This window comes from Mytilus edulis, chromosome 8, assembly GCF_963676685.1.
Source record: "Mytilus edulis chromosome 8, xbMytEdul2.2, whole genome shotgun sequence".
In the NCBI taxonomy this organism is placed as follows: domain Eukaryota; kingdom Metazoa; phylum Mollusca; class Bivalvia; order Mytilida; family Mytilidae; genus Mytilus; species Mytilus edulis.
The window spans coordinates 65,348,925-65,419,108 of record NC_092351.1 but is presented as its reverse complement, the minus strand read 5'-3'; the positions used below and the strand labels follow the sequence as shown (position 1 = coordinate 65,419,108).

Here is a 70,184-nt window from a genome sequence, read left to right as displayed (position 1 = left end):
GTTCAGTAAAAAAAAATTTTCGTGATATATCGGTATTGTCTTAAAATGCGTTCAAATGCACAGGGGTATAGCAAACATCGAATGCCCTCCCAAAAGTTCTCACACCCTATAACAAAACAAGAAAATGTAATTAAATTAATTACTAATTGATATCACAATGGTTGTTTTTTTTACATTTTAAGTGGTTTTTAATAGAAAACGATGCATTGTTCTACATTTCAGTTCATACTTAGTTGCTATGACCTTTCAAGCGGGATTTTACTCTCAAATTGGATAGGAAATTGTCCTCTTATATTTTAAAATCTGGTTTCACACATTCCCGAATAACATTCTTGAACTCCTTGCTGCATTAATTTTGGTCCATTTTAGTTATCATGACATCAGACTTAGACGTTTTCTCCAATTTGTGATCATACAATGTCTTTTATCCAACGACATTTATCAAGGAAAATCAGTTCAATGGATAATGTGTTCACATGCTTGTTTTATACCTATATATACATATATGTCTACACTTATGTCTATCTAAGCATTGATCTGCACACGTGTCTTTGGGGTTCAGACAAGAAATAAAGGCACATTTATAACACCATTTTAAAATAGAATTTGTAAGACATTATTTAAAAAAAAAAATGATTAAATCAAAATCTATGAAGTTTTTCTATGCGATTTATACGTGTATTCCATATATTTGTAATTCATTTTCAAACTCTTTTTTTTTTTATATGTCAAAAAAAATAAAAGTTCTATATACCATTTTTGAATGGAGATACATGTACCATGTTAGTCATAGTGTTCCAACCTAGAATCAGTGAATAACCTATTCTGTATTTGACTGATTGCTATAGCCTCCGTATACAGTATATATAAGAAAGGAGGAGATATCAATTTTGAATTATTAAGTTTGACAAGGTAATAACGTTCCAATTAACGTAAAGCCACAATAACAATTGCGATTTAAATTCTTATATCTTACTGTATGGATGTCACTATATATAATATTATATGTCACGGTAAAGCAAACGATAATAACACATAAATAAACGAAAAATATCAAAAGCGACAAGTTTAATATACCTGATCATTACTCCAAAATTGTTCAAGGACATACTTTTAAACGTTCAACTACAATCCGAACTACAACACATGGTTATATAGAAATATATATTTTTGCATTCAATGTTACACGGAATATTGTAATAATTCTACGTAAAATATCTTTGAAATTGATCCAAATTTAGCTTCAAACTGTGAAGTAAAAGGAAATAGTATGTATCAATTAGGAATTACCTTAGGAAAATATATGGTGAAATTAGAGTCAAAGTATCTTCAAAATGAAGCAAATCAAATTTGGTGAAAATAATTTGATCATAACTTTATCTACATGCACGGAACAAATATTTGGAAAGGGCAAATCCAATAATGGTAACTTTTTCAAAAAAGAAAACGAAACCCTCATACATCTTTTTCACACTTGTAACATTATAATGGTAGTTTAGGAACATAATTTTGATGCATTTGAAACGTTTAATGTGCTGAATAATACAGCAAATATCCCAATGAGTGTAAAACTATTCATACGAGGAATGTACGATTACAATGAAAACAAAATGTCCCAACCAATACGATTACAAATACAGTTGAATGAATAATTTGGAAATATATGAATATAATCAAATATCAGTCTAAAATATTAACTTTCATTTGATATCATATGCAAAACGGGAAATAGGCATCTAAAGTTGAATCTATGAATATATTATTATCTTAAAAAGGGAAAGTCTGAAACTGAAATTAAACTTATTGCAAATCATATACAGTTATAAGTTACTTATCAATTTTGTATTTATCTTTACATTTTCAATTAATTTGATTCTTTTTCACTTATTGGTAATCGTTTAAAGGGTATCAGCTGTCAAATTCGTATTCAACGATTTGCTTCAAAATCTAATATTTGAGCTATAACAGTGTAAACGTACATCAAAACTATAAAAATCTCAAATAACCAAATTACATTGGCTTGATAAGGTCTATCCATATTACGTGTGTATCGTAATATAGAATCCATCTTATTTACTATCGACGTGCCCTCCGAAGACTGTCGACGGTCATATAACCCGATATAAACATAAATATAGATATAAATATATACGCCCGTGCAATTGGATTGTTCTAGGTATGATTGAGTTCCTGTTATATATTAAAATATATGGTTATCATCTCATTTAGATAAGAAAAATATTTTATGAATTAAATCAGTCAATCAAATGTTTTTCTATATCCTGCGTGATCTTGCGTTTATTTGTACTTGGATTTTAGCGAGAGGTTTGGCTAGCAATAAAACTAGGTTCAGCCAACCATTTTATTAAAATGCCCTGTACCAAGTTGTTATCAAATAGTTAGTTTCTATGAATGTTGGCGTTTTTTTTTGTCGCAGTTTAGTGTTTCTGTTATTCTGTTGTTTCCCTTTTACAGTTGATGTGTTCCCTCGGTCTTGGTTTGGATTCCTGATTTTCAGTTACTAGTAAATAGATTGATGACTGTTAGACAACGGTATATCACTGGCCGTTATTTACCCTTCTTTAACTTTCATTGTTGACAGTCTCGTGCTCTTAACAATGAACACCTCTTATGCATGCGTAATCCATCTCTAGCTAAGGGGTTAAAATAATATCACATGAATACGGATTCAATGAGGTTGATATATTCATTTTCAAGTGAATAATTCATCACCAAAGTTTCTTAGTTTATTTAACAAAAATTAACCAAACTGGCTGCCGTAGGAAATTTTATTTCCCTATTTCACTTTTATTAATGGTTGAACGAAACACAATTATATTTTCATGTATTGTAGCTTATGCCCCTTTCATATATTTATTTGTCTAAAATGTGCATTTAGACGCTTTACGTAGCTAGTTATGTGATATGATAGGTTATTACAATCAGTATATAAAATATATCAAATACAAAAGACACGCCTTTAGAAGACGTGCCTTTTTCGGGTTAACGCGGAAGTAACCATAGAAGTAAACGCACGTACCCAGTCAGAAATATGGCAGTTGTTATCCAATCGTTTGATGTGTTTGAGCTTTTGATTTTGACTGGGGACTTTTCGTTTTGCATTTTCCTTGGAGTCACCATTCTTGTGATTTTACTTTTTACATTGTTATACTTTAAATGTCTCCTGACGCAGTTTTAACGCGGCTTGTATATAGAGCCCACGCAAGAAAACTCCGTGTTAACCTTTCCCGCCCGTCTACATCACATATTTGGTCTGCACCCACGAGTTTGAGTCTTTTGAACGCAATGTTCAAAATTGGGTGATGCCATATGTTGATCGAATACACAAAAGCATGTTTAGCCAATTCAGTTTTACCAACTATCTGTAGAGCTACACCAAGACAATTGAAGAACAAAGCTATCAAGGCTTTTCTATCATGCTTGTAATAGTTCTTTGAGCTCATAACAGAAATTAAATCTGAAATGCATTCCGAACATTGCCTAGTATTTTGTATGCGATAATGGCACAAAAAGCGTAGGAAATGAGCATAACAAGCTGATGGTAATACATATATTCCTCCACCTTCACCTATTTGCACCTCTAACGGAAGCATACTTTCTTCAAAATTGCATGGTGCCAAATGTAGAATTTTAAGTTTGCTAGCAATTCCCTTTTTTCTGAAGGTCATCAGTCTCAGCATATCAATATGAATATCTGAAAAATCTTCAATTCTGAATACTTTTTCCAATGTGAACTTTGACAATGCATATACAATTAGTTTCAGGGCTATGTTATATTGTTGTGTTTTGTAGAAAAATGAAGCCAATGCCAGCCAACCAGACATAGCGTCGTGATGAATATTCCTTAGTTGGTAACTTAGACATGCGTTGTAAATAGCATACATACGCTTGTTGTAAGGTCTACTGGTAAGCTCTTCAAATTGGAACACATTTCTACATTGGAATGACATAAAGAATAGATGCAAGCGTCGGATTCTAGATGTTTGAAAACGAAGTAATTGATAGACTGACCGCCCATAGTTTCTTCTCAATTCGGTATAACTATGTTGCTGTAAATATTGATCTGAGGAAGAAGTAAAAATTGTTGATTGTATGATACGTTGGAAACTAAGAGCGTTTGCATGAAAAGACACATTTTGTTCTTTGTAAATTTCAAATTGAGGTATCTGAGGTGAAAAGAAGATGCAACGCCAGTCATAGCTCTGTAATGTATGGAGATGGTATAACAAGAGTTGTCGTTCTAGTCCTTCTATCTTATTTTCAAACAAATTATTTTCGGGAATAAAGTAATGCGGACAACAGGAGTAGTTTACACAGTAAATCAGCCTCCTAAAACATTTCATAAAACATGGTATCAAATGTTCTGGTGTCCAAACTGATTGATGGAATTCTTCAGAAATCCAAAATATAATAGTTTTAAGGAAATATGAACAGAGTAAATCTTTACAATAAATATCTATAACATCTTTCAGTAGAATTTTCAGCAAGGAATAGCACAGCAATTGTGTATGACTAAACGTATACACTAGCAGTTTTTCACCAACTGAAAAAGACAAACGCCATTCTATTTCTTAGTTAATTGATCCTTTAACACCAATCGGCACAAAGAGCACTCCGTGGTCTATGATATTTCGCCTAACATCGGCAGCAGGCCATGCATTGTTTGGCCTTGTAACCCACCGGTTGGCAGGATTTATCCATGATTTACTATGTAAGCAGTATGCATTATCAATTGTTCCATGTGTATCTGATAAACATGGACCATGAATAATCGAATACAACTCTCCAATAAACCTCTGTTTAAACAATACATTCGAAATAAACAGTTTTCCTCCAATGTCCAAACACGTTTCGATAATGTTTAGATAATTAGTATAAACAAGAGATAAATAGGTATATCCGGGTTTTGTGTCCTCCATAAACATGGAAAAGTATATCTTTTGTTCATCATAAATTACTGGTGAAATGTCCTCGTGTACTTCCATATCGTTTAATACATGCATATTATCTATATCACTACCCTTCATTTTTAAGCCTTCTCCATAACTACCACTTGTGATAAATACACTGTTTTTAACGTTTGTTAAATTATCTCTCACGTTATTCGTCATTCGTATTGTTTTAACATGATCCTCATATCCAACAATGTTTTGACATAGATAATGATACAGTGATATTGACAGGCTCCGTGTTGTGTCATCTAAAAGGAAAATAAGGTACCAAGATTTAAAATAAATTATTAAGAATCAATAAAGTTTTGTTTCACATGCATTTAATATCGATTGGTTAAACGTTATAAGTAATTACAAATTTATTTAATCCAAAATATTGGACTTTGAAAAACAAATTATTTTGTGAGATTTCAAACAAAAGATGACTACGTCGTTACAAATTCAGGCATTTAACAGTCGTTTTCCATCCGTTTTTTATGTGTTTGAGCCTTTTATTTTGCCATTAGATAAATAACTTTCCGTTTTGAATTTTCTTTGTAGTTCTGGCAAAATGATTACACAAAATAAATGTCTGTTTACACCAGCTAATACTGTTTATATATTCAACTAAAATTCAAATATGTGTTCGTTTCAATTTTAACTGTATGACGTCAATACAATAAATTGATTGGGTTGATTTTGTTTTATTTTGTTTACAAATTTGTAGCAAAAAAGAAAAAAACCAAACGTCATAATAAATAAAATTTTACACGAAGTTGTGGTCGTATTTACTTTTATCAAATGTTATATCCAATGCAAAACGTTCACCTTTTATTTCAAAAGGATATTTGAGAGTTGAGCACTTCCAAATGTCCTCATAATTATGTAGATTCTAATATAAGCTTCTTCAAACAAATTAAGTTCACGCCGTGATAGAATACGAATACATTGTATGTCAGCTGTTCGGCAACGTCATGTTTCGTTTTTGGTTGATCCAATCATAATCTCTTTGTGTGTGCTTTTTACAAATTTACCCGAAGTCAAACGGGGTAAATGGGTCATTGAATCATGACATAAGAAAATAAACATTTTACGGGAAAATGCACGAATGCAAAACTGAAAGTTGTTAAAACATGGAACATGTGGAACATAAACAAAGGATTGCCAGAATTTGTTGAAAGTCAATTTTCTGATTATTTTGATTTTATATAAATGACATTTACATACAAAAGCATATTTCTAAAATTATAAGTATCCTGTTTTACCTTTTTTGCATTAAAACATTGCGTTTTACAGACATTATATGACCCAGGTTCATAAATAAAAATTACAAAATATAAACTTTTGACTTACCAGTTGCCATACTGTTAAGTAACTTTAATCACTCGAAATAATTGCCTCTGTTGATGGAATCTGCATCAATATAATGAAAACGTTATTGTCTTTTGATACTTGAGAAAAAATATTGAGCAAAATTATATGTTTGACATATATTATTGGATCATACAGATAGGAATAGGAACTAAGAAGCAACATTAGGTACCCGGTGTTCAAACATGGAAATCAACAAATGTTGAATCGCACTGAGCAATACATGATGCGTCAACTGGGTCAATCATGTCTGATTGGCTTGTATTGCCAGACTCAGCTGATTACTTCGATGTCATGTGGTCTCTTTAAGACAGTTGTCTCTTAGGCAAGCATACCACATCTTCCATTATTATTATCTGTGAAATATCGTTAAATACGACACAATCAGTAAAATTTTAGATTAAACACTTATCCTGCTATTCTAAAAGTAATTTATTTCAAAAACAACAATCGAAATATTTGTTCGAAATAACTTTTATATTTAGAGCAAAACATACTTACCAGTAAAGTATGTACAGCATGTACATTTAGAACATGAACACCAAATATGATACAAAAGCATTTACTTATTTCTCAATGCAAAATTAAATCTACATGGTTAGCTGACCTCTTTCAGAAATTTCAATTATAAAAAAAACTTTAACATTATGAACAACAGATAAAATCTTACATGTATTGTGATTCTCTGTGCAAATGACCAAACCTTCTTCTGTAGATCAAATGATCAGATGAGTAGCCTGTAAGGTGTGGCCATTTATAGGTCACCACTTGTCACTTTAGTTGGGTATTTTCAAAAAACATACTTTCGTGTCTATAACTGACCAATGGAAAACTCAGCGTTCTGCAATTGATACAAGGATTAAGAGTTACGGATAACACAGTTAGGAAGATTAGTTTTATTTCAAAACCGGGATCAAATATACCGAAGAATGAAGCATAGCATTTATGAAAGCATACTTTATGAAATCATTATATTTAAATAGAATTTGTAATCCAGATTGTGCAAGGAAACACATGTTCTTAATTTCTGAATCTCCGTTACATATTAAGTTGTATTTTCGGTTCTATTTACAATCAATCGTGTATTATAATTATTTCCCAGAATCCGTTCCTTTAACAATAAAATGATACACTTCAAAACGTAATGGTATGTTTCCGGTTCACTTCATAATAATGTAGCATGATACAATAATGTGATGAAATCTGAATTATCTTACAGTGTTGATAATCAAATGAATTTTGTTATCTGGAACAGTTAATTACTGTACTATATCAATTCTATATTAGCCTATATTTTAATTTATCAGCGTAGGACAAACATTGCAACATCAACTGAATTATTAAAGCCTTACACGTGAATTCTCATCAACCTTTTGATTGCGCTAGCAGTTAAAGCAAAACGGAACATTTTTACGACGAATCTTTTCAGTCACTCAAATACATGCATCGTATGAAAAATGCTGCCCTGTCCTTTTCAAGCACAAGCTTCTATGATACAACAGAGAACTATAGCTTGCACAAACGAATGCATTTCAAATATAAAATGGAATACATAGATATAAGTAAAATTAACATATCGGAGCTTCAATTGATAACTATCTTTTTTAAAATTTATAAATGCTTTACAGATATCAAAATTTACCGTCCTCTATTCTTTATTTTTGACTTAATGCAAGATTCTGTTTATCTCTTACGGTTTATAACTTAATGCAAGATTCTGTTTATCTCTTACGGTTTATAACTTAATGCACGATTCTGTTTATCTCTTACGGTTTATAACTTAATGCACGATTCTGTTTATCTCTTACGGTTTATAACTTAATGCACGATTCTGGTTATCTCTTAGGGTTTATGACTTAATGCAAGATTCTGTTTATCTCTTACGGTTTATAACTTAATGCAAGATTCTGTTTATCCCTTACGGTTTATGACTTAATGCAAGATTCTGTTTATCTCTTACGGTTTATGACTTAATACAAGATTATGTTTATCTCTTACGGTTTATGACTTAATGCAAGATTCTGTTTATCTCTTACGGTTTATAACTTATTGCAAGATTATGTTTATCTCTTACGGTTTATGACTTCATCAATTAGATGTGTATTGATTGATATTTTAGTTTTGGCTCTTTGTGTCGGTCTAAAGAGTCGAAACCTTTTTACCTGATTGTAATACTTTGTTCTTACTGTTATCTAATGTAAAAGATTGTGAATGTCCGCAAGTACCTTGAACCCCGGCACAATATGTATGTGCATATCAGAATACACGAACCAGTAGTGCAGTACCATATCGCTTAATAAATATATCATATCGTTAGTTTTGGTATTTTAATTTATATATTTATGTACCTGCTATGTTGTTATTCTTTTTAAAATGTTCATTGTTGAAGGTCCTTAAGGTGATAATTTCTTTGTCGATGGTCTTTGTTCAATGTTGTCTCTTTCCACATCTTTTTCTTTATAGTGTTACTATCTGTGTTCAATAACTTCAAACAAATTTGCTTTTTAAATTCAATTACACGCAAAATATAAATACAATTGGCGATTTTTTGTATAAACAGAAAAAGAAACACTATTACATATAACACGTTCTCATCTAAAATTAGAAATTCTCATTAACGGTAATTTGTCATAATTCGTACTCAAATAGGTCGAATTATTGCTCATTAGACAAACTTATGCAAAAAAGAGAAAAATAAAGGAAAAAACACATTTTTATTTTATCAAGCACTTGGAAATCGTGAATCTGGCATTTTAACACCTTTTGTATGCTGAACTGAATTGTAATAAATTAACTTGCATTTCTCAGGCCTGTATGCTAGCATACGTACCTGGTGTATGCTAATGTCTACATTTAATTAATACATTGTATTTCTCAGGTATGTATGCTAGCATACGCACCTGGGCCCGTATGCATAAAGCTACTTAAGTTAAGATTTTCCTTAGTAAACACTTAAGTTAAGGAAACTCCGCCCTTTTTATCTAAATGGTATGCATAAAAAATCTTAAACTAAGTATTTCCTAAGTAAAATCTTAGTTGTTTTAAGTCACGCCCACAAAACTTAAGTGGTATGCATAAAACTCCTTACACTAAGGAAACGCCTAAGATAACACTTAAGTCTAAGGTACCTATAGAGCTTCCTTAAATTTTCAAAAATAGTTAAAGATCAATCGAAAGTATGCGTTTTTTTGCAGAACATTAATAGGTTACCTACAATTAAATTGATTAATAACTATATCAGTAATAAAATACTAATTATTCTTTCATGTATTGCTAAATATTAACGATCATCGTAATTTTCTTCAAATCACGTATAATCAACAGATCAAGAGATAACAGTGGGTAGTTATATACAATTTCCCATATCTCGTGTGTATACCGCAGAGTACTCAGTTTTTATACTCATGTAATTCATGGTTCTATTTTTCTTTTGTTTACTCTGTACGTGCACGTTTTAATTTTTTTTTAATACACCGCTGGGGGATCATTTGTAACCGTAAGTTAAAACAGAATTAAGGAATGAAGAGAGGGCATGCAAAGCCACATTTTTTATATCATGTGTTTGTGGGTTGTTTTTTTTTTTGGGGGGGGGGGATGGGGGATCATTTGAATTTTCAATTTAGTTTTATTTTAAAGATGTAGGGCATACCCTAGTTTTTTTCACTTTACAGGGACAAAATCAAAAAGTTTTAAGACTTACCCAGGGGTGGATTTTCTTTCATAAAAAAGGGAGGGGTGTGTGGACATGGACCTTCATTTTGTTTAAACAATAAGTTAATTGTTTATGGAACCACTGTTACGGCAGTCAGAAGTCCACACTCCTACACCCCCATGGAATTCGAATTTATATAAGATCATATAAGTTATTTATGATACCCGGCTTACTCGTATCAAATTATCTTTTTATATTTCCTTATATATTCAATGAGATATATTGCGGTATCGAAAATATTGCTAAGTACGTTAATATGTTGAGAATATACTTACTGTAATAATTTGGTTTAGTAAAGATTGTAGGACTTTTGAAAAATGCCCTAGTTTGTATATGGATTCCTGGAAAAAATTCTACCCTCCCCCTTTTTTATTGTAAAAGGGAAGTGATAAAAATGTTAATTTCACATCAAAATTGATTTTTTCAAACCATAAGCAAATGTAAGCAAGGGGTCTGGAAAGAGAGATGTCAGCGCATAATAAGTTGAACTATTAGTAAACATTTTATTGAAAAAAGTGTATAATGATTTGTTTTGTAAAATGATTTGCTTACAATGCTACTCTTAGTCTTGTGCTACGCCACTGAAACCTTGATCATGTATTGTTAGAGTTTAAAACATATCGTTGTATCCAGAAAATATTACACCTTTTAAAAGATGATTAAAGATTAAGAAGAGGAAAGCCTTGGATTACCGAAATATTTTCCTCCAATGCTCATCCGTCAAAACATCAACCTTAAAAAGCGTTGTCTTATATGCGCCAATTGTTCATCATTATACTATGTTATGGTTCTATTGAATTGTTTTACATGTATACCAATATCAATTTAACCCCAGCTCTTTAAAATAAAAGCATGCATTGATCAACAAATTTAAATAATCATAACAAACTTTTTCACGGATGAGTAAATGTGATGAGCTAGTATATATCATACGGTAATTAGAGAAAGGTTCCGATTTAAGTATTCCTTAGTTAAGTGAAGACTTAAGTAAGTTTATGCATACCACTTAAGAATTTTACTTAACTAAGGAAATTCTTAGTGAAATCTAAGTTTAAGGAATACTTAAGTTAAGAGGTTTTATGCATACGGCCCCAGGTGTATGCAGAACAGCAAATATTGAATCAGATGTTGTATTTCACAGGTCTGTATGATAGCATACGAACCTGGGTTTTTAAAAAAATCCTTTACGTCAGTATAGTTGTGGTTTTACTTTATTGCCGATTTCGAGGTTTTTTTTAAAACTAAAAGCCTACCACTGACCTCTTTATTTTCTCCGGTTGGTGAACAGAAAAGCGTTAATTTACAAGGCAAACCGGTAAAGCGTTCACTGTTGTAAATCTATAAATGAAAACCAATTCTCAAGTTCCATGACTATGATCGCTTTATTGACCTAACAGGTATCTGTTTTGTTTGCAAATTAAAATAACGGAAAAATGAGGCGATCATAATTTGTGCAAGGTTCCAAGTTCGAAGTTGTTGACAAAAATTTATATGACGTCAGGGACCTTCTGACGTAAGGCGGAGGGATATAGACGGATAGCCTTGACTTACGAAAGTTACTTTACCTGTACATTTAATTAGAATAATAGCAATTGATTACAAAACAACCTGTTGTTTTGTTTATACTTGGTATTGGTAATTATTAAAAAGTCAAAGAAAAAAGGACTATTTATCTGCGGAGTCACGCACTCCATCTAGATGACGTCATTTATAAATGTAAACAATTTGAATGATCAATGAAGGAGTTCCCCTCACGGAGAAGAAAATGGACAAAAATACGCTCTATTATCTAGATTTGAATAAACCAGAAGCAAAGCAGAATGTCGGATATATTTATGGTAAGTGAACCTAGCTGTTTTTGTACATTTTTCACGATTTCATTTAACCCTCTTGATGCCAGATTTTAAAAAATCAACGTTTCGACGTTGCAAATAAGCAATAACAATTTGACGTCGCCAGTGCCGAATTCTTTTGACGTCGTCTTTTTGCCGTTATTTTTTTCATATTGATTTATACAGTGGTTTTTTCTACGCAAACGGCATTCACAAGGGCGGTGACCTGGTGAACATTTTGATAATGCTATATTTGCTGATTAAAATCTTTTTATACAAATTTGCGTCTTAACGTACATGTACCAATGAGATTCATATAAAATGTAAAGTCAACTGATATTTTTTTTAGATGCTGTCGTTCATGCAATTATAAAAAGTTCTTTTTTGAATTGCAAGATAATATTATAAAGTATTATGCAATACGTATTTACCGCCTACAATTTTTGGCTATATATTTTTATATCATAACAGTTTTTAAAAAGATATTTTAGAGTATTTGTGGGCGGATTTTACCAAACCATGTTTTGAAAGGCACGGAATTGTCGGAAGTACATTTGTTTATTTGGTCACAATTTTATCTTCGATTGTTTTTGTTTTCTACTGATGTAAACATTTATAATAATATCTTGCAAACCAATTTTGGTAAAAAATATTCCAAATTTCAGGATAAAAAATGTGTGTTTAAATATCCAGTAACAGATAGTTGTTCAATGATAAATATAACCTAATAAACACAGAGATAAATGTACGTGTTAAAAAAATCTATTGGTGGATTGAAATCCAATTAGAAATAACTTCATAAAATATTTTAAAAATGTAATCTATAGCCCAAAGTTCGTAAAAAATACTGCCTGCCACTGGATTCGTAAATAATTTCTCTAAAAGGGTAATGAAAGGTCAGTTATAATCATGTGTTTAATTTTCCCATGTTCAAGAACTTTTATTTTTCTATAAGTAACATTTGATATTACAATTACTGAATATACAAAAGGAGGCGAGTAATGTCGCGATATTTTAACCTTGCATCATTGTCCTATGCTGTCTGAATACATGAACCATGTGAGCAGTATTTTTTTGTGTATTAAATGTACATGTAAGAACATTTGTTTCTTGCATTTAATGTTTAGGGATAAATTCAGAAGACTGGCTTAGATTTGTCCTAACTCGTCTCGATATGACCGGTACTATTTGTACTATTTACCTTATGAAGTTATATACATTTCGTAGATGTGATTGCGTATTGAATGTTTGTCGACCTCTACGTGTATTTTGTTTTTTTTTAATTTATTGCGTCTTTTGATGTAGGCCAATAGCAATTTGTTTTAAATTGAAGGTCACGAGATTCCTTTTGTGAAAATTTCTGTAGAACCACATCAGTTTCAAAAACATAGCAAATACAAAACAGTATGAAAGGAAGTATTGCCCGTAACTATTATCGAAAATAATTTTAGTATCTAAACTCCTTGTATTTTTCACGTGCAAAACAACTTAATATATTATTACTAAATGGTATATGTTACATCATTAACCGAATCAAAAGATTAAAAATAGGTCCAGATTTTATAGGCCGTAATAATCGCTGCTGGTTTTGTGTAATAAAAAGTATGCCAGTAGAAGGTGTCTCCTCTTATGTCTCTTTTCGATTCTCTTCTTACGAATGCCAAAAAATCGGGTGTTCATTTTGGATTTTTTAATGTGAATCATCGCACAGAGAAATAGAGAATACTTTTATCGACATGATCCTTTCCAGTTAAATTACAAAAATGAATGTCGAACACTCGGAGAACATATTGTTTCATCAGTTCATTCTCTATATTTTGGTAATGAATATTTTATGATCTGATCTGTGGTACATGTATCCGTTTAGTGAAATTCAAACCCCTAGCTTCTGTTTAATCCGAGACGGTCAGACTTCAAAAAAAAAAAAAGACTGGTCTCTTTAAAATTTCAAGGGAGATACAGATGGTGCATACATGGCCAAAAATACCCAAATTATTTCATGAACCGGTATGTAAAAAAATGGATCTGTAAAGGGTCTATATGGACGTTAATTGAGCTAATGCTGAATATAGTTGAATAAACCCTGCTCATAACCTAGCAATACCATCTCCTTGAAATCATATTGGAAATAGAAATACAGAACCCGTTGCATCTCCGTAAAGGTTAAAATTCAGTAATTTTTCATTTTGTTTCTCAATTAAATGATTAAACTTATTTGGTATACTTGTACACGAGTATGAATAAGCCAAATATATTATTATGAATTAGGCCATTCACTTTCTCAATTGAATTGTTTCACATTTTACATTTCAGGGTCTTCTGTAGGCGACTATTGTTTTTTTTTCTCATTGTTGAAGGCTGTACTATTGCCTGCAATATTGCTAACATCCACTTCATTTCTATCTAGTTGATTGCTGTCTCATCATACTCATTTGCAGTTAAACCACATCCCCTTATTTGTATATTATAAGTAAAAAATATTTGTCGCTGAACTAAATGACATGCAATTAATAAATCGTTTATTCAGTTTTAAAATAGCTTTAAAATTTAAATTAAACTAGAACACACCCGTGATATCACGGGTCCGTGACTGAATTAAAGTATATCTATATAACTATGCGCAAGCCTTATTTTAGTATTAGTATTGTCATCTGATAAAGTCATGCCGATTATAAGATACACGGTTTTTCTCTGCTTTCAAGTCTTTCTGTTTGAACCCGTCGCACTGAAACAATAATATTAATTATTTGGAAAACAAAAGGTCCTGGAATGGAGTATTTTTTAATCAACAGCATTGTCCTATATAAGTTATAAATAAAGTTGAATTCTTTGCTTCGCTGTTTTACGTCATGCCCACTAACAAATTGAAAACTGTACCTATACGCCTTATTTTTAGTCCACATTTTTAGTATTCGTATTGTTATCTTAGAAAGTCTTACTGATTAAAATACTACAATAGGTAACAATTTGACAATTTAGTAGTGTCAACCCTGTGGTTATGACCCGTGTATATAGCATATTAATCCTGAATACAACGTTTGGTGGTGCGCCTGTCAGATGCGGAACGTACAGATAAGGTAATAGGTAACAGGTGAATATACTATTGGTATCGGTAGCGGACTCGACCCGGAACTTCTTAATTATTGGCAATATTAATTACGTGGAAAACAAAAGGGCCTGGAGTGGTGTAATTTTTAATCTACACCTTTGTACTATATTAGTTATATATAAAGTTGAATCTGTGATTCGTCGTTTTTACGTGATGACGGCTGACAAATTGGACCTCGTAATTTTAGTATTATAGATATTTCGTCTATCAACTATGTGAAGCCGACTGAAAGCTAGTGTCCGTCAAAAATGCACCATATATAATGTTTAATGACACGATTTCATTCCTAAAATGTTTATAAAATATTTCCCCTATGTTTGTAAAAAATGTAATTAACACTTTCCTCCTTCATGGCAGGAACTCAGCTAGCAATAATAAAGAACACTTTAAAACACCAAAAGGATTATATAGCATGTAGGTTAAATGCGAAAACTAATAAATCTAAATTTTTGTTTATAAAATTAAAGTCAAGTATTTGTCGCTTATCAATCAAACACAATTTGGATAAAAGGAACTCAATTTAGAAAGGAAAATGTGGGCATTGGCAGTGTGTATTTTATCGACAATTTTAGGGGATTTCTGTTGATTTCCATGCTTAAAATCGTTATAAATAAATTTTCATAACTCCAAATCTCAACATTTTTTTATTAATTACCGAGTCCTCTTGGGCGATTATTTCGTCATGGGTGGACCGGTTTCCCATTTTGGACTGAGAGGGTAAACACATAAAACATTTATATTCGAACATTCGTAATATGCGAAACTTTCTAAAGCATTTTCAGCACACACGGTCAATAAAGTGTTTTTTTAATTATATTATTCTTATAAATTACGATGCCAAAAAAAGGGGTTGGCCGTTCTTGTTCAATTATCTTTTCTTTCCAGCTCTTATGTCAAGATTTTCATCTTCAACACCAATGTCATGTGTTTGCAAAGATCTGCAAATATAAAAACCAACGTCGTTGTATGCCGCTGGAAGACGTTTTTTTTTTCAGAGAAAGAAAATTCAATTTTAATACTTTTGCCATAATTATAACGTCATAATGACGTCATGGATATGACGTCATAGCTTCAAAATACACTTAGATGACCTATGGTCAACAATGTTATAAGGCTTTAATCATTTAGTGTGGAATAGGTTGCAAAATTTTGATTTATAATATATAGTATTGTTGAAACGACATATATTCTTACAACTTTTAGGGAAACAACTGTCCCAGGTAAAAAAAAAAAGGGGGTAAGCTGAGCGCTCACATGTTAAAACCGGCCACACTATACAGTCTGTATATGCCTGTCCCAAGTCGGGAGCCCAACTGTTGAAGTTGTCAATTGGTTCATACTTTTCCGGTTTTTCTTTTTCGTAAATTGTTTTGCTATACTTATTATTTCTTATTTTTCATGTTGGGTCCCATAGGCGGATACAAAAGGTACCTGTCCCCCTTTTGTGGGAAACATTTGGTTGATTATATAGGAATCACTGAACCTTGGCTGGAACCCCCTCCCTCTTTATGAAAACATCTTAATCCGCCACTAGACTGTTTAAATAAATATTGTAACAGGGTAATTTATGAACATGATACTTCAGATACTTTAATTCACTAATAATTGTGATAAAGCCCCTTAATGTTATAACAATAGCACTAAGGTTCATCCCTGTATTGTTAATGACCAATAAAACAAGGAGATTTTATTGGCAAACATTTTATAAATCTACATATTATTATGTGTTAGTTACAATTTTAATAGCTGACTACTAGCATGTATACAATGAAAATGAAAACGTAGCTGCTGTCAACGTATATTTGTTCCACCTTAGCCCCACAGGACGCAATTACGACTGGACACAATTACGAACGATTTCCAATGTTTGCCCTCTGAGATCATATTTATTTATGATTATCAATAAATGTTTTTATAAATAAAAACCCTATTAAAATTCCCTTGTTTTCATGATAATACAATTTATGTGCACTTGGTGAATGTTGATGACGATGACAAAATCATTCTGAAAATAGTATAAGAACGGCAATCTGGCCTGCAAGTTATATAAAAAAAAAAAATAAAGGTAAGTGCATATTGCCTTCTATTGTTAATATATAGAAAGAAAAATATCTCCTGATTTTGTTCATATGCGTGATGCCTTTCAATCTAATTAAAAACCAATCTCTCATCGCTCCTGTTTCTGATATGTCGCGTGGGAGATCTAACGAAACCCGCTTTGAGGTCACATATGAGTGACCTCGTAGGTGTGTCTTTTTCGACCAATGAAATTGAGTCTTCCACGATCTTGGAAGTTTAACGTAAGGCAAAGGGATGTAACTCATTTTATTTACGACGAAATCGTCAGTCATAATAATTCATAAACTTTTTTGATTGGCTTATTAATAGGTCGTCAACTCATTTGCATATCTTTATAAATTCATGACTTTTAGTTCACTCACATGTGACCTCAAAGCCGGTTTCGTTAGATCTCCCACGCGACATATCAGAAACAGGAGCGATGAGAGATCGGTTTTTAATTAGATTGGATGCCTTTTATCTTGCCCTAATAACCCCACAATTGACGTTTTTGAGACTCTTGTGACCATATTTATGGTCAAAAGAAAATATGTTAATTTGATTGAAAAGTGCAGAGAACTCCGAAAGAAATGTTGACCTATAAAAAAAATCATAGATGAATGATAAGTACACCACCGAAATGGATAAACTTGAATTTAGTGCTCCTTTAAAGGAGGAACTTGCATAAAAACAAAAAAAATCCTTTACATATGACCGACATTTCGTCTGCAACCACTGCTGAAGTAATTGAATTAAAAAACAAACTTGTGCATCTTATTTTCCTATGAAAATATGTTTGAGATAAAGATTAATGTATACTCTATCAATCTAGACTGTTGTCATTGATTTCTTCTGCAAGATATATCAATATAGTGCTGTTCGGAATTGCGTCCATATGTGGCTCTCTTGACCCGTAAAACGAGGTCACACAAATCTTACTAAAGTATCCTAACGTGAATAAAAATTTATGTGGGATATGATGCAAAATGGAAAGCCTTCATACATCTCAAATTCTATGGTACAAACAATGAAAAAAAGTAGTCTACATAAAAAAATATTAATCACAGTTCAAAAATCGTTCGTAATTGTGTACCTACAGAAGTTCCAGTGGAAACTTTATTATAAACAATGTCATAATACATGTACCTGTTGGAACAAATATTCTATAATATTTATTCCGTTAGGAACATCTACTGTAATATTTATTCCTGTGGAAATTATATTCCAGAATAGTTTTTCCATTTGGAACTGATATTATGAAGGAACTTCTATTCCGTGACTCTTTGACCGTCTTTTGTTTAGCTTTTTAGTTTTTTTTAGAAAAGAAGTAATTCAAACAAATTATACATAAATTTATTGCAAAAGGATTAGAACAGCAGATTTCAAGAGTGTTCAAATTGGAAAAATGAATGTTACTAAGGAAATGACATATATCATTGATCTTCAATCAATCACATGCATGGCGACAATTTGTTTTTCAAGGGAACGAGTTCAATTCAACCACTATAAAGAACCATTAGTTCGTTTAAACTTTAAAATCAGCAATTGTGATATAAATGTAACGCTAAATAGGTCTTTGTTCTGTGTATTTTGGACAGTCATTATTTTGGATATATGTATCTGGGATCTAATCCTTCTTGCCCGTTTACATAAGGAAATAGCTATTAAATATTTCACCATATATATATAGGCTCACTACCGTCTATATACCAGTAACGAAGTCTGTTTAATGTTCACATGTTTAATCATATATTAAAAAGTACATGTATATATGATATATTTAAAAGGTTCACAGCCCAGGTTCACAGTTATAAATTCCAATACAAAACGTTACTTAGTTCCAACTCTATAAAACAACATGTTACTTCATTATAATCTAAATCGCAACTTAATTGTTACTTCAAGCTACTATACCAATATAAGTGATCAATGCAAAAAGTTTCTTACAAAATTGTGCTATGAACCGCTGTCTTTAAATTTTAAACCTTGCTTTAAATTTGTGAAGTGTAAAATATTTACTCGCATATATATATATTGTTATGCGTTTACTTTTCTACATTGGTTAGAGGTATAGGGGGAGGGTTGAGATCTCACAAACATGTTTAACCCCGCCGCATTTTTGCGCCTGTCCCAAGTCAGGAGCCTCTGGCCTTTGTTAGTCTTGTATTATTTTAATTTTAGTTTCTTGTGTACAAATTGGAAATTAGTATGGCGTTCATTATCACTGGACTAGTATATATTTGTTTAGGGGCCAGCTGAAGGACGCCTCCGGGTGCGGGAATTTCTCGCTACATTGAAGACCTGTTGGTGACCCTCTGCTGTTGTTTTTTATTTGGTCGGGTTGTTGTCTCTTTGACACATTCCCCATTTCCATTCTCAATTTTATGTATATAATATGTAGTTTCCATTTCTCGTTTCAGCATTTTTCAAACATTGGCTATACCTTTCATGTAACTATTTATGTGTTGCTTATGAATTTAATTGTAACACTTCTTAGTGACTGGATAGGTTAAACCAATGCCTTCCTAGAAAACTATGACACCGAACAACACCAGTCTTTTTGCTGTTCCTGCTAATAATGTATGCATGGCTTCACTAGAAAAGGCATCAATTCTTTGGCTTTCCTGGTTGAAGGATTTGTTTTTACACAATTGTTACCATAGTATATAGTTGGTTGACCGTTATGGAACAACCGTTTCAGAGATGATATCGGATATGTTTCTCACGTCATAACTACAATCCCCTTCCCTTTTCATGAACTTGACTTACTGTATAAAGCTAGTTATCGGGTTTGTAAAAACATGAGCAACTCGACGGTGCCACTGTTGGACATGTGGAGCAGTATCTGCTTACCCTTCTGGAGCACCTGAGATCATCCCCATTTTTTGGTTAGGGTTCGTGTTGCTCAGACTTTGTTTGTTTTCTATGCTGTTTCTTGTGTACTTTAATTTGTATATTTCATGTCATGGTGTTGTCAGTTTATTTTTGATTTATGAGTTTGACTGTTCCTCTGGTATCTTTCGCCCCTCTTGAAGTCTATAACTTAGAGAATGATGAAAAATGATAGTTTTGCGATTCAAAATATGAATACAATATAAGGCTGGTTAGAATGCAAACCATTCAGCTTGCTTAATATCTAATAAGTGCCACCAAATATGCAGACATTTAAGACTGGGGTCAAACCATACACAATAACACAAGCTTACTGAACACCAGCTTGGTTTGACAATACTAGAATGTATGTAAAACTGCATTTCAATAAAACATAGATTGGAAGCAATTAAAGCTTGTATATATTCATGCAAGAAAAATAAGTTTTTACCGTACACCAGTGTTGTATGCAAGAATACCATGAACTGAAAATGTCAAACAAATATGCAAACTTTTATGTTCCAATGGGTATTATAAGGATTATATGTTGGTATGCCGACAATCAAACCCATGCATTCCATTGTTTTACAAGGGTTTATTGAAAAGCGGGTTGGTATACGGGAATAAACCCCTGAGTGTTGCAGTTCAGAATTAAGTCAAGAGCTTTCTTTCAAATTCAAATGAAGTTGAAGGCTATACATAAGTAATTCCTTACATCCATGTAATTCGACCTTTTCATTTCACAATCATACACATCTCCTTATTTTCTAAGGGAGGTATGCAAACATGATTAAATAAGAAATGTTACTACTCAGTAAATACTTAGCATTCAGGCATACAGACTTGCCAATACAAACATGAATCCAGAATAAAATTTTAGAATCCATGCAGGCATACAAGTACCTAGCAGAAAAAAAGCCAAAATAAATAAAAAAAAAAAATCGGTTTACATATCCCAGGTTCGTATACAGGCATACAGACCTTAACTATGCCAAAATAAATATATTAAAGGATCTAAATACACCAGATTTGTATGCAGGAATACAGACCTGACAAATACTTATATACGCAGAAAGTGAGTTTAACATACACCAGGTCGGTATGCTAGCATACAGACCTGACAAATACTAGTACAGTATATATGCATAGAGTGAGAGTTTAACATACACCAGGTCGGTATGCTAGCATACAGACCTGACAAATACTAGTATATGCATAGAGTGAGAGTTTAGCATTAACCAGGTCGGTATGCTAGCATACAGACCTGAAATATACTTGTATATGCATAGAGTGAGAGTTTAGCATTAACCAGGTTGGTATGCTGGCATACAGACCTGACAAATTCTAGTATACACATACAGTGAGGTATATAGACTAAAATCCCTCTTTACAGTATAGTTAATCGTTCTCGATCCAATGTCTATGGTTCTTTCAATATTAGAATGCTTAGATTTTAACATTGTTGCCCTTGTACTATAAGAATAAGCCCTAATTCTACTGTACATGTTGTAAGTCATTAGATTTCATGTATCGGTACAATTATTGGTCATCGTGGTTTTTAAAACAAACAAAAAAGAAAAATAAGAAAAATACCGAACGCAGAAGAAAATTCAAAACGGAAAGTCTTTTATCAAATTGCAAATTCAGATGCTCAAACACATCAAACGAACGGAAAATAACTGTCACATTCCTTATTTGGTACAGCTATTCTTTGATGTTAAAATGGTTGATCAAACCTGATTTTAAAGCTAGGTCGTAGTGTATAGGTCATTTTAATTAATCAGATATATTAGTTTTATTAGTAGTATTGTGTATGCTTAACATAACTACCATTTTGTTGATATTAGTAAAAATATGAATCATCTACCGTAACGCATATGACTGACTTATCTATTTTATAAGCTGAACATTTTTGTTAATTCCATAATTAAATAGATTTTTTATTAATTTTCGGTTGTCCTACTATAATCGGTTGAATATTTTGTATAAAATTTTTGGAAAACCATGCAAACTCTTGGTATTCATCTCATTATATATATAGCGAGAGAGACAGATAGGAAAGCCCTTGGTTTTCAAGAATAAAGCTGCAATACGGAAACATTTGAGGCAAATACAAAGTTTTCAAAACATTTTTGAATTGGATTTAAGCTATTTTTGAGTGTTACCGTGTTTGGGAAAGTTTTCAACTTTAATTTTACGTTTTCTGGTAAATGCCCGCCGACTTGAAATATGAACTTAAGAGGCCAGGCTTAATTCAGTAATATGCCTTGATACATTTTCAGTGACTTTAAACATAACTTTTCTCATGATATCATCAATCCTTCATAAAACATACATGTTTCCCTACCATTTCCATTCTCAATTTTATATGTTATCCCAATTTGACATGTACAGTTGTCAATACTAGTGATACAGATCTGAACTATTAAAATTATTTTCTACAGGTTCGTATCTAAATGAATATTTTTCAATGATGTTTTATTCATCGTTGATCAATGTCAATAAGTGTTATAGCAAGCTTTAAACAGGACATGAATTATAAATCATTATAATTGTTTCAATTTATAAAGTTCCCTAAAGGATTGTTGCGCTAATTATATGAACATGCTTTGTCATAATTTTTTGTACAAATTCTTCCTTAAATTTTATTAGAGAAATATTATAATTAATGTAAAACATTGTAAACAAAAAGTTAAAAAGGAAATCAATTATTAATTACAATAGCTGTTGAAAAGGGAAAACGTTCGCTAAAAGATTATTAGATTAAAACATTAATATGTTACATGAATTATAAACAGACTGATTTTTTGTCAGAATATTCAGTAATGCGATGGATTGAATTGGTCTCTCCGTTGGTTGTAAGAGGACCAAGAAAACTACCATGCAAGAAGACAATCATAGAAAACAAACAAAGTTAAATCATCTTGGTGCATATGCATGATACTCCATAAAAAGAAAGAACTGTCACATGATGACATTATTTTTTCAACAATGAAAACAACAACAAAATTGCAAAGCAAAAATTAAATGTAAGTGCAAGTTCCACCACGTCGTATAGTATTGTTGTACATTTTTTCAGAAGACAACTGATAAAGGTACAGGCCAAGCATGACTTAATATCAGCTCATCGTGTACTGTCAGTTTCCTTTGGTTTTACTGCAAAACGATACTGTTCGTTATTGTATTGAAAATTTATCAGTGTATGTCAGCGTATTAAACAACGCTTAATATGGTGTCATAATGTTAAGTACTGTAAATTCAGAAATTATTGCGAGGTTTTTATTATTGCGAATAATGCGACTGAGTTGTAAACGCAATAATTTAAACTCGCATTTTGTAATATTTTAACTGAACTAAGCATGACTTTTCTCAAAATCGTAAAAATAAAAATCGCATTCAAGTGTAAAATGACAAAATCGCAATAATAAATGCACGCAATAATTTCTGAATTTACAGTATCGATAGACATGTTGCTGTATTATTGACCGTTCTTTTCTAGAACTTGCTAACATAGTAAACGTTGAAAAGACAACAACACAACAATATAAGGAATATGAGAGGGTGTTAACCTTCTCTGGTAAACTAGATTGTTTCAGCAGATGATTTTGTTGAATTAATATAGTTTTTTCCTACCATTAACACTAGCATGAGCAGTATAATTCGTTATCTAAATTAGTGAATATCTAACATGACCTCCATGTTTTCATTATTAACCATGAATCGGAGTGAATAAAACTGCTAAGAACAATTTGAACGCTATTGTGGTCATAAGGAGTAGGTTCAGTAAGACCCCTTTTTGGCCCCAAAATATAGCAGTTTTACAAAATTGTTAAAATGTAAACTTTTGGTTATTTATTGGACAGTAGAATGCTTCTGCTACATAAGTATGGGCTGTTTTTGACAATACAATGCACATATATCGGGTACTAGCACCATTAAGTCATGCTAAATTACTGAAATCTTCACAATTCTAGCATTTTAGTTAAATTTTAGACAGTTTTCGTGTGAAACGAAAGTGGCCGCATTCGTGTTCATCCTTAATATTGAAATGTAAATTGTATTTTATGATAATACATAACATATATAAAGGTTGAGGATGAACACAGATGCGGCCACTTTCATTTTTGACAAAAATCATCTGAAAAGTGACATTTTTCGGCATATTTGGTAGATTTTTCATATTTGAGCTTGAATCGGGTTGTTTTTAATGACTATATCAGTTAAAATCTTTCACATAAATTAATTGATTCAAATGAAATAGACACTTAAGTGTTTAAAAAGTGGTCAAAATCTTTCGTAAGATAAACTTGAAATTTGAGGCCAAAATCGGTCCTTACCGGACCTACTCCTTTGGTCCTCCTCTATATGTGTTGGATTGTAAAATATATTTGTACGCTAGGTCTAATAGACAATAATTTTCCAATCGCCAAATTCGATTCGTAGATTTCAAAAAGACAATCATATGAAGACATTTTCTTTCCATCTGTTTATTTGAGGTCTAGATTATGCATGACGGTACCTGTTGGTAGTCCTATGTCTATTTGTGATCGTTGTCATTTTAACATCGTACTAGGAAGTCTTTAAACTTATTTTTTCTGTGCGTATTGTTTTGTTTGTAGAAGACCAATCGGTAGCCTTGGACGTTTGGCTCATTTGTCTGGTTTGATTGGGACTGGTGGAGAGAAGGCCAAATAATCTCCATTGAATTGTGATGTGGCAATTCTTATACAACTGCAGACCAAAATATCATTCCCTACTACTTACGGTTTCACATAATCTGACCTAATCAAACTTAAACATGTTTACTCAGCAAAAGTTTCAAAGTAATTAGATCATGTCTGAGGGGTTGCACACAAATAATCTCCATTGAAATGAAAAGTACCAATACTAATATAATGTCATAGCAAAGATTGTGGAGAGACCACTACTGGTTCCCCATTAGTTGACATACTCACAAACTAATTCATTTTTGACAAAAACACTGCTGCTTCAAACAGCATGCTTATGTCTTGCTTTTTTCAACTCCCTCAAGGCGAAATAAAAATACGTTTTGTTATTTATTTATGTAGCCTTCCTTGTAAACTCTTCAAGGGGAAGCTAGCCAGTGATTAATAGATTTTATGTAACTATAGGTTTCAGTAATAACAGGCTATTATTTGAACTTGAAATTATTATTAATTATGGAATTTGCATAATTTCTTGTGCTTGAAATTTTTAATAAATTCCATGTCTATTCTGTACTTTAATGTTCTGTGCTGCGCACAACACATTCTATTATAAAGAAGATAGTACATTTTCAATAGAATGTACTGTGCCGCGCACAACACTATCTATACAAAATGCATTGTATGAAAAGTGTTATGAACCTCTCAAAAAATTATAATACCAAATAAACATGAAATTTCAAGGCGAGCACAAGAAATTTTGCAAATTCCATAATTAAAAATAATTCCAAGTTCAAATAATAGCCTGTTTAATGCAAATAATTGGGCTTGGCGAGTATCACATCAATTAGAACTTGTATGGTGAACGATTTTGATATTATATACATCATTATATTGTACGAATATTTTTTCTTAAATTGAAATAGTTAAAAATACCAGTATCTCTTTTTTTCCCCCCATCTACAAAAATCGAAACAATTAATACACGCAATAATTCCAAAATTTTACAATATTTCATTATAAAGTATAAGAATAAGTTAACATTGAATATATAGTTCAGCATTTTTATTATTATCTTTTAACAGATAACACATTTTCCTCATGATTGTTCATATAACAAGGATACATAATGACAAACACTGGAGATCAATGTGTGTACAAGACCAACACCACAACATATTTAATATAACTGTCATTCCATCAAGCTATGTAGAAAGTAAAACCCTTTCTGTTTGGTTTGCTCACAAGATATTCTAATACTTTATAATACAACTGTAAAATATTGGGAATCAAGAAGTATTCTAGGCAGTATTGTGATCTGTATGGTCATGCAGTCAACAAGAAAACAAAATGAAGTAATATTTGGAAAAAAATTGCACGAACAAATATTTTAGTGCAATTAAGTGTAAAAGAATTTTCTAGTTTGAGCCATATAACTCTTTTGAAACAAGAATGTGTCCCCAGTACACGGATGCCCCATCCGCACTATCATTTTCTATGTTCAGTGGACCATGAAAATGGGGTTAAATCTCTAATTTGGAATTAAAATTAGAAAGATCATATCATACAGAACATATATACTAAGTTCCAAGTTGATTAGACTTCAACTTCATCAAAAACTACCTCGACCAAAAACTTAAACCTGAAGCGGGACAGACGGACGAACGAACGAACGAACAGACGGACGCAGACCAGAAAACATAATGCCCCTAAATGGGGCATAAAAAGAATCTATGTTCAATATGATATTGAAAAATATAATTTTTAAATACATGCTTTTTTTTTCTTCTTTTAATTTAACATCCATAATTAACATTAGAGAATGATATAATTATGGGAAACTCTATAGGACTTAATCCCAATATATATCCACAGTTTTGGGAAACAAATTCAGAATCTGTAATGAAGGCATATGTCGCAAAAAAGAAAGGATAAAAGTAAAGGTATCCCATAACCTCTATGCGCAAATCTACTGTTTGTTACTCAAAATATTGATGTTAGATTTTTCAGTTCTCCCTCTTGTCATTTTGGTAATATTATTACCCACAATGCTAGGTTTTGCTTTTCAGTAGCCATGTTTGTAAAATGGAGGACACATTGATGTGAGTGAATACTTAATTATTGAATCTTTAAAGACCAATAGATAAGGATCAGAACAATCCGCTTTAATTCAATGAATAATGAAAACTTACATCTTTGATGAGGTTGTGTGTTGAATAGTAATTAATTAATCATTGATAAAACAAAATAAATGGCAGTTCTAGCATGGGACAATGTCATATCAATTTCTTAATCAGCAAAAATAGAAGAGCTCAGTTAAAATATTTTTGCACTTTTTTTTAGCAGAAACCTTATGTATCTTGTTTCGAAATAAAGTTCATATGCAATGAAACGATAAGCAAAAGTAAACAAGACATGAATGAATTTTTTTTTTTAAAAAGATTATACTTCAGTAAAAATTGGGCATGGAAAGCTATCTTAAATGACGGTAAATAGGATCCTGTATCTATCTGCATCTTTCTGGCTGTTTTGAGGAAGTCATTTAACTAGCTCACAAGTGAGCCCTAATGTTCCTAATTGCCACTTATGTATAAAGAGCCTTACTTTACCAATAAAGTTAATATAATTTTTTTCGACTTATGCAAGTTCTTTTAAATTAACATTAGAGTCAATTTATCTTTTATTTTTAATCTTCTACTCCAAATGACAAGGGGTCAAGTTTTACGAGTCCATAGAATGTTTTATAGCATTGTGAAATTAACCTATTCTGATAACAGATCCTTGATGATGTTTTGACCGTTTGATATGTTTGATGAAATAAACAGTAAAGGGCTCAATCTGAATGTAATTATGAAATGTGTCCTGACAATTTAAGATTTGTCAGACGAAATGACAGTCTATGGATGGATAAACAGCCAGATATATAAAGGCAACAGTAGTATACCGCTGTTCAAAACTCATAAATCCATGGACAAAAAAACAAAATCGGGGTAACAAACTAAAACCCAGGGAAACGCATTAAATATAAGAGGAGAACGACGACATAACACTAAAATGTAACACACATAGACAAAATCCCACGAGAACAGCCAGATATACGAGGCCGTTTTAGAGTGAGGGTATAATTATTATTTTATCTTAACAACTTAATAAACTCTTTTATATATTAGCAAAATAATATCCAAATTTCTAATTGTAATGGTAGTTTATTTGTTGTTGGGTTGCTGTCACATTAAATATATCTATGCATCGCTTTTATTCCTAGGACTTGCCTACATTACAGAATCTTATATAAAAGATGTATTCTTGTACATACAAATTTACACACATATATATATAATACTCATTACACACACTTACATTTTCTCTGGTGAAAATCATAGCTCATATTATTTCTTTCATATCTTTCAATCAAGATAAATTAAACATAGATATACATTTCTTCATATTATTTGAAACAAGATCCTCCATTTAAAAATAAGCAAGAATGAAAAGGTCCACATTCATGAAAGAAGAATCTGCTGATTAAAATAAAATTCTGAATTCTATGTTAGCACTAACTGTTAAGAACATAACATGCCTGAAAATGTTTGTTGTATCCATTATCAATTATTAATTATTGTGAGGTTCATTCTGTTGCTATATATAACAAAAAGAAGTGATCTTGTGAAGCTTCATATATTATTTTTTCCAAGTTATATTTCAAATAGTTGATACAGGTATTTAAAACATTTTTACAACAATGACATAAACATGTAACATAAAACACAAATATGCATAGAATTGATGTTGTATGGATGTCATTTTATAAAGCTTAACAAAATAATAGATTGAACAGCATTCCACAACAAATAAAAGTGTATAAACAATGCATTATAAAAACTACTTTTTCTTTCATTTTATATTCCTAGGCCACCAACCCTTCATTAAATGTACTGCAAAAAAGCTATTGACCAAAACATTTACATTAGTAATTCTAGCATCTGATAGTATAACAGCAGTTCTCAACCAAATATTGCACTGAGAAGAAAAAGCTACATCATAAACGTATTACTAGTTAAATTTTGAAATTAATTGAGTTGTTATGATTTACATGATTAATATTTATTAACAAGTATTTAATGAATGTTAAGAAAACAATTCAATTCTTATGAAGAATGTACCGTAAAGTTTGTGGCCGAGGTTGAAACTTGGGAACTGTCCCATGGGAAAGAGGGAATGTTTGATAATGCAGAAATAATTTGGAATTAACTGCAACAAGAACATATAACTGACATAAATTGCCAATTGACAGACATAAGGATACCATGAACTGGTAACGAAAGCTATATTTAGTTCAGCTTCATATATGGTTGAGAACTAAACGCTACTAGTATGCAACATATTAAAAGAAGCATAAAGATAATATTCCAACTTATCACAATTTGGTGTTTATGTATAAATGTAATTCCACCAATCCAATTATAACAAAATATACAAAAATAACTTTTCTACTTCAACAACTACTTACATTAACTTAAACTTAACTTTTAACAAAATTATACTCGAATAACTACAAATGAAATAAAAACTACAAAAATAGTAATTTGAGGTCAGGGTTCCTTTTCCAGTTATACAAATTACAAGCATAAATAAACCTTTCATACTGAATATACACGTCGTTTGGTATGGAAAGCAAATAGTGCCACCATTACCAATAATCTTTGAAGAATATAGATAGTATTTGAAAACCTCTTGCCTATATATATTTATAGTTTATCTTTAAAATAAGGTCAATCATTTGAATAATCAGTGGCAGATTCATGGGGTGTTCCATGGCTTAGAACACCCTCTCCCCAAATTTTTTATATGACAACTCATGCTTTTGTATAGGGACATATGGTTGGAACTCCCTATTAAAAATAGCTTGATCAGAGTCTGAAAATTATCTCAACATACATAAATCTAGATTTCATTTGCCTATGAATAGAATAAAAACATCAGCTGTTTATTTGTGTTGTATCTTAATCTTAGTTGAAGTTTTATTAGCGTGGAGAATTTTGCATTGATTCCCAACTTTAAGCATTGGTAAGATTGACACTAAAGTTTTATCACCCAATAATTTACTAACATGTGGCACTTATATACTTCCATACTTTGGCAAGTTCAAATAATTTACATATATCTCTCTACAGTCTTCATAGGACACAAATTTAAAACATGAATAAAGGAAAAAAACATGTGGACTATAAAAATCTATATAATTGGTTATGATTGATAAAAATATGTATAACATATACATTAGGTCATGCTTTACAAAATCCTAACAATGAAGTACAAACCCTTTACGTTTCAGTAAAATATTTTTTTTGAACATTTTTAGAACACTTTCTGTTTGGTAAATCTTCTACATTCATACTAACTTCTTATTATAATATTCCTTTAATTCAACTGACAGATTCAGTATGTAATTTATCCTGAATAATCTTAATAATCTACGTTTTTTTTACTGTTCTTATATACACGAGTCTAAATTGATATATAAAATTCTGGAGAAATACACAAAAAACAATGTCCAAATTCCCTTTTAAACCTTCACTCATCCATATTTTAACACGGACATATGAATGATATATAAAATGGTTTAGTACATAGTATATATTATAATACTTTTGGCTATTCCATTTAAATGAATGGGGGAGGGCAAACAAATATTTTTAGACATGGATTGAGGATCTTTAAGGTTCTACCTGTTTGTCTATGTGATGTGTGTACCACTACTAAAAAACAGCATGTTGGATTTTTATCTCCTAACCTTTCCTCCTGCACCCATTTTTATGAAATAGCCTTAGTAATAAATAATAAATAGCACTTTATGATATATTTAAGCATTGAACAATCCTACTGATTAGTAGAGTACGATGAATTGGATTTGTTTTATGTTTAATATCAATAATTGTGTTCTTTTGCTGTTCAGAGAAAATAATTTTACGAGTACAGGGAATGAAGAATTTAAGGATTGTGTTGATAAATGATGATGTGAGAAGCATTGGAAAGTTGTAGGGGTGATTGAAAAGCATTTTTTTTATTTAGGCCTAAGTAAATACATAATGAGAGGTTTTAATTAAATATAATCAAACTGAGGAACAAACATTTCACAAGATAAGACATGTTCAACAAAAACTAAGAAAACATGTAAAATTTAATAAGAAAATAATATAGCACCTTAAGTTCAAGGTCAAAGTTGAAAACTTGGACAACATAAAGTTTTTATCACAGTATGACTCAGATCAACCAAATAAATGACCAAAATGTTTTTCATTGAGAAATAAATCATTGTAAATCAGTCACATGACCAAAACAGTCAATTTACCATATATATATAATACAGACAGTGAAGAACTGACAATCTGTGAATTTGTTAGTATGGTGTAAAAATATTTACCACTACACAAATCATATTACTCAATCAATGTGCTCTATATATGGGTTAATATCAATTCAAATTTTATGAAGGTAATCCTTAAGGTTATTTCATCAAATTAATCATTTCTAAATTACAATGTGTATACGTTAATTTTTCTTCTGAATAGATTTAATGAACATTTACCTTCAATGCAAAGAAATGTCAAGTTTAAAGTGACTATTTGGATACCTTTTTCTAACTTATTCAAGAGAAATTATTCTGAAGTTCTGTAAATAAGAATCCGACAATGCATTGACAAATCTTTCATAAAAAAATACAAATGGAGACAGTTTCATTCCATCCTCCTGGAAAACTTATAGTTTTAACCTTGGTGTTATTAGACCAATGTTTTAAAGGGCACCTGTTTATAGTTTTCCCTTCTAATGAGTGCCTATTAATTATAGGGTCGATTGCTATTAATTTCTCTCTGAAAACTAGACTGTAACTTTATCACTGTATACTTGTATGTAATTGAATCTGACGTAAGATAAATGAACACTTCTGCTCAAAGTCTTCTGCAAAACAATTGATGATTTATAATAGCTAAGCCTGATATAATATCCTCCTACAAGGTTTTATAATACAGCCTTGAGCATTATTAAACAATAAATAAATGCCATTTGTGAAATATCTACATCAAAAACATCCTTCCTTCCAACTGTCATCATGACGTTGAGAAGACGTCGATCTAGGGGCAGGTAATCCACTTCTGGAAAAAAATAATAATATAAAATAAAATCAGAAGCATCAAAATCTTGAACTTTTTCATTGATTTTTCTAACATATACAACAGTCACTGATAAATTATAGAGCTAAACTTCATACCAAAGTGTGTTGCCATTTTATTATGTTTACTGTTGATATATATTTTTTTGAAATTTAAAATTATTACTGTTTTCAAGTAAAAACTTAAACTTAAAAATTTACACTTGAGGGGCAATAACTCTAAAAATTCCAAAACATTTAATTTGCTATAGAAACTGCTTAGTTTTTGAGATAAAGGTCAAGAACTGCATTTTACTCCTTTGTTTAATTTGAAGTTAATTTAAATCTGACCATGTTGCTCAATGGATCAAGTTCCACAATACCACTTTTAAACATGATTCTCTCAGAAATATTAGAGAATAGTTTCGAAACATTGGGCTCAGTAGTTACATCATAAGTGAAGATTTTTGTTATACAAAAAATGATGACAAAAGCTTATATGGCCCTTTAAGTAAATTGAGCTTAAATTCATGCTTAACCACAAGTCCTACGGCCCAGGCTTGTAAAATTGCTTTCAGGCTTGTAAAATTCTTCTCTACAAGCAAACAACATCCAACTTTAATTTTCGTAAAATTGTGATTCGGTCTTGTGGATTCAAAAGTTTATCGCTAAGACTGAAAAGGATAATCCTGTACCTTCTAACAGGAGTTGCAAGCTTGCTATTTCCAGGCCTTGGTATAGTCCGTCTAGATGGTGTTGGAAGACCAGTTCTTTGAGGTGAAGGCCCTCTAGGACTAGGTTGTCTTAAACCACTAACATTAGGTGATCCTGGCCGACCAGGCGCTTGAAGGCGTGAATACTGACGCACTTTTGGAGATACAGTTTGTTCACAGTCATCACTACCGCCAGAGGAATAATTGTCTAGATAAGGGTCACTACCATATTGTCCAGATGTTTGTGGTAATCTTGATACATTTTGGTAACTCCTTCTTAAACCTGGATTTTCTGCAATAGAACATATAATCATTTATATAATTTGATACAATTTTTGCTTCTTTCTTTTGTGTTAATCCAAATTTAAAGAAATATGCTAGATTGACCTTTATCTATGTGGATGACTAGAACAACTTGACAAGTTGCCTTACAACCTCTTCTCATTTATAAATAATTACATTAGACATGTTAGATGGATGTTTCATCATAATACTTTATTCTGATTGGCTAACTGCACATCACGTGTTATTCCTTAAGCAATTGCATCACTCAATAAAACTTTTCATTCATGATAACACGTGGTCCCACAATTAAGTGCACAGGTGAATTAAATAAAACAATTATAAAATTCATGTTTTCATGATCAGAGCTAAAAAATGTAATTATAAGTATTGAATGCTTCTTTTTGTAACTTCATAGGGTTGTAAAAGCGTTGACCGTGCCCACATTTTTAGTAAGAAGCGCTTCTGCGCTTCATACAAAATGAACTTCGGTCAACGCTTTTACACCCTAATGAAGTTACAAAAAGAAGCATTCAATTCTTAAAAAATGCAGCACCAAGCAATATTTGGTATCAAAATGTACATATCTAACTTTGATACTGTTGATTTATAATTCGTTGGATACCAATTTTGGTGGGTTTCATGGATACATGTGAACTAATAACAAATTTGCAATATGCTTTGTATACAGAAATTGGGAAAACCACGAAATCAACGATAAATAAACGAATCCACAGTACATTGGTCTCTCACTGATATACTTGTGTACAGATTTGTAATATTGACTGATCAAAATCTGCCAATTTTATTCAAGATGACAGATAATTCTGAAGAGACTGAAATGATGGAAACAAATATTCACCTTATGATCCTTTGTAGTGGTTATCAACATGATCAATGCTAGATAAAAGTTAGACAGAATAATCTGACTTTTCTGTGGTTATATTTTTCATTTCATATTTACTTTTTATCATTTGGCTATTCTGCTGTTCATTATTTTTTTGATGTGTCTGTTAAAGAAATGTTGTGTATTCTTTGTGTAAACGGCAGTGCTTAGTATTTTGTTCAACAACCTCCCCCCTATGAGGTAAAGTGCTCTAATCTAATGCTATCCAAATTGCTGTTTGTCTTATCAACTTCAAACAAAATCACCTTAACATTGAATTACATCTGTATACGCATACCATGGTAAACAATAACAGACAACTTAAGCTTGCAATTACTAACAGAATGATCAGCTTTAAAAAAAAAATCATGTTAACTTGTTACAAAATGTTTCTGTGGCACAAAGGGAAGTTATTCTTACATAAAAGATACAGAGAGTTACTTACCTTGATTATTATTATAATTATTTAAATACTGATTACTAGCATGTGGACTATCAGGAGGACTACTGGCATCAGAACCTAAACTATTACTCTGACTTAGATGTCTCTCACCTAAAGTAAAATAAAATAGGAATTTAACAATATATGTTCTACGAGGGACAACAACCCTTTATTGTATAGCAATATAATATTTGAGAGTAAAAATTGGTTTAAACTAAGATTTTGGCATTGATGACGTCATGAATTTTAAAGATTTATTGCACTAGTGCAATATTGGAATTTATTGCACGCTTACTTTTGGTTACTTTCTATGGGGAATAATATATTGCTATGCAATAAAAGAAGATCTTGTTTGTCTGTTTGTCTTTTTCTTTTTTAGCCATGGATATGTCAGTTTATTTTTGATACTTAAGTTTGAATATCCCTCATGTTTCCTTCTTTTAATTTGACAAAGAAGACTGACTGAGAAAATGAGGAATAAAACAGCTGTCTTTTGAATTATTACTCTGGCTATGGTGTCTGAAGCAAAAATGAAATGTTAATTTATTTTAATCCACAGACAGTGTGTGTTTAGAACAAAATATTTCTATATACATTATATGAAATATGTAATAATAATAAAAAAAAAAAAAAAAAACATTACTGTAAAAAGTATTTAAAAAAATATAAATAAAACTACTTTGCTTTGGCCTTAAAAATATATAAGATGCATTTTATACACAAAGCCTTTCCAATGAAAAAGAAGGCTGTTTTTAAGGTTGTAAGAGCATGTAAAAAGCTTTGACCATGTTGACATGAAATTGATCCAATTTTTTCATGCCGATCGCAGAAGAATTTTTTTGGGGGGTAATTATATTTATATGTATCTTTAGCAATTATTATTATGAATGTTTCAATGAGAAATCTATCTAACAATGTCAAGATGTCTTAGAGTTTTGTAAAACTATGTTTAAATTCTGAAAAATTCTTATTTTACTTTTTTCATACATATATGGTATATGCATGACACATCAATGATTTATTAAAAAAAAAGGAAAAAAAGCCAGCACATGCCTCAACTTATGACAAAACAAAACTGTATTTATACGGTTTAAAAGTATTTGTACATGTTAGTTACAGATATATATGTAATATGTAGACAATACATGAAACACATCCATACTGCACAAAAAAAAATAATCAAATTTCTGTCAACTTTGCCAAATGGGCAATAACTCTTACACAAATTAAATTTATATGCCAATGGAAAAATTATAAAATTATCTACACCATGTTTAAATATACCACATAAAAGATCATTCGATGTGTGAGGTTTCATTTTTCTAATACTTTCTTCGTAAATAAGACTGATAATTCTATGGGATATTATTCATATAATTTTCATTAATATTACCAGAAAGGTCTAAAAGATTGTTAAGAAATTAATGTCACATCATCGCATGAATATTCATTGTTTAAGACATCCAAACTGAAATACTACCAAGAATGCTCTATAGTGAGACCTTGCAAACTCAGTTATAAGAACAAAGGAACAAATTAAAAATATTTGCAAAGAATAAGCTTCAAGGAGGTTTTCTACTCAGTTTATAAAAAAAAACAAGCTTTTCATAACACTAGTATATATTGATAGGGTATTATTAAAGGAACCAAACGAGTTAAAAAATAAAGTTCAATGTCATTGTTTTTGAGATATTAGCCATTTATTTTTTGTCAGGCACAATGTTCTCTCTTGAATTTTTATAGCTTTATCATGGACAAGTTTAAGTGCTCGAAAACTATTAAAAAATAACAAGAATTTAATAAGACTTTTTTGGGGGTCAATGGACACAATTTTTTTAGGCATTCAAATGGATAAAACCAGAGGTTTTCTGTAAATCTGACAAAAATTTAAAAACATGCCAAGCGAACATCCTTAAATGGTATATTTAAATGTGGTGTATTTGTAACAACAAATAAAGCATAACCTGTAATACATCAATAAGAATCATTTCAGTTTTGTCATTTAGTGCACATGGACATTACAATATATAGTTTTGTCATTTAGCCCACATAGACATTACGATACATAGTTTTTATCATTTAGAGTACATAGACATTACAATACAGAAATTTTGAAATTCAAAGTAACCATGCATGACAGCCATGCTAACAACATGTAAATTGGTCAGGATATCCCTCTACAGAACTGTTTAATGCAACTTTCATAACTTGTAAATAACTATGACTTAATGTTCACTTACAAAGGTCACAAATGCATTCAAAGTATTTAAAATTAATTTAAACTTTGAATTTCAAGCTTTTTTAGTTGGACAACACTTTTTCCCTAAGACCCCAATCCATACAATTCAAATTCCAACATTTACAAATGTAATTTCTCATTGTGCTAAAACTTGTTTCATATATGTAATTAATATTATCGCAATTTTACGAAACTTTTCTTTGATCTTACTGACAGATTTCCTTTCTCAGCACAGGAGAGTAATATGAAAAATTATCCCTAGAAACTAAGGACACAATAAAATGATAAACCATGTTAACTTAAAGTAGCGATTAACAGATTATCATTGGCAATCTCAACTCAATTGCTTTTTATCACTTTCTCCATACCTGCCCTATCGAGAAAATCAATCTTGTTGAAATGAGCATCGATAATCTATAATTATCGCTATTTTGTGCATTTTTCCTTTGATCTTTTTTTGTGATAATTTTTCATATCATGCTACTCGCTTGAGATGGAAAATTATCGCTAGAAACTTAGCAGGCATGTGGCGTTGGTAACGAAATTGACATGAAATAGTCAACGTCGTCATAGGTAAAATAGCGATAAACAGATTATCATCGGTCATTTCAACTCAATTGCCTTTCGCACTTTCGCCGTACTGGCTCAAATTAGAAAATCAATTTTGTTGAGATGATCAACGATAATCTATAAGATCTACATACAAATAAGTCTTTAACATCAGAGATAACATGATTTCTTCAGTTCTATTTGTTTTACAAAACATGTGACTTAGTTCTATTTGTTTTACAAAAAAAAAAGAAAAATCATAGAAGATGCAGTGAGCTTATACTATCTAGGAACCAGTTCTGTAGAAAGATGTTTCAACCACAATCATGCTCCTTACCGTCAAATTTGTTTGGGCTACATCTATTACCCACATGGTTATCATTTTCTGTGTTAACAGATTGAGGAATCTGTCGTGGTTTTGGGGCTGAACAAAAATAGTACATTTATAAACAATAAAATTTTCTAACTGTATACTTTTTGATTTCAAATAAAAGTAATATAATTTCTATGAATTTAATAATTACACAAAAAAAAAAAATATGATTTCTTTAACTAAACCTCAACGTTCTCATAAATCTATTGTTTAAATATGAATATCAGGGTTGTCAGATACATTACTGTAATGAGTAACACTAAATCATTCCATCTCAAAAAGCTTAGAAACTATCGAAAGTTTTATTTTTGACAGACTAATCAAGTACTGCAGTTTTTAGACCTGCTTCTATCTTTATAGGTGATGCATGTATAATATATATAATTTTTCTCTAAACTTTTTTCTAAAGTAATCTAGACTTTATTATTACCTCTTCTTGGTGAAGACTGTGACATACTTTGCCGTAAACCTGAAAATACAGTGGTTGTAATAAATTAATAAGTATATAGACAGGGCTTTACTTTTTATCTTATTTCAATGTAAAAGGCCCTTTTGTTGTTACATATATTTTATTCCTATATTTCGGTCTCAGCATGTTTACTTTTTGTTCGTTGAATAAAGAGTTGAATTTAACTATTCATGAGTAAAGCTTTGTATCTTTTAAATCTGACTTTGGAACAAAAAATACAACATTGTATAGGTTGTCATTGGTTCATGTCTGTTATATTTGTTTCACAAATTGTTTGGTTGTAAATCAAGCAGTCAGTTTTCTGAATTGAATGGTTTCATATTTTTCATGTTTGGGCCTTTTAAAGCCACCCATACATTATGGGTTTTTCATTGTTGAAACTAGTTGCCTTTTATTGCTTACATTTACATCTCCTTATTTTTATATAACAGCTTTGTTTGAACACTATAAGCTTTAAACATGGTATACTTGTGTTCAACAAAATTTCAACTCATCACAGCAAGACTGAAAACAATTAAATTAATGCAAAATACTGTGCTTTAATTTCAGGAACAAGGTTTTAAATTTGTGACTTTTGCAGTATTTCAGGCCGAGTGAGTTTGATACAACAAGTGTCAACAACTGTTTTTGGATTTTATCATTCATAAATTGCTTTTGTTTTTTGTTTTATTTAAGTATGAATCGTTGTACATATATTGTCAGCAACATGTATCTAATGAAACTATGATACATGCATGTGTGCAGCATGCAGTTGTAATAATATGATACATGTATACAACAGCTTATTTTCAGGGCTCACACTACTTCAGAATTATAGGGAGAAGTGACTTCTCTTTTTGAAACTGATAGGGAGAAGTGGTGAGATTTGAAAGAGAAGTGCTCATTCGCGCGGTGCGCTACAATGTTTGGATTTTACAATAGTATAAAGGGCCATATGTAAATAATGTTCTATTTATATTGTTCAATTCATATCTGAGTAAAAATAAATACAATTAAAGTAACATTTGAAATAAAAAGTTGTTTAAGTTTTACTAAGGTTCTTGTGAGAAACTACCAACTAAATATCTAGCACTAAAAAAAACCCAATTATTTTAAAAAATGTAAAGAAATTATAATATCTATCAATTACAATTTAATTAAAAATTATCTTGTGTATGAAATTCAGTGTTTCTCATAAAAAAATATAAAAGTTATTAAGCTGGGCCATAATATATTGATATTAGTATGATAGTCTCAGAGTTAAGCAACTTTAATCATTAGTTTGAAACAATCCATAAAAAATATAGGGAATTATATACACCAATTAATTAGATGTAACCAAAAGTATCTTAATGTGTGTGGAATGCGCAATTTTTCCCTTTGGGATCAATATTCTTCTGTCAGCTGTTCCATCCGTGCGTCCATGGTAATTATTGTAAAAGTACGGATTTCTGTCATAGCTGGTCCGGTTCAGATCCGTAGTTTAGAAATCGGTCAATGGCGGACGAATGCAAGAAAATTTACAAAAATAAACGATGTTTGACAACTTATTTGGAAAGGAACATGACGTTTTTAATGCAATAAATGGATTAAACATTTACTGGAGGCAACTTTTATCACGTTTAAATGAAGTAACAAACTTATTTTGGCGCCGAAATTTAGGTTGATGTACGTTTTTGAGTAACAAGCACCGGAACTTGCGAAAATGCATGAAGTGATAAAAAGTTGTATTTTTATCAAATAACCTGCTACACACTGCGAAGACAATGCTTCAACCTCTTTTCTAAATATATTGAATTGTTTATGTCTGAATTTCTTTAATTATCAATAAAAAAATGATGTTTCATCAACTTGGTAAAAATTAAAAATGTCCGATGACAGAAGCGACTGAAAGCGAGTATCGTCAAGAACAGGGCGACTTGATTTCGCTTTTGGGGGTCGGGGAAAGCGAAGTGAAGGTCAGGAAGGCGACTTCTTCGCCAAAGTCGCCTGGTAGCGTGAACCCTGATTTTTAAACATAATTTCCATTCAAAATTCTTTGTTCATATCCACCAAATTATTAGTTTAGACTCAAATAATATTTGCAGAGTCAATGCAGACTTACTCTCTTCTTGTAATTTTGCTAAATTTTCTATATCTGAAACATTTGGATGATTTTTACTATCTGTACTGTCTGATTCTTCAGGAAGCTTTGCATGATCTGGTGGCATATCATTTACTTGAGGTCTGGTTCGTTTAGGTCTGGTAAATGTTCCAGTATCAACATTTTTACCCATTCCAATATTACTTCCTAAAATTGATAATGAAAACAAAATTCAAAACACAATTCAAATGCACTTTAATAAAATAGTTTTTGATTACTGGTGTATCAAGCTTACAGATAATCAAGATAAGAGTGCACAAGCTAAAATGTCTCACCTTCTTTACTGACCATTAATTCAACGTTGAAAGTCCTAAAAATAAAGATTTTACTGAAAGCATCATGGACACTAAACTGAAAGATCTATGACAATGAGTTCAAGCTTAGATTAATTTTGTCAGACAATTTGTTGACTGTTATTTGTTCCATTTTTCTTTTGACTATGGTGCTGTCTATATTTTTTTTGGCAAATGGTATGTCATTGCAACATTGTATTTACTCCCCCTTTTTAGAGTACTGTATATATCTAATTTGATTTTTTGGTGTTTTAACGCCATTTTTAAGCACTGTTTTATGGAGGCCGGTTTTTATTGGTGGAGAAAGTCTGAGTGCTCAGAAAAGCCACTGACTTTCGATATGAAAACTGACAATCCTATTAAATTATTATTGGAGTCGAGTGCACCCGTTTGTGCAGGGTTCGAACTAACAACCTCAGTGTTGAATGGCTAGTGATTACAGTAGTAACTACTTACACCACTTGACCACTGAGGCCCCTTTGGAGTACTGTATAATAATAATATGACACAATTCTTACCGTAAGACGTTGCCAATGATTTCCTGATGACAGGTTTGTTATTATATACAGGCATGACAGGTGTACTATCAGCAGAATGACTCATCTTAGTATAAGTTCTTGGTGTACTGTAACTTCCAAATACTGGTGTACTACAACTCCTACTCACTGAAAAAGTAATCAGTTTTGAAATTTGAAAGCAAGGATTAACAAATATAATCAACAAAGAAGAACAATTAATCCCATTCGATTTCTTACAAGCAGACAAAATAAATGTACATGAATGGAAAGTTGACCTTTTTTAATGGTTTACATAACTCTGATACATGTATAAAATACTATTACAAAAAAATAAAAGTTTGACTTTGAATTTATCTACCACCTATCTATGACCACTATCATCTAGACTATAATGACTATTCTCTAATTCTGCTGCAATTTAACCGTCTTAACCCTTTGTACATGTATAAAAAAAAATTGCAAACATGGGAAGATGAAAATGACAATTTTGTGGATTTGTGGAATTCAATCAAAAGGGATTTAAGTTTATCGAAAAAGATATTTTTTAAATCATTATCATCATTACAGAAATATGAGAAACAAACTGAGATTTTTACATACATTTAGTTACTAGTGGATGATTATCAGATTTATCTCATCTCAATAGTTTATAATAACTAATAAATATATATTTTAACTATCTAGAATAGATGAATCTGATAATGCATTGGTACATGTTACAATGTACATCATTGTACATGTAAGAATCTATATTTATAAATACTATCTTACTTCTAGCAGCTTCATCAAGTTTGAAAATTAAGGACCTCTTCACAGATTCCACCTCTGGACTTGGGTGCTCAAATTCTTGCCGAACCCATTTGTATGGACTAACTCTGTTCTGTGAAGGCGTGGCAGGTTTGGGGGATGAATATAACCTGTAAATAAAAATACAATTATAACAACAATGTTAATAACATTTTGTAACAAAGTTGAGTACTATTACATGTGTATACATAGTGTTCTCCCCAGTTGCAGAATTCAAGGGCATGTAACTCTTTTTTAGATTGAATTTTTGTGATCTGAAGCAATTAGTCATAATCATGATATGCAATATGAATATACATACATGTATTGCATTATGACATCATGTGTTTAATCAAAGAGCAGATTGCTCTGAGGGATACAATTGCCATTGTTTCATTGACACATGTATGCATGTAGCTGGATAATATTATTTTCAAAACTAATTCAAATGACAAACAGACATGTAAAATAGTTACAAAATAGCCTAACCCGGATAAAAGTGTATGAACAATGTAATTAGGTCTATTGTGTTTTATTTTTGTACTATCAATACCAAGTTTACTTTCCACAGCAGTCACTGACTGACTCAGAGTGAGAGATGTCAGAGAAGGTATTTTATTTCACTCATTGGTTATATTATATTTTATTAAGTGTCTGTTAGCGATGCGCCGACGTATAGTCATCAATGTGTTGATGGATCGTCGTATGATGTAGATGTAGATTTCAATTCGTATCTTATCACCTTTTTTCCTACGTTAATTCTAAACTGGTCAGCGTTCTATCTATAGCTTTGCACAAAAGGCCAGTGTAGCGATAAGTGAACACAACAGGGGTCCAGTTTACGTTAATTCTAGGAGGAACCCCATTCCTAACTCTTTAAATATTTAATTTCCTTTGGGTCAGTCATCATGGCTCCTTTCTGTACACATTTATCGGTTTAAATTGCATTCGTTTTTAATATAATACGACATTTATTGACAGAACCAGCCAATACTCGACGTCTTGTTTATATTCAGAATTCACGGAAGTTACTGCAGGAACAGTCAGAGCTCAGACATAAACAAGTCGATTTTTGTTTTTGACTTTAATAAGTCGAAACATGTATTTATTATAAAAATGTAGTTTCAATTTTAGACTTATCTAAGTCAGAAAATGTCAGACTTGTTTAGGTCTATTTATGTTGGTGAAAAAACTTAATGTTACTTTGTGGCCAAACTACACCACCTATGACAGCAAAAACCTGTATGAGAGTTCACAAGGACTTGAGCTATCTATATTTAATTATCTAATTGAACATCCTTACTAAACACAGATGTTTTTCCTCATTAAGTGTGATTCCAGGTGGTTGCATTGTAAGGTTCATTAACATTATCTCCGATTTTTTAGACTCTCATTCATATTTTTCTTTAGAAGACAAAGCATTGGCTTTCAATGTTATCATTATTTGATTTAGATGCATGACCTCCTTATAAGTATGCGTGGGTCTTGAAATTAACCAATTTTGATCACTCATCGACTTGTAGGAGTCGATATTTGCAACTTTTTGATTCTGGTCAATTATTTCTTGTTTAACAATATTGGACTTATATTCAAGTCGTAATTTGTCTGACATTAAAGGGAGACAAATCCTAAAACTTACAAGTTTAGACCTCTATGAGTTAAAAGCAGATTCAGACTTGTTTATGTCTGAGCTCTGACTGAGGAAGGGAGACAAACTCGAAACGATAATATGGAAGACTCCATTTCGCCTGAAGGGGTGTTCTACGATGTGGAATATATTTATTTTAATCTAAATGATGCATATGATTTAAAATTATGCAACAACAATAACCCTCAATAGCAGACATACATAGAAAAGATCCCATGAGTTATAAATTAATTAATTGAGTGGGGAATCCAGAGCAACCATTCAATCTAAAACCCCTTAAAGTCAAGAAAACTATACGCATGCGCATAATTTCCAAATCAAACCCTGGGGCAAGATATATTAAATGCTTATTAAACGACCTAGATGGTTCTCAATTTCTTTATGGAAGTACAATCTCAAATATCAGTTTCATAACGGTAACATAAGAAAAACTCCACTTCAGTTCTTATATGACAGAAATAGATTTATCGGTATTCAGAGAACTCTCGCATTTTATCAAAACTGGGAATTCCCTCTGACGTGTTTCTAAATTTATAACTACACTAAATATAAATACTGCTTAATTCTGATTTTCCGTGTTGTTAAAAACACGCATCGAAACCAAGGGAATTATCAAACATGAAGATTATGAAAAGAACATTATAGGAAAGTTGATTAAGTTCAATCCCTTTGTTTGTTTTTACCTTTTAAAGCAAGACAATCATAAGAATCTGAGATGTTCCCTTAATGTTTAGAATAAAACGATTGACGTGAGGGAAATTGCTCTGAGCCACCGGTATAAGTCTACAGATTGCTTGAAAGCAATCGTATCCCAATAACAATGAATAAAAATGGTTGAAAAGGTAATTTTAATACACCTTATTGCTACATGTATTCCTGCTTGACCCAAGAATCTGTTTGACTTCAACTTTTGACATCATCAATCAATGCATACAGCAATCACTTTTCAATTGTGGTGTAAGATATTTTCTATTATGACATGTACAAATGTATATGATGTCAAAATTTTACGGGAACTTTTGTGATGTCCAGTAATAACGGACAAATAGCAATAAGGTCTTAGGTCTGAGACCACAATTATTTGGTAGTGCATTTCTTTTAGAACATAAATGAAAATAAAAAAAATCCCACCTGCCCTTTCTCAAAGAAACTTTTACCATGTTTACAGTGTGTTGTACTACTTTTGGGACAAATTATATCAAAATTACAGAAAACTTCATTGTCTCTAACTCAAAATATGGACAATTTTATGTTTAGGGCGTCTTGAAATCTTTTGACAGCTTCCGAAGTGCTAATTTTAAACCTTTTTCAGCTGGAACAAATCACTACTTTCCTTTAAAATTCTGGACCCAAATTTTTTTACAGTGTAATTTCACCCCCCTACTTGCAATTTGAGGCATTAAACATGGAGAAATAAATTTGGAAGGGGTATAAAAATTAATGGCAAGTAACCCACTGTCAACACTACGGACTATATTTGTGAACAACGAAAATCAAGTGACGACAATGGTGGTCTCGACCTCATGATGGTTCTGGAAATCTCTGAACCATTAACAAATTTCGGTAACTTCAGATTTTATTTGGTTTTTGGCATTTATAAATACTAGATAAACTGTTATCACAGATATATATGTCTTGCTTTTTTGTCATTTTGATAATGCAAATGTTGAAATTAAATAGCAACATTTCCTGAAAGCTAAAAAATCTCCATGGAAATGAGATGTGCCAATGCTAATACAACTGCATACTAAATACCATTGACTTATCATAAGTAGTTCAATTTCAACAACTCCAACCACAAACTAAAACATGTAAACCATTGTAAACTAAGCAAAAATTTCAAAGTCAATAAACCATAACTGAGAGATGGGGCTAAATAATCTCAATGGACATGATGGAAACGAGATATGCCAATGCTTATGCTACTGCATACCAATTATCATTGACAAGTACCAGGTACCACTAGGGGTTCCTTATAAAGTGAACTAATCACAAACTAATACACAAAAATAATTTAAATTTCAAAGTCAAGACCATAACTGAGGGGGGCAGATCCAAATAATCACCATGGAAATGAGATGTGCCAATGCTAATACAACTGCATACCAAATTTAACAGTGTTCTCCCCAGGATTTTTGGATAGCGCTGTGGTAAGCGCGTGATTTTAGACAATTCTCAGTAACTTTGTTGCGGTACGCGGTTGGTTTGTACTTGATTTGTTATGTGTTTTTCTTATATTATGCTATTGATGTTTTCTCTTGTAATGATGTCCTCATCATGCTCATGGAAGTTACCCCTTTGTTTGCTAATATTATTTTCTGGATATCATGGATATAGACATGATAGAAGAAAACGTCTTATTTTCTACATTGTAAATTCGTACAATCCTCATATTATCTGTGTATAAAACCCAAGGAGAAGTCTTTTCCATGATGGGTCTATCTATTCCACACTGCCTATGTGAGCATGGTGAGGATTTATTATCAATGCAGTGGTCTCGCTAGCCCAAAATAGAAGGGCGCCGCGCCCTGGGTGCCCTCAGCCGCGCCCTGGGTGCCTTCATCCGCGCCCTTCTGTCCTGATGTCTTTTTCCAAAATTATCTTGTGCCGTTTTGGTAAAATTTTGTTTCATCGATTTCTGATCTCCTGTGTGGTTGCCCCCAGGTTAATCATGTCATTACACTCAATTACAATGATAAAGACTTCAAAGGTGTAAATAACTAGGTAATTTAATTAGGACAATGCATCTTTTTGTCATACTTTTGATGAATGTGTCAGCGAGTGTGTTTAGCTTGGGTCTCGATCTCCAAGTCACAATGGAACTAAGAGCGTATATAAGTGAAGACTTTCATGACTTTAGAATTGAATTTAAGTCATCAAAATAAAAGTATGCCTTCACAGAAATGCCTTCCATCTCAACTTGTTAGCGACAAGCACAGTTTTTAATTAACCCAAACTGGTGGAAATTGATTTTGGAGTTACTTCCCCTGTTTTAGATTATTACAAATTTGTGCTCTTAAAATATTATCTAGTAACAAAAAAAGGAATAAATTACCAATTGAATATATAATAACATAATAATGTTACCTTAAAGATATTAATTGTCTTTGAACATATTAAAAAAAAAATATTGCAATTTCTACTTGATAATTATACTTTTAGCAATCCATGTTCTAAACATTGTTAAATTAGTTAACTCGTGATATTCACAGAAACGTAAACAAAAAAATGAGCAGTGCCTTTTCTTATCATAATAATTGCCCTGCCCTCCACTGGCACCCTGCCCCTTTTGATTTCTAGCTAGAGCACTGTCAATGTATATATAGCTAACAGGTGATGTTGCAGAACTGAACATTTAAGGATGTACTTAGGTGAGGTTAGGTGAAAATTAATAAATTAAGAAGTTAAAATTGATACTATAAGCAGGTAGAGCACTCTTTAAGGATAAAAATAAGCTAAAAATATTGATAGGTCATGGACCTCCTTTTCGAGATATTTGAGATTTAAAATATGGCGGGAAAAGGCTGACTCGGACTTTTACCTTTTATTTGCATTGATATTATTTCGGTCTCAAAACCAAAGAAAGAAAATCAAGAATCTTCTAAAATTTTGGTAAATGACCTTTCATGAGCTAATAAACCTTATATGAAAAAATAAATGGGTGTTATGGGGCAAAATATTTTATATTGTATTGTATAGAAAAACACCAAGGAATTCGAACATTTGACACAAATTCCAAAACCTCGCCTAAGTACATCCTTAAGTCCAACAATAAAGTCATTGTCAGCTTCTGTGTTTGGTTTTGTAACCCACTGTACCAGTGTACTGTTAACCTTACGACTTTTGACAGGAAATTGAGGAATTGACATTTTTTAGCATAACGATTTGTCATTTTTCTGAGCTTAACGTTATATCAGTGTTCCAGCTAGGCCGTTTTCAGAGGGCGCGGCGCCCGCCCTTTTCAGAGTGGCGCCCTGTGCCCTTTTTACAGTTTCCAGGGCGCCCTGCCTTTTTTGAAGATCGATTGCATATTAATTTGCGTATTGATATGATACGCTAATTACTAAAATTTACCTGGGGAAAAGATTATGACTTTGTTTAGGCCAAAATAAATAAATAGTGTGTTTCCGGTTTCCCGACCCTACCTCCGTTTCTGACGCCGACCCTAAACATTTTATTGACAAAAATAAAAAAATATCAAAAACCCGAGTTTTTCTTTCTTTCCGGATCCGACTCTTCGTTTAGAAAACTACAGATCTTCAAAACGTTTGATAGCAATGACCAATACAGATAAGTCAAGTGTTTCAAGAACCTAGATTTTAAATAAACAAGCATGGCTCTGAACAACCGTGCAGCATATTGGCTGTCAAATATGCAAAATGTAATCACATGGTTGCAAAATATTTAAGAGTAAAATCCACAGTGACTCGGTAAAAATCCTAGGATTTTTAAAAATAAACTGCACATATACGTACACTGCTAGAAAACAAAGAAATAGTAGTGTCAACGTCAAAGACGTTAGTAAAGTAATACAAATAGACAGGAAATACTAAAATTTACGACAAGGGGGCAGACAATGTGTAAAAAGAAATAGAAAGCTTTCTCCAGTAGGGAGACATGGTGTATGATTCATGTTCATTTATAAATGAATCTGCCCCTGCACCATGTCTACTTTTTATTCTTTTAAATCTTCTCAGGCTGGTCCCACAACAGTTTATAAGGAAAAGAAGAAAGAGAAGGAAAAATAATCATGTCCTATTAAAATATCTACATTTTTTCCATAAATTTAATAAGAAAGATTTTCACTTTTCTCAAAACCTGAAATTTTAACAATATTGTCAGAACCCCACTCTTCAAGATTAAATTCTGTCAACAAGTCAAACATCAAAACACATCTGTTCATTAAATAAAGAGAGTGCAAGAGTACTACCCCTCGACAATTATAATAAATTGCTGCTTAGCATCAATGATCAATTTTCAGTGTTTTACTACTAAAAAAAGGGGTAGGAATCTGTTCCCACATGTATACCCTGTGTGACAGAAAACAGAAAATTTAAAAAGCTGTAGATTTTAGTACTATTATCAAAGAAGCATGCGGGCTCATCAAATGATTTCATTTGGAACCTTTTTCTGCTGTCATCGATGGAAAAAAATTCATTAATTCCTTCAAATAGAATCGGTCAGTCGGCAATTATCTTTGAAGAAATGTGCATACAACAACTTGGGCACAATTTGCGATGTTTACCGTAGTTTCATGGAAGAAACGTAATGACAGAAAGTTGGAAAACCATTATAAACTCGTTGAAGACATTGTTTTACTTGTTTTCTGTAAAATAAACAGAAAATTCAGACGTATTTGTCATTGACTGCCTTCATTTTTGATACGAAAATAACAAAATCGGCCGCCATATTGTGATCATATTTACGTACTGTTTATAATCCTCCAAAGAAGGAGCACACCCGAATAAAGAAAGATAACTCAATCTGATTTTTTTCCTAGCATTGAGTAACCCATTTACATATTCTAAAATGTGTCTCCATACTTCTTGCTTAAGAATATATATGTTTAGGTATTTATTTTGAGTTATGGGAAAAGTTAAAGAGGGTCTTAGTAGCAGTGTTGGTAGGGTGCCTTGGTCATCTTTTTCTGTATTCTTTATTTTTGATATTATTTTTCACTGTTGCTTTATATCCTAAAATTGTGAATTTACTGAGTGAGCACAGCTGTTTTGTGCTGTATTGCCATCAAGCACAGCAGAAGTAGAAAGGTGAAACTGGTAAAATGTGGTAGACCATAGAAACAGTATGAAACAGATCTCCTTTCAAAACATACTGCATATAAAGTTCAACTGTGCCAAGCAATGATAAAAAAAACTTGTGTGACAAGCTGCTTGACAAGTTTTTCAGCCTTAAAAGTAGAAAGATAGAGTTCTATATGGGCTAAAGATGTTGTTCTTGTATAACCTGTGATTCAACGAATAAACACAAATGTTTGATTAACATCTTTTATTAAAATATGCCCTTTTCATATTATCATATCGCGCGTTAAATGCCCTTTTTCAGGATTGGCACCCTGCCCTTTTGAAAACCTAGCTGGAACACTGTATATAATATTCAAATGGCTTCATCCAAACTGGACATCGAGAAAGTGAATTTCTCAAGTTGTATCAGCTTGGGGTTTGTTTTTCTAATCATATCCTCTCAATTGTTTTCAAATGGTAAAATTCATTACTGTAGAATTGCTGCCTTACCTATTATTAGTTCGAAAAGGTTATAATTAATACTTCAAAGCTTCTTCGGTGTTCGTATGGATAGCTATGGTAAGCCCGGCAAATGCTTGAAATGGTAATAAAACCCTGTGTTTAAATCGCTTTTAAAATCATTGTTTGTTCTCAAAGTTCGCTAAACAAAATTTTGAGTGTCGTCGGAAAATGCAGTCAATTTATTTTATCGCATTTCATTCATACATTTGTATATGCCTCTATTTACAATGATTTATTCTTTAAATTAAAACAATAGATGTCAATGTTGAAATCTTTGTTTATTTTCATCTTTCAAAGTCACCATTTTGTAAAATTTATTAGACTGGTTCCACGGTGTTACTTAATACAATGGAAATAATTCATTTAGAAATAGAAAACGAGTTGATCATGTGATCTGAAGTGAAAAATAAGCGGGAAATTTGAAAAATTATGATAATTACGAAAAAAATATAGCAACGCGCTTGAGTTAGATAGCACTGCGGTCAGTGCAATAGAATAGTGGGAAATTGTGATAGCGCTGATAATGGCAGAGCTAAAACGGCCTGGGGAGAACACTGAAATATCATTGACCTACCACTAGTGGTTCTCCATAAACTGACCTAATCACAAACTAAAACATGAAAACTAACCAAAATTTTTAAAGTCATTGGACCATGACAGAGGGTGCAGGGCCAAACAATCCGATTCTCCATGGAAATGAGATATGCCAATGCTTATGCAACTGCATACCAATTATCATTTACCTACCACTAGTGGTTCCTAAAGTGCCCTAATCACAAACTAATACATGAAAAACAAATAAAATTTCAAAGTCAATAGACCATAACTGAGGGGGCGGGGCCACATAATTTCCATGGTGATGAGATGTGCCAATACTTATCAGTGGTCTCGTTAGCCCAAAATAGAAGGGCGCCGCGCCCTGGGTGCCCTCAGCCGCGCCCTGTGTGCCCTCAGTCGCGCCCTTCTGCCCTGACGCCGTTTTAAAAAAAAAACCCTTGTGCCGTTTTGGTAAAATTGCCTTTGTTTCATCGATTTCTTATCAGAAGTTGAATTACAAATATGACACCTGGAGATTGCCCCCAGGTAATGAGGTTTATCATGTTATTACAATTAATTATTGTGGATAAGACTTCAATTAAAGGTGTTAATTACTAGGTAATTTAATTACGACAATGTACCTTTTTGTCATAAATATGATGAATGTGTCGGCATTTTCTTTCGATCTTCAAGTCACAATGAAAGTGTGTGCGAATGAAGACTTTCATGAATTTAGAATTGAATTGAAGTAATCAAAATAAAACTATGCCTTCTGACACAGAAACATCGTACATCTCAACTTGTGAGCGACAAGCAGACGTAAACATGGAAATTAATTTTGGAGTTATTTCCCCTGAAAATGCTTATTACAAAATTGTGCCCCTAAAATATTATCTAGTATTAAAAATAGGAAAAAATAACCAATTGAATACAAAATTATATAAGAATGTTACCTTAAGGATATTAACTGTCTTTGAACATACAAAAAAAAATATATTGCAATTTATTTTTGATAATCATACTTTTGGCAATCCATGTTTTATTTATTCTCAATATAGAAATATGAACTATTATTTTGTTTGAATGATGTCCAACCTGTCATGTTACTAAAATGCAAGTGTGCAGTAATACTCTCATCACAAATCAACTTGATGAAGCTATACTAAATAAGATATTCTTATACACGAACAATAAAAACAGGTTTTGAGGGCCAAGCTCTAGATGACATTTTGAAATACAACTTCTCTGTCATGTACATGTATGGTAAACTATGAGATGTTTAGTTTATGTTCTTTCTTTTGGAAGCAGAGGGGGTGGGGAGAATAGTAAGTTTATTTTGCCTCTTTTGGTTAATAGTATGAATGTGTATTGCCATGTATTATGAACATGATATAGTATGAATGACTTTTCTTATGCAAATTTTATAGAATAAATAATCAAAACAACAACTTTATAAATGCATCTTTATTAACAATATATACAGTAAAAAAATATGTGAACTCGTGATACACGCAGGGACGTAGAAAAAAAAATGAGCAGTGCCTTCTCCTATCATAAAAAAGTGCCCTGCCCTCCCCTGGCACCCTGCCCCTTTTGAATTCTAGCTAGAGCACTGCTTATACAACTGCATACCAAATATCTTTGACCTACATTGTACATGTACCACTAGTGGTTCACCATAAACTAGACCTAATCACTAACTAATACATTGTTGACGCCGCCACCACCGAAAACAGCATACCTATGTCTCGATTTTTGACTCCTTTATGCGAGACAAAAATGAGAAGGATTTTGAATGTTTGACATCGATTTTCATCAACCTGTAGATAGATTTTAATTTTACCAGGCATAATTCTTTAAATTTGTCTATAGTTCTGTATGAAGTTGTTCCCAGCATGCCATTTTTACCGTATTTATAAATGCCTAATTCGTTAATGGTTCAGTAAATGAATTCGGTAACCGTTACCGAATTCATTAACCTTACCAAATTTAGAGATTTCCAGAACTTGTAATGCTACTTTTGTACAGTTGTAGTGCTGTTGTTTCAAATATAGAAAGAAAAAAAAACATGTCACAATGAAAACATATGACAGGACTGCAGGATGATGAATAATTTCTTATACATTTGCCTTACCAACTGTCTTCTTCATCTTTCATTGAAAGATTTTCGATATCAACCAATTCAGAATCATCGCCTGATTCAGCAGGTTGATTCTTTAGATTTAAGGTGTCGGGAATATTGTTATTATGATGTAAAGTCAATTTCCCATGTTCAATTTCACCGTTCTGTACGTTTTCTGAATTGTTTTTTTGTCTAGAACGAAGCACTTCATTTTGCTTTTCAAGCTTTTTGACTAGATCTTGGAGTTTGCGAACTTCCGCTTCTGGGTCTATCGATGAATCTCCGCTATCCATGGTTATTGGACATTAGTTTTATAGTCAAATGACTTTGTAAAATACAAAATTGAACACAGTTGGGACACACTTCATATCTTGGAAGCCATTTTGTGTTTAGTTTAAACACGCATGCGCAAATGGTAACTTCCGTTTACATTTTCACTCATAGATTGCTGTGCGATCACTAGATTCATTATGAATCATTGGCAGGTGCGCAATCCTTTGATCTCTTGATTAGTATTAATTATCGATTAAAAATGATCCGGTTAGGAATTATTTTTGCGAAATATCGTCCCAAAGAATAATGAATAAACCGACCTATAGACTGAAAATTTAGCAAGTTGTATAATGAGTCTGTATGAGTTCTATAAATGTCATAAATCGATCTGAAACACAATCTGAAGGCTATGAATTGCTAATTATAGCCGTGTATTCATCTTTTATTACTTTTTTGTATGAAGTATCATTCTATAGAAAGTGCGAATCGAGAAACCCGTTTCTTATATAGAGTCGAGATATTTTCTGATACGAAATTTTAAAAATATATATGCAGACACTCCATGATGAAAAGCAAATGCATATTAATTTTGCTTATGTACAACACACTTGGGATAAAATGTTCAAACCTCATGTATGTACTTTATCCTTCTGAATACGTCTATATGTTAAAAATTCCTTCCGAATGTCAACAGTCTTCTCAGATTTCTTATGTACACAAGAAAATATCGCTACTCCACATAAGAAACGGATTTCTCGATTGGCATTTCCCGTAGACTGAGTCTACGAACTCCAACAACCATTTAGGTATCAGAATTTTATTCTTAGGTAAAAACATAAATTTTCAATTTTATCAAGGTTACGTTCAAGTTTATATAAGCATATAGATATGATATAAGCCACGGTAAACTAAACCAGAGACGTGTATCTACTATAATATGTCACTGATTATTTTTAAACAAAAGGTGAATGAATTGGCAGTCTAGTATTGAGAGACGATCGTGAAAGTTCTGGTAACGGATCGTGAAAGACATTTAATGTACATTCTAATTCAGAATCTTTGAAAAAAATCGCTTAATTTTCAAAACGCGGAACAAATCCGAACAAAAAAATATGTCTGTCAAAATGGTTTAACTTCCTCAAAATAACTGTGAAAACAGATAAAGAAAATATGAAGTACTTTTTGAAAAAACACAAAAGGCGCAATGTGTGTCTATGAAATTAATTACAATAACACGCTTTTTGTACCTATAATGGTCATATTTCAGAATATCATGATATATTTGAAATTCAATCTTTGGTTTATCTGATAGTACAGTAAAATTAAAGTATGTTCTTCCATTAAAAGCGTTAATTTATTTTTATGAAAACCTTGAATTTGTTTAATTTCCATCAAACTTGATCGTGAAAGATCAGGTATCGTATTGACGTTATGCACGGTATTCGGTCTATATGTTTCATTTGACCATTTCTTGATGCATAAGTAGGACAGGAACAAATCAATTATGCGTATTATCAAATAATTACTTGTCTTGGTTCATCAGTTTAATCGATATTAAATAAAACCTAATTTTAAAATATTTAATTTTATGTATTATTACATAATTTAGCAATAAGTCCCGTGTTCATAATGCCATTTTTGCCGTGTAAGACGTAACAACAATAACTTACCATACAAATATAAACGAAAAAAAATAATCAAAAACTATTGAATGGATTACGATGAAATTCAAACAGGTGGGATATAATATGATCATATGCATGGTGTGGAACGGTTACGATAAATATCATGTCAGTTCGCATTCTATAGTGGCCATTTTCGAAATTCCATAAAGCTGTAAGATTTGAAAATTCGAGTATACAAAAATGAAAGCAAGCACTTCGATATTACAATATTTTCACATAAGTCATAGAAAAGATTCGACACCTCTACACGCAAATGTAATTTTATTGAATTTTACGAACACTTATTTATTTCTAACATACTAGCTTCTCTCATTTTATTTTTTTTTCAATTTTTTCCGTGTCTCCCTTAAATGTTACCATAGAGCCATTGTTTAAGATTTTTCAGTACCATGCTAGTTTAGGGTATTTTAAATTTGTGACAGACAATTAAACTATGAAAACAAATGTTACTACTGAAATGTAATTTTTTTAATGATTGGTCTAAGCCTTCAATGTTAAGCAAACGCTAAATTTTTCATCAATTTCCATCAAGTTGTCCATGTCTCCCCAAAATGTTACCACGTCCAAATTGAACGTTTTTTGCATGGAACGTCAAAGTAACGTATATATATTTAATTTTCCATAGACTAAAATTTAAGCATTTTTGCCGGTGTCTTAAGCATTTGACACGTTCTGTTGAATGATATATTTTTGAGAGAGATTTCAAATATTTATTCTAAAATGTAATAAATCAACACGAAATTTGACTTCCATCAAAGTTTTGTAAACCATGTGCTGATTTTAAAGGCGTCGAAGTTTTTGATAAATGATAAGTTTTCTATAATACCGAACCTTTCGACTTTGGCCTTTCTTTAGTAAAAGATATGTTTCTGCTAGTACGAATGTTTGTTACATACACTAACAGTTATTTCCACGCATCCGACAAACTGACGCATGTGAAAAATACTGATCCTAATACTTCGAAATATAGAAGTTATAACCCTAAATTGACAAATTTAATTATTCTGTTTTCATTTTAGCCTACAATTTTAAAAGCTATAATAGTTAGAGAAAAACTTTAAACTGTAACATTGACCAGCAAGACAGGTTCTACAAATAAGTTTGCCTGGTCGAAATGATCAGTTGACTATACTTATTAGAGTAAATTGCCCTTTGATAACGATCTCCCATTTTTTTTAAAGACCTATTTCCTTGTTTTTAACGAGACATTGTAGTCGATACCAATTCTTGAACATTTCTTTTAATATACGATGACTGCATGGTCGAAAACCCGAAAATAATGACCTATTACAGTACATGTCTAGTCAATGCAAGTGCGGATCAATGATGTGCAAAAAGGACAGGCAAGCCACACGTTTTGAGTAATACTTGTAAAATGTCCATGTATGGTTCTGCTTAGAAGAAATATTATATGTCATTGACATGTTGATTAACAGCAACAGTAGAAGAATGTGTATACTAGAATCCAGTAACAGCATTTTTTTCTTTTAGAAATTTCAAACACGGCACAATGTGGCGAACTGGAGATAATGGAGGAGAATGATATGACAAACATCTTAAGAAACACAATAAAACATGCACAATTTCAGTGATTTAAAATTCTGCGTACCTCGAAACACCGTCCGACAGTTTTGACGTTTCTGAATATGATATGCCGACCATATTTATTATAGATGTCATGCCCGGTAGATAGCACTGTGATAAAAAAAAAACATCTGAAATACATGTATTAGATAAAATATTCGATAATTAGTTGTGGAGGTTGAGTCACTTCCTAAACATCAATTAAAAAAGCTGTTTTAAAATCAAACGCATACTGGGTACATTTTCGAAAGCATAATGCCATTCACTTTATAAAATACGAAGATTAAGACTAGTATGAATGCCAATGAGACAAGTATTCAACAGCAGAAAACAATCTAAAAGAGAGAAGAAAGACATAAGAGGGACAGTCAAACACACAGATCGAAAACAAACTGACAACACCATGGCTAAAAATAGAAAAACCCAGATAAACAATAGCACAGAAGACAAAACATAGAAAACCAAAGACTAAGCAACACGAAAACCACCAAAAACTATGGATGATCTCAGGTACGCAGGAAGGGCAAGCAGATCCTGCACCCGTCGTGTTGCTAATGTTATTACAAATCCGATAAAAAGTCTAATTCGGTAGGTCACAACCATAAAAAGTGGAGGGTATTGTAATTGCGACATAAGGAACATATCCGATATCAGCTGTGAAACGGTTATTCCATAACGGTCAACCAATTCTTGATGGCGTCCGTATAATTTAAGAAGGGATGATTTCAACTTCACCATTTGGAACTCTTGGTTTAATAGCTTCCTTGTGAGCAGCAAGCCTCAATCAAGGATATCATGAAAGGAAATACAAGCCAGCAATATCGTATCAATTGGGAGATTTATACTCCGTATGCAGGCGCTGCTGGAATGTTGCTACATAGAAATGGAAAGTTCACAATTGGGAAGCTGAAATCATCTCTTTTGTCGTAAAGTTTTGTTTTCAACCGATCGTCATTGTCAATTTCTAAATGCAAGTCAAGATATTAGGCAGACTTAACTGTATCTGTAGTATTCTTTATCTCAAGTTCGATGGGATAGATTCGTTCAACAAAGACATCAAATTTTGTATTATTCAGTGAGAGAACATCATCTATATAGTAAAAATAAAGGATGTTGCTTACTTCTTATCTTTCTTCCTAAGAAGTACCTGACAGTTTATGAAGTCAGCCTCATCATAATAGAAGAAACAAGTCGGCAGGAAGAGGGGTACAATTGGTTTCCATTGGAATTCCGACAGTCTGTTAAAAAACATGTCCTCCAAACTTAACAAATATGTTGTCAATCAAGAAATCAAGCATCTTGATATTGTTAGTTTCAGAGAATGTTTTGTTTAAATCAGAGTGATTCTTTACAAAAAAGGATTTATCCCTCCCCAAGACAAGATACTTGAATCTACGTTCGTCATTCTTTTTAATGAAACAAAGTAATACCAACTCTTTCAGTTTGGAATGGGGAATATTTGTGTAAAGTGTAGAAAAGTCAAATGTTTTAATACTATTGCAAGATGAGAGAGAGTCTTAGATTGTATGTACTGTAAAATAGCCGACAGTGCAAGGGCTGTATAGCCAGTCAAGGTCGTTAAAAACTTCCATTTGTTGTTGTACTGTAAAAGATCTTTGGCATTTTTTTTATCCACATCTGATTCATGCCACCTGTAGAATAGGCAGTTTCACAATAAATTCGGAGCCCGACTTTGATTGCTGATAAAATAGATGTTTATAATTTAGAAAGTTTCGTGGAGCACTTGGAAGACCCAGCAATAAACCGTTGTTTGCAAGGACACTTATGTAGTTTAGGTATCCAATACAGTGAAGGAAGATCCAGTTCTTCATCTTTGGTTGAAATTCCAAAGGAACATATAACAGATCTATGATTATCCAGGATTTCCTCTTTGGTACGTGTCGTTAGGGTATTTGTTGAGTTTCCAAGTGAATTGTAAATACCTAATTCATTAATCAAGCAGTTAATGTAATGATATTTACACACAAAAACGATGTTGTTTGGGGTTTATCTGCGGCGATAACAACGTATTTGTCATGGAGGTAGGACAAGTGTTTTGCAACATTTGGGTCTTTAAAAATTGACGTATCGTTGGTATTGATAGACCCATTTAGTTTCTTAATTCGGATTTAAATCAACGACCTCACAGCCTTAATCCATTTGGAAAGAGTATCTACGTCTTCTTTTTGCGTTTAGCCCATTGCCTGGCATAATCCTCGACTGAATCCATCAGTATTTTGAAGTTGTTTTTCCAATTGATGGATTTAGGCTCACGATATCTCGGACCTTTGGATAACAAATTTTACAGGGAAGTGTTATTGACAATGTTGGTCTCCGGTGATAACGTGGTCAGCTGGATTATATATGAATTGGGAACTAGCACAGGTGCAACTTGAAGTCGTCAATCAATGTTGAGATCCTGCAAAACGTGTTTCTAATCGAAAATTTTAGTTGAAATTGGATTGGTATAGGTATAAGAAATTTTTGGTACAGGCTGATCTTTCAAAGGAAAGTTTAGGAACAGATCTTTTCTCTTTTTCACATCTTCCAATGCGAACTGGTTTAAAATGTCTGTTACTAGTAATATCCTAAATGAGAGATGTAAGTTTGTACTGGTTTGAATGTGGGTTTGAAACAGTGGACTTTCCAAACATAAATTGAACAGAGAATGAAGTTTTGTAAGGGCCGGGTAATGAATAAAGTTTCGCGTGAATGTGATGAATATATACCTAGCAGCTTTTGTATAAATGGCAGCAAGTCATAAAAAGGGACGTCATGCAAAGTAGGTGATGTATAATGACGATGACCAAGACTACGCCACGTCGAGGAGTAGAGTTGAAAATATTCATCACATTCATCGAGCTACAAGAAGGACTGGATAGAATACATATACCATCAATTTTGTCATTGCAACCATATGATGTCACAGTTCCCAATTGTCGAATCCAGTAGTCCTCTTTTTGTCTACGGAGAGGCTTTGCAAGTTGAGGATTGTTAGTCTTGTGGTACTAATATATTTTTTGCGATAATACGAACTGTCATAGAAACGATGAAATGATCAGGCTGATTAAAATGCTGGTACAGAATGTCGTTTTCATTGAGGTTGGTGTCTGATCTATGGCCGCACATACGTTTGTTTAGACTTTCTTTCGTTTCACCGACGTAAACCAATCCGCAAAGGTTACACTCTAATCCGTAGACGACATTTATAGATTTACAATTCAGATCACCGTTGAACTAAATGGTTTTGAATCCTCTTAGAATATTTTCGAAATGAATGTTTAATCTGGCTATAAATCATGAAAAGACCAAATGATGTTGATGATATCACAATACATCATTCAACAATAAGCAAAACACATACCGCATGGTAAGCTATACAAGACACGGATGTGAGCACTGTAAAACAACTCACCGAGAAAACAAACAGCCGACTCTATGTTAAAAAAAACAATAAGCGAAAAACAGGAAACGACAACCATTGAATTAAAGACCCGGACTTTGGAGAGGCACATGCAGAGTGTAACGGCGTTAAACATGCTTGCAGGAGCCGGATGACCTTGTTCTATATGGGTTTTACAATTTTTACGTGCACACAAACACCCATCGGCCTATTCAGACCATGCTATAATTGCAAAGGTCTTTGCTCGACATTGACCTCTTTTGTTGTTACCTTTTCAAGATTAATTAAACGATTAGATAAATATATATATAGCATAGATAACCCCTACAAAATTAGATACCCCTGCCCCTACCGTCGACATCAATAAATACTGACATAACACATATGAAAATACTGAACACTATTTACAATTTATACCGACTGTATTTAAACGGGAGAGCACACATGATTGTATATATAAATAAACAAGAACTATCTTTAAAAAAGATATCCGACGTATTTTAATTTGAGTATATGTTTAAAACTATCATTTCGATAACCTTCAGAAGCACAAAGATACCATTTAAATAACGTGTTCTCTGTTTGTGTTCAGTATTCTCGGTCCTCGTATCTTTCTGTTTACATTCTCCAAAACCCCGCGGAAATCTCACATGCGTAGGTGCGTTCTAAAAGTCATGTTTGTTCGTACAACAAAGTTTACATTAACAATTATATAATTGTCCCGAATAAATAGCTGTCACGAATGCAAAGAGCGATTGGAGAAACAATTATTTTAATAAAAATATAAATCTTTGTAAGATCTAGTTCAAATATATATAGTTTTTCACTTGCTTTCCATCACGATATAATTAACGAGACGTTTTTTCAAACACAACCAAATCACCCACCATGACAACATTTTGTCCAATCACAGAAAGGTTTTTCGAGCATACGTATTCTGTTGCCATAGTTAAGCGTCCTTAAGTTCAATGGGCAAAAACCGAAACTATACCGACTACGTCGGAATAAAAAAAGGTGAGCACACATGCATTTCTTCATATATCTAATCAAGATGTACAGCTTTCTCAATTTATGTGTTTGGTCAAATTCATAAGTTCCTTAAACTTTGATATTATTGGATGAGCTACATACTTTTTATGAATACCTGAATGTGTTTTTTTTTTACTATGAAACTCGCCTCGAAGATCTGTTGAATCACACAATTAACAAGTTCGCCAATCTCTCACAATATTTGTCCATCTCCCTATCTCAGTAGGTAACTTATGGTTGATTGTCATAAATTTGCATAAAGTGTAAATATCGTGAAATTCTATAATATCAAAATAGTTTTAAACCCAAAAGTTTCCGTCAAAATTCGATTATCTAATGTTTTCGAACATGCTTTTACATTAGAAATCCATGTGTACATAAAATGATCTTTTATTTTGTCTCTGTCGATGATGTAAAAATATGGCAGCTAAACAATTGCTGTGTTTTGAAGTCGTAGTTTACACATTGTCACCTTAAAGTAAATAATCAACAAAGAATCATGAATATGAGCACGTGTATCACATGGACAATCAGATAATAGTACCTTATAGTAAACAATCAACAAAGAATAATGGATATGAGCACGTGTATAACATGGACAATCAGATAATAGTTTATTTCAATGAAAGACCCATGCGTATTGCGATCACCGGATTTTTACGAGCAGGGTCATGCTAAGGTCACTTGCATACGGAAAATATATCGGCGAATTGCGTCCTGGAAACAAGTAATTAAAACAAAGTAAACTTCTTTTAAATGAGCACAAATTAAAGAATTTTCTGCAGAAAAAAGTACATGTATATGTAAATAAGTTTTATAATGCAAATTATCCATTCAGATATGAAAAAAACATATGCATCTTTTTTTTTAATTTGCGGTTTCATATGACTTTAATCAAGTGCTATATAGATAACCATAATCACTTTTTTTAATAGGTATCTTAATTTTTGTTAAAGGTCGCTAATAATATCAAAATTTAAGGTAGAAGACATTAAGTGCAAAAGAAGGTTACAAAATTTAATTGAACTGTCAAAATTCATTTGACTATCGTAGAAATGACTGTAACTGTATAGTTAAGATAAAAAATATATAAAAAAATCCATATCTTTAATTGAATCTGAAGAATTCTCCATTTTCAGGACAAAGTTTGATTTTTAATTAAATAATATTAAATACTATGTGAATAATACTCCCAGAACCATGCCGTCCTCGTGTGAAAAACAATTGCTTACAATTTCTATTGAAGAATAATTCAGATGCTGCGCGCCTTTAGATTAGTCTTGACATAATTTGCATCTATATAGAGGCGTGTCTAAGTTAGGAATGCTTATCAATTATTAAAACCATGTTAATTAATTTAGATACAAACATACATAACCTAAAAAATAAAGGCACTATAGTATCTATAGAACGGTAACAACTCTATTTTAATTACATGTTTATTTAAGTTTTCAATTGAACACATGAATCAACATGTGAACGAACAACGTGTTTGAGTCAACAGATCTTTTGATATCCATGTTTCGACTGATCGTTAAAGCTTTGCATAATCATTATCCATAAGATATTATTACAGTACAAAGAGATATTAGTAACTCGATATTTTTGTTCTGGTTCTGATCCGTATGTCAGTAAAGGTAAAAATTGAACTCATAACATAAAATTATTCATTAATAGTCTGATTAAATCGTTAGTTTAACTACAATTATTTATATATGCAAACAAGCATTATTTATTTTGACTCATATAATTATATACTTTTGTACGTGCATTGTCTTTCGATATTTGCACAGGTATTATTACGAAAAGCCTATTTATACCGTTAGCCAAACTGTCCCTTATTCATTTCACAAATTAAAAATCCTCACCCACGGAGGGAGGACACTATGGAAACGTTGTTTGCATTCATATGCACTGTATGTTTGGTGTGTTGTTTCGATCTTGAAGTAAAGAAACAAACATTTACAGTAGAGGAGAATAGGATTGCACTACCCACGAACGAACATAACTTGGTGACGGAAAAGAAAGTGTCATCAGAAATAATATGCGCTAGTTTGTGCTCAGAAAATCCAACATGTTACTCAGCCAGTTATCATCAAATAACAAGGGAATGTAAATTGTTCTCGGATTCCTTTCCTGAGACAGAAACATCAGAATATGGAATGCTAATACGACAACCATCTGGTAAGATTGGAGTAAGAATTCATTAATAACCCACGGCATTACATTTTTTATTTTTTTTATGAACAAACAAATATCATTATACATAAATGCATTTGTAAAAAGATTGAAATATTCCACATTCTTGACAATATTATTCATGTTTCAAATAAGCGGTATTTGTCATTCTAAACTATTTGCGTATTCACTTCAACTTAATTCCTGAATCAGCTGAGATAATCCTTGTAGATTTCGAAAAGGAGCAGGCTAATGCCGCTACAAGGCAGCACTCGCACCCGCAAAGTGAAAAGGGATTAATATCCGTTGCAAAACTTGTTTCCCAGTCCACTATAACTAAATATGTTTCAACTAAAACTAATCATGAAAGATATGATATGCAAAAAGTAAAATAATAAAAAAAAACTGAACTCCGAGGAAAATTTCAAATGGAAAGACCTTAAACCAATTTTCAAAATCAAATCTTAAACACAACTGTCATATTCTTGACTTGGTACATGCATTTTATTATGTAGAAATTGGTCGACTAAACCTGGTTTTATATCTAGCTAAACTTCTCACTTATATGACAAACAACTACGTGTTATACCGGGCTGAACTTAAATCTGATCAAAATGGACAAAAACCAACATAAAGTTTCAAATAATAAAGCAAACCAAAGTACTGAAATATCAACCCAATAAAAAAGAACCTTTGCAAACGTTAAACATCAAATAAGATTAAAAAAAATGCACAGATACAAACGCAGAATCTGAAAACACCATAATCATATATGATATGTCAGCGATTTCGCGTGTGTCGTATCATAAAATGTGACCAGAATTAAACGCCTACGGATTAAGATAACTATTATAAAACTTAACGTTTGAACTAAATATACAACTTAAGAGAAGTGGTATAATTCTCATTGGTACAACCATCAACCAGATATTACTAAACACATTAAACTCATTTACATGTAAGCAATTACAGGTGGCAGCACGGTCTTAACCAACAAAAGACAAACCCATGCCGTACAGTAAGACATACACAGCACCAACACGTGAACATTTTAAATTATTCAAACGATAAAACCAGCGCCTGATTCATACTAAAACAATAAAGGAAAAAATAATTATGAACAAAAAAAACCAGTAACGAACGAGTCCTGATTTTGGATAGACAGACACATATATATAATACGGAAGGTTCAGACGGGTTTCCGAGCGATCAACTATTTACTTTGACGGAGTGTAAAACAATAAGAGCAAACGGTAAAATGCTTTGGAAAGAAGGTCATCATCAAATCAACCCGAAGCATACACAAAGACAAAAAATAACCGTTAAGAAACTAATCAAGCAAAATATACAATGCACCTGCTAGTATCTAAGATTAATCGAAGTTGCTGTGAACTAGATCAAAGATTAATCGAAGTTACTGTAAACTAGATCAAAGATTAAAACCATGTTTAACTGAACTCCACATCAATTTTCCAAGAACAAATGTAAGTATTCATGAAAAATTGAATAACAGTTTTAGATAACCAAATAATTTTCCAATTTCTACTCATTAAAATAAATATGTTTAATATAAATTTTATGTTTTCAAGATTCTTCCACTAATATTATGATAGATTAGTACTGTTTGCATAATTTTGTAACGGTTATTTATAAGTAATATTTTAGATGACTAAAATTTATAATATGTTTTAATCTGGTTCAAGTTGAATACTATTAAATATGGGGAAGAATTAAAAGAAACGATGTCAATCTTATTATTTTTCTTTGTAGAAGGTGAGATTCCATCTGTTCATATCGAGAAACTAAATTATTCTGTTAGTATTGGTGAATCAGTGACCCTGCAGTGTGCTGTTGCCTCCAGCCTTACTGTTACCAGTGTTTATTGGTACAAAATCGTTTTATGGTGAAATAAAAATACTGAATTCAACATCCAGTGGTATCAACGGAAGTTCTATTTCCAACCCGTCTCTTACAATTATTAATGCTGCCTTGTGTGACCAAGGATACTACACATGCTTTGCTACAAACATCCTAGGTGTAGGTCAGAGTGCAAACACCAGCCTCAGCATCAATGGAAGTACCATCAGTAAGTCTTATATAAGCATATCAAACATTCACATCACAGTATACATTGTATTGTGTATATTTGTCTGTCTATCATTTGCTATTTATCAAGCGTTTACAACAAGAATCTTAATCTGAAAGAAAATATACTTATAACCATATCCGTTGTCATTTGTGATATTCGTATATTGTAAATTGCACGCGGATGGCGTCCATTAAACTTTTAAAGAGACGGTTTCACGTTTACCATTGACATCATCTAAAAGTAAACAATGCTTACTAAGTTACTTATAATCAATCATCCTTTTTCATCTGGCTTTCATTGACTGTAAAACCGCCTGAATAAATAATCAGACTGTTTGAACTTAATATTCAGCACAAATACGGAATCGTTATCTGAACAACTCATATAACATGTACACAAAGCCATAAAGAATTTACAGAAATTACGAAGAAAACCGAAAAATACAAAAAAAAATAAATAAATACCTAACTCTGAGGAACATTTGAATTGGAAAGTCCCTAATCATATGACAAAGAGTGCTTGGTGGTAAACCTCAAAATACAAACACCCAATATGCAGGTGTCAATACTTTGAAGCTAATCACTATATCGTCTGAATTTCTTCGAATGATGATAAACCAGAATCTTTCATTAATTCCCATAAAAAACAAAGTTACAAAGACAATCACTCTCACGAATTTAATATACACATACATATATTGCTGATACCTACAAAACTGAATTTACGTTTCAGCACTTTATCCAAAGGACTGCAGTGATCTTCCATTGTGTGCGGATTCAGGAGTCTACACGATTTCTCCGATCTCTAATTACTCTGTCGATGTTTACTGTGAAATGAACATTGTTGACGGCGGATGGACGGCAAGTATTATTCAAATTGAAATAAGTGATGTGCCTAATAGTTATCAAAGTACAATGATTATAATTTAGTACGCACGACGCGCGTTTCAATCAGTTTGTGTCCATTCGTTTTTGATGTGTTTTGTCGTTTGATTTTGCCATGTAATTATGGACTTTCCGATTGGATTTTCTCTGATTTTTGTGATTTTACCTTTTCGTCTACATAAGACTCACCAGTGACGCTCATATCAAAATATTTATTAAACCAAACAAGTACAAAGTTTAAGAGCATTGAGGATCCAAAATCCCAAAAAGTTGTGCAAACTACGGCTAAGGTAATCTTTTCCTGGGATAAGAAAATACTTAGATTTTCGAAATATGCAAAGTTTAGTAACAAGAAATTTATAAAAATGACCATATAGTTGATATTCATGTCAACAACGAGGAGATGACTACTTGGCTGGTGATACCCTCGGGGACGAAACGTCCACCAGCAGTGGCATCGACCCAGTGGTGTAAATAGTTATAAAAGGTAGAAGGATTATAATTTAGTAGGCAAGTCGCGCGTTTCGACTAAGGTTATAATCGATGATTATGACATCACTTCACTCAGTGGCAAATACATACAATTGAGAATGAAAACAGAGAAAGGGTCAAAGAGACATTAAATTTATAGCAGAGCAGTGAACAAACCAATGCAACCAATGTGTCTTCAACACAACAAGAAAAAATAAAACCGGATAAGGGTATCAGCTGGCCTATAAAAAAAAAAAAAATGTGTACTAGTTCGGCAAAAATGGACGATACACTAACCTCCGAAACATATGAATGAATCAAACTATAAAAAAAAACCAATACAAGACAAACAAAAGCAGTTACTGACATGTTAGCTCAAGACCTCAATTGCACAGATTGAAAGATTATGTTTACATCACATGCAAATCAAGCACTATTCCATCCATTATAGGTAAAGTATCATTCCATTATAAAATATACGATACTACGGTAATCACTAGCTATTCAACACTAAGGTTGTGAGTTTCGTGCGGATACACTCGACTGCAATCTTAATTGACTAGGATAGTCAGTATTCCTATCGAAGGTAATGTTTTTTTTCCGGGCACTCCGACTTTCTTCAACAATAAAAACTGGCCGCCAAGTAATAGCATAAATGCGGTGCTTAAAAATGGCGTCAACACGCTAACAATCTTTAATGACATGACAAAATGCTGTATCGTAACTATTTCCCTCCTGATTAAAGTTGTTTTGAAGGTTAAGTTACCTTTTGGGGTGAATGACGTCACTTCATTAGTAGTATATAGAATATAACCACAAAAGATTAAATGTGAAATATCCGACCGTATGATTTGTCTGCAAGTTGATTTATATTTACGAATGATGTACTTGTATCGATGATAAACTTTATTAAATGGTTTGACAGGTTTGTGATATCGAAAATTCTGGTGTAATAATTTTTGGTACAGAGATTCCTTTTTTATATCAAATACGTTGTCACAAACACGAACGAATCGAACAAGTTGAGATATATAAACACCATTAAAACATGAAGAAGGTGACAAGGGAACGTCACCATAAACAATGGAAAATTTTAATCGTAAATTTTGATATTAAGCTTCTTGTTCAAGATATAGATATCAAGATAAAAAAGATCAGTTGTCATTGTTAGTCTTATCTTTTTTAGCTGGATAAGTCTCTCCAGTGTTTATGCTGAAAATTATCATTATTGAAAGCCAATATATCCACATATCTAAAAGTGTTATTTGGTTTTGGAATGTAAACTTTGAATCCATTATGATAATTGAAAGCACGCTGCAATTTTACTTTTTCATATTTGTTTTTCAATTAACATACAAAGAGGGTAAACATAGTTGTACGGATAAATGCACATTTTTTGTTGTTGCAAACTTTGGCATTGAGCGTACATAACTAATATCTATGACTGCTCTTTTTTGTTTGAAAATTTATACTGCCTCTATGAAGAATCCGTGTTTGTTGACGGCGACGCATATTGAAAAAGATACAGTTATGCGTAGGAACTATTTTGTTTTAAATATGTACTACGTATGTTCTTTCCGACCGGGCCTGAATAAATGTTTCTATACCTGAATGTGGCCGTATACGGAATTATACTTATTATCGGGTTTGTAAAATCATGGGCAACACGACGAATGCCACATGATGAGTAGGATCTGCCTATCCTTCCGAAGCTTCTGATATCAAACCCAATTTTTGGTGCGGTGCATATTGATCAGTATTTACATTTCTATATATGTGGAGTACTGTTGTTTCTTTTTGTCTTTTTTTGTCTTTTTTAGCCATGGCGTTTTATGTTAATATTCAACATATGAGTTTGATAGCCCCCTGTTGCCTTTTGTCCCTCTTTCAAAGAATCCGAATGAAACAGAATTGAAAAACTATAGTAAAATATAACTTAGTAGCTTATAAAAGAATATGACAAAACTCTAAAATAAACTATTACAATTATTTTAGAGTTTTGTTCTTATTTTAAGGTCAGTCTCCTCAACACGATTTTCTTCCATTTTAATGTGATATGCGTAAATTTAGGTGATTCAGCAAAGACTAGATGGTTCCTTAGACTTTTACCGGAACTGGAAAAATTACACAGATGGTTTTGGAGATTTGAATCATGAATTCTGGCTCGGTTTGTATACTTTATGTTATTTTATTCATTCTTATACCGTTGGTTTTTCATTCTTGAACTGTTGTTTGTCCTGTTTGAATGGTTGTACACTAGTAATTTTGGAGCCCTTTATAGCTTGTTGTTCGGTGTGAGCCAAGGTTCCGTGTTGAAGGCCGTAAATTGATCTTTAATGGTTTACTTTTACAAATTGTTGTTTGGATGGAGAGTTGTCTCATTGGCACTCACACCACATCTTCCTATGTCTATTATAAGCTGAAAACTATTGACTTGTACGCACTTATGCGTTAATTCGTGCCAGACAGGATAAACAATTCGCAGGGTTAATACTTAATCATATTGACCTTTACTCTTATAATTACTAAATTGATTGACTACTGGAGATAGTTTGTATTATTTTCTATGACATTAAATGCTTCTATTTGAATCAAGTTTATTGGATTGTTTATATAATTTGTTAAAGTTATTTTTGATATCAATTTACTTACCGTTAACTCTCATTAATTCTGTGTTACTAATTCGATGAAATCTTTATTTGATAGGGAATGAAAATCTACATATCATTACAAGCAACGGAAGATATAGTCTACGTGTTGAGCTTGGAGATTTGGAAGGAAATTGTTCCTACGCAGATTTCAATATATTTAAAGTCGGAGACCCCAATTCCAAATACACACTTGAGGCAACTGACTGCACAGGACCTGCCGGTGAGCAATAGTTTTGTCTGTATGTTCAGACAAAACATATTACCCTACTATCCATACGCACATATACAAACACACGCTGATTGCTGATAAGCCATATCTTATGTTCCTGGTTTATTAGCGACAGTTCAAAAGACTCAATATATTGCATAATTTCTTCAAAGATAATATCGTAAAGAAATAGTTCAACTATAATCAGAGTAAAAAGTGATGGTAGGTCTATTTTGAAGAGTTCGTCTGACATTGACCTAATTTTGACTGAAACAAATTGGTCAACCTCAGTTTTTGATCTGAGTTTAATGGAAATGTCGATCACTTATATTCGGTATATGATTGAAATATAATCACGTCCCTTCAAAATTTATTTGCCATTCTTACTTCTATTCAGTTTTCACGTTAATCACTTTAATCATGGTTAAGAATTGTATTAAAAAAATACCTAATTCCGATGAAAATACAAAATGAAAAATACTCAACAAATGGCAAAATCAAAGGTGCAAACACACCGAACGATTGGTAACAACTGTCAAATTCTGACTTGGTACAGACATTCCCTTATGTTGTAAATGGTGGATTAATCACAGTTTTATAGCAAGCCAAACATCTCACTTGTATGACAGTAAACTGAAAAAAGGTTTAGTATTGTCTTAAAATTGTTAAAGTGCATGTCTAAATAGGATCATCTGACCTTGGTCTTAATTCTATGCTGCATCGTGCAATTAGGTTTTCGTTTATCAGTCAATTTCTTCGTTAACAAAAATGCTCGTCCGTCATAATGAAGAAAGGGATTATCAGTCTTCTACAACTTAGAATTTTGTAAAGTTATCAAGGCGCACATGATTTCTTGATTGGTTCTTATCATTAATTTGATTCATTGTCAGTGCAATGCAAACCGTTAATCATAATGTACATGTTCCATTTAAAGCATTTCATTTATGTATTAGTTTTAGTTATGAAATAAATTACTTTTAAATGTTTTTGACAATAGATGACACAACGCTGCGATAAACTTGTAGACACTGAATAAGTTTCCTTATAGTGATTTGCAGTATTTATCATATATTTTTAGCGAGGAATTATCTTAAAGTGCAATTTAATTGATTCAACATCAGCGACACAACAAAAATGCATTCTAAAGTCAATTTTATTTCAGTTCTTTTATTCATCAAAAACTAATTAATTAATTTAAAGGAAATTTGAAAGTTAATTTAATTTTCCGTATGTACCGATTATTGATAATGACTTTACTTGCGGCAGATTTGCGGATAACTGCAAATCCTATAAGTGTAAAAATAAGAACATAATATTTATCATAATTTCTGATATTAAAAATCCCATAAATATCCCAAACAAACTAACTATACTTAAACTAAACGTAAGGCATAGGAACATATCTATTTTAGGAAACAGTTTGATCAGTCATAATAGTCAGAAATTTAGTACCTTTGACAACGATAATGATATTGATGATAGAAACTGTGCAGTTAATGTACGTGGAGGATGGTGGTACAAGTCTTGCTTCCAGTCTAACTTGAATGGTGTATACGACCCCGAGCCAAACAAAGCAGGAATAAGGTGGAAGACCTGGCAACTAAAAGTTGATTTCAAATATACCAGGATGATGGTTAAAAGATATATTTGATATAAAGAACTATGTAATAGAAAGGGTGTTTAGGGTTTTTATGTTTACTAATCTTGCATGGATACTTTTTGAGATTATATTATTTGATTGGCAGACAATGTTGACTTTTTTAGCTGC

At 32.1% G+C, this 70,184-nt stretch overlaps 1 protein-coding gene across 2 annotated transcripts; it reads right to left on the bottom strand.

Annotated features, from left to right (window-relative positions):
- Window positions 1-25,619: 25,619 nt before the first annotated feature.
- Window positions 25,620-52,397, bottom strand: LOC139486090 (SLAIN motif-containing protein 2-like). 2 transcript variants are annotated; one of them, XM_071270791.1, is made up of 10 exons: window positions 51,974-52,369; window positions 41,377-41,522; window positions 40,606-40,752; window positions 39,756-39,941; window positions 37,634-37,672; window positions 37,168-37,254; window positions 34,046-34,153; window positions 32,415-32,724; window positions 26,301-31,723; window positions 25,620-26,023 (listed from the first exon to the last, which is right to left on the bottom strand). In XM_071270791.1, exons 1-9 carry the CDS (start codon window positions 52,252-52,254, stop codon window positions 31,651-31,653), a joined length of 1,377 nt encoding a protein of 458 aa, XP_071126892.1. In that variant the 5' UTR covers window positions 52,255-52,369; the 3' UTR covers window positions 25,620-26,023; window positions 26,301-31,650. The 2 variants fall into 2 exon arrangements, with proteins under 2 accessions (XP_071126892.1, XP_071126893.1); XM_071270792.1 differs by lacking the exon at window positions 37,168-37,254 and having other exon boundaries at window positions 51,974-52,397.
- Between the last annotated feature and the right edge of the window lie 17,787 nt (window positions 52,398-70,184).

Bases quoted from the DNA above. Each gene is read 5' to 3' on its own strand.
- LOC139486090 (XM_071270791.1), bottom strand. From the start codon at position 52,254: ATGGATAGCGGAGATTCATCGATAGACCCAGAAGCGGAAGTTCGCAAA. The intron at 39,942-40,605 runs GTAAGAATTGTG...TATCAATTTTAG, and splicing joins ATCATTGGCAACGTCTTACG to GAAGTAATATTGGAATGGGT. The intron at 34,154-37,167 runs GTAAGGAGCATG...ATTTTACTTTAG, and splicing joins TAGCCCAAACAAATTTGACG to GTGAGAGACATCTAAGTCAG.